Source organism: Nuphar pumila, chromosome 1 (assembly GCF_984573655.1).
Source record: "Nuphar pumila chromosome 1, dmNupPumi1.hap1.1, whole genome shotgun sequence".
Classification (NCBI taxonomy): domain Eukaryota; kingdom Viridiplantae; phylum Streptophyta; class Magnoliopsida; order Nymphaeales; family Nymphaeaceae; genus Nuphar; species Nuphar pumila.
The window spans coordinates 141,913,304-141,985,392 of NC_143249.1; positions in this window are offsets into that span (position 1 = coordinate 141,913,304).

Here is a 72,089-nt window from a genome sequence, read left to right on the forward strand (position 1 = left end):
TACAAGAATCTAAGACTTTTAATGAAATAAACATTTGCACACTAGTCTTCAAAGATTTTTCACTGAATTCTTCAATTTCTTCATAGCCTTAGCTGAAATGCAGTTGATTCCACTTGCTCATCATCAAAACCTTGTACTTGAAGTATCATGTATGGCTTCATTGTCATAACACACATGGGTTTGAATATATATGTATACCCAGGGTTTTGGAGAATATAAGGAAAATATAAAATATCACACAATCACAGATGTACAAACAAGGATACACAAACAGCACTCCCTAAAGCTAACTGTAAATGCAATATTTGAAATGGCTGATAGGACCTTAAACTCTAAGATTTAGATCATCTGATTCCAATCAAGGTATGCCGATATACTCAAGCCAAAGCTTGAAGTACATGGCATAGAAATATTTCTCCGATTCTAATGTAATGGCTTCCCAACATCCTTGAGCGCCTACCGATATACCTCGGACTATGGCCCTTAGGTATGTGGTAGGGGGGCGCGAACCCAAATAAGTGGTCCAGTTGTGAGTCTCTCTCCTGAACTATGGTTTAGTGAGACAGCTCAGCAACGTGAAGACCGAGACAATATAGGTAGGGATGTTTTCAAAAACATGTTCAACATGCAAATAAAACTAGGAAGCTCTAATGCAAGTCCTAAAGAGATAGATTTAAATAAAAAGAAGCATACACTTGCATACATTGTTTGCATTCAATCCCTAAAATTGAGGAGAGTTGTTTTTTAGACCTAAGTCTAATGTGAACATGGAATAATCTCCTCAATATGGTCCTACCAAACCATACTTAGATCCTATATGCAATGATGTCAGCTTAGGACAAAGTCTAGGTTCCTAAGGTTTGCATGGAAATGAAGCTGACATTTGAAGTATACAGACTTGAATGATATCAAAGCAAAGCAAAAGGCATAGATTCTACCGGACGAAGACGGGTCCCATCACGGTCGCCAAAACTGTGATCATCGCAAAAATTTTCCTCTCGTGGTTTCTTTGTCTTCCTTTCTAACCTCTATTTTCTCTTCTTTGAAGGAGAAAATAAAAGGAAGAAGAGAAGAGAGAGAGGAATTCTTTTGCGAAGGTTTCACTTGACCTTAATTTTGAAAATATTTAGAAAAATTACTCACCTCCATTTTGAAATATTTGCGGGAACATTGGGAGACAGGATTCGCTCATCGGTATGAGGTTCGACCGTTCCTGGCGCCTTTACCAGGGGTAATCAAACCAATGATCAAATTTATGCCTTTTTGCTTTGCTAAAATATTATCTAAGAATTTATTCTAAGTCAAAAATGCACAGAGAATCATGCTTGTGAAATGTAAATGCAAAAATGTATACTTTTGAGAAAACACTTTAAAAAATCTGAGATTTTCCAAGTGAAAGTGTGATGATGGAATGAAGAAATGATTTCTGAATAGTTGAATCTAACTTAGAACTTGAGATAGACTTATCTCTGAAAAGAATGTTTGAAGTTGAGATAAAAGGAAAAAAAAGGAAGTTTCAAAGTCAGAAATGGACTTTGAATTTGAATTTTTGAACCTGGATTTAGGAGAAGAGATGAATATTTGAAGTGGAATTAAATTCCAGAATTAACATTTGAAATCAGGATGGAATTTGGATTTGAAAATCCCAAATGGAATTTCAAAAGTAGAAATGGATTTAAGAAGTCCAGATGGGATCTAAAAACGGAATTCGGATTTGAAATTTAGAAATCAAGATAGAATTTTAATCCAAAATCTGAATTCTAAATGAAATCTGGATCCGAAATATGAGATCCAAGATGGAGTTGGATCCAAAATCTTGAATCCTAAATGGAATTTGGATCCAAAGTCTGAGATCCAAAATGAAATTGAATTTTGGAATCCTAAATGAAATTGGATCTGAATTCTGAGATCCAAAATGAAGTTGAATTCTGGATCTAGAATCCTAAATGGGATTGGATTCGAAGTTTGAGATCCAGGATGGAGTTGGATCTGAAATCTGGAATTCTAAATGAAATCTGGTTCTGAAGTCTGAGATCCAAAATGAAGTTGAATTCTAGGATCCTAAATGGAATTGGATCTGAAGTCTGAGATCCAATACGGAATTGGATCCGAAATCTGGATCCAAAGTAGAATTGGGTTCTAATTTTGGATTTTAAAAAGCCCAAATGGGACTTTTGAAGATGGATCTGGGTTTTGAAAACCCAGATTGAATTTAAAACTTTAGAAAAGAATGAATTTTTGAGATTCAGAATCAATCTCAAAACTTTGATTTTGAATTTGAGAATCAAGACTCGATGGAAAATAAAGGATGAACTTGATTTAAAGCTTGAGTTTTTTAAATCAGAAGGTGAATCAGAGGTTTCAAAATTAAATTGAACTTTGAAATTGGATTTTGAGATATTGAAGTGAATTTGAATTTTTGAATAGAAATGAATTTGGAATTCCAAAGTCAAATTGGACTTTGAATTTAAAATTAGAATTTTGAATTTACAAGAATTAAAAATTGATTTGAGAAGTGAAGAAGATATTTGAAGGAAATCACTTGGATTTTGAAAAAAGGTTTTTGAAAACATGATGTAATTCTATCCTAAATGATGAATGAATTTAAAGAATTTGAAATTGGATTTGAAAAGCATATTTCATTCTTTAAATGAATTGAAATAAGATTGAAGATATAATACATCCTTGACTATGGTCATTGAATGTATTATATAATAATCATATTTGAATTCAGGTGAAGAATAAAACATATTTTTGTGCTTTTATAGAGTTTAAAATGAAATTAACTCTCAATATATCCTGACTATGGCCATTGATATATATTTTGAGTTAATTATAAGTTAAACTCTGATAAAAGAAGAAAATATTTAAAAATATGATGATTTTTAGAAAGAGATCCAATGTTATTCCATAAAAAATGAAAATCCTAAGTTTTGTTCACATCCTGACTATGGCCATTGATGTAAATCATCAACTTATGATTTAATCACCTTTTATTAGAATGGTGCACGTGTCATTCGTGTTCCCATTCGTGAGTTTTTTGGAACAAAGAGGAAAATGATATGAAAAACAAGCAATTCTATAGAAATGTGTATGCTCATACATTCTAGTATAATACATGAGATATAAATTTTTCATTTAGAATCTAACTATCACATTATCGAAATTTGAAAATGTCAAAATCTCTAATCTTAGAAAAGAAGTCTGAATCTTCTATGATTCCTGCAAAAGCAGAGTTAGCACAAAAAGATGCATATAGCCAAAGATATCATATTGCATTTAAGATATAAGTGATGAAATGCATATATTTGATTAGAAAATATTTACATAACATCTAAATGCCATACGTGGGTTGTTGAGAGTATATATATATATATATATATATATATATACATGAGGATGCCTAGGTCATGCACGAAATGACATGTTTATGCTATTAAAAACTACTTATGACAATGCTTTTAAGATGAAAACATGAATCTACAGTGTATGAATGGGACTAATGTATATACAAATGAGAAGGCTAAGTACACATGCACCCAAAGCTATGAAAGGCATGGTAGGATGCACAAGGGTTTGAGTGACAATGGTGCAGCAGTGAATGTCCCTGTGAAAGATGCTGGGAAATGATGCAGTGGTAGGAAAAATGAAGGCATTAGGATGGCAAAGGGGGAAAGTACTATAGATATTGCAGTTGGGATGCGATGGAATGACTATAGCAGGCGCACATATGCTGTGTTGATAGGCAGTGAAGTGCCTAGATGCAGTGTAGTGGAGTGATAGTGCTGAGAATGAGTGAAGGGTTATGGTAATGCTATAGTGGTGGCTGCAGGGGAAGCATAGAGAATGTTACAGGAGATGTAATGTGCAGGTATTGCAGAGAAGGTGGTACAGGGGATGACTGAAGTGGCAAAGTGTGGCAGCTGGTAAGTAGCTGAATGGGGTGACAGCAAGGGCTGGAGTTGTGTATGAAAGGTGCAAGGGAAGGTAATGCAGGGGAGTAGGTGAAAAGATGCAACAGGTGTTACAAGGGCGTGATAGTGAATATGATGCGCCAGATGCATAGGGGTGAGAGTGTTGTAGAATGAGTGCTGATGTAGGTGAGAATAACATGAGCCTATTGACTGGTATGCCATGGGTTACTACTGCGAGTGTGGTGCCTAGTAGGTGGATGTTAGGCTGAAGGTGCCATCAAAATGCCTGAATGCTATGGCAGGCGCAGCAGCAAGTGAAGAGACGGTAGCACAGAACATGTGGTGTTGTGCTAGAGAACTGGTGTTGTAGGTTGGTATGGCACTGTGCAATGATGAGTGAGTGTGTTGTGGATGCTAAGGTGGCATGTACAGCAGTGCTTTACATGGTTGTAGGTGTAAGAAGAAGCACACCAGTGTTTTTTTTTTGTACTGCTGTAGGTTCAAAGAGACTATAGTGGTGTTGCTGCAAATAGTACTGTAGCAGGGGTTCTTCTTCATCAGACGTGAGCCATCTTTCAATCTCGAGAATTCTTTAGGCACAACACCAACAGGTTTAAAACTGGTCAGATCCCCAACCACTTCCATATCTGTAATGCTACCCAAGGTTTATTGTGTATCAAGCATCAATATCTTCACCACACATCAGACATGAGCCATCTTCCAATTTGGTTCATTGACAAACCGAATACCCAAGAGAAGATATATAAAAGAAACATGTGGTTGCTCCATTGGGTAAGCATCGAAATCACTTTCAGCAACAATTAACTTGATCATAATCTTAGCCACCATCTGAAGAACACATATCAATGATGAAAGGGGAACTCCTATGTAACACACCCCTAGATGCACATGGTAAAGGGAATGACTACAATAAACTTGCAAAAATATTGAAAACCAGGTAAGACAGGATGTACAAATCGTAAGATGCTGATGAAGAAGTCACGATGAAATGGGGGATGCGCAGAAAGAAAATAAGGAATGCATGATGGATGATGTTAAGCGTTAGGAAAAAAAAATACTGAAAACGAATTCAGGCATACAGAGAATTATGCAAATGGCAAGTTAAGGATTCATATGAAAGTTACAGATGGGATGGAATATAACGACAACCCACGCTTGATAGTGAACCGAGACAAAATGGAGGTATATATATATAAAAAAAAAACTCCTAAATGCTTTCACGATAACTCAGATTTTCTTTCAAGAAGGCTCAGATCGACTGTTCAAATTTTGCTCCTGCAGCAAAACGAATTTGTATTACCATGGATCAGACTGGTCGTTCATGCTTACTTGCGCAGCAACTCCCATCTGCTATTAGAATGGACTTACCCGATAGATTGGAAATCCAGGGCATTAGCACACCGATATGCTTTAGTGCACCAGGGAGCAGTCTGACGAACATGGATGCTATAATGGGGATGACATTAGCAAAAATATAATGCAGAGAATTGAATGCCACTAAATACAGAGTGGGGGTGAAATAAGGGAGCAGAAGGTTTAAAACAGCTGAAATGCAATAAACAACACCATTTGATGTTGTCCAAAACTGAAAATCCAATGCTTAAAAGTAAACAGAAAAGATAGAAGATCAGATATGGCGGATAATTAAAATAAAAGAAAGAGAGGGAAAAAAATCCATTACTAACCCAATCAATGTCTGTTATCATTTAAGCAATAGGTAAAACTTGCAGGAATAATAGATACTGAATGACCGAAGATGAGGGTGAAAATGTTAATGAACATCCGATGGATCTGATGAAATTTAAACAGATATGTAGTAGATAATCATGATATGATTAGAATGAGTGACATACCATAAAAGAAAAGAAATGAATAAAATCAGAACTCAAGCGTGAACATGAAAACAGAAAGTTAAATGAAATAAAAGATCAAAATCAGAACGAAAATACAAGCTAAAACAAATCAAAGAATAAAATAAAATGAATAGGAAAAGAGAATACGCATTAGGAAATCATTCGTAAACATATGGCAGGAGAATCAAGTATGAACAAGTAAAAAGAAATCAGAGAAAACAAACACAAGGGATTGTTGGAATAAGTATTATGTTATTGTTGCACGGAAATGGTTTGATGTTGTATAAACAACTCGACATCACTGGTTGTGCGTTAATGGGGCTGGAAGCAAGTAAACACAAGAAAAAGAAATAAGGAAAACAAGACAAGAAAGAACACTTACCTTAGTTTGCTTGAGGGTGATTGGTTTCCTTCAGTCAAGTGGGAGAAATCCAAAGAGATCGGAAGAAAGAAAGGAGAGAGAGGAAGAAGAAAGAGATCGTGATTCTACTCAATGGAGGGGTGAGGAGTGGATGATGAAATGGAGGCCTACGGCTCCCTTCTTATAACGGGAAACCGTTAGCAAATTTTCAAATCGGGTCCCTCTTACTTTCAGGATTTTTACAAAGAGGGGGTCCTTAACAAATTTTGCTAAAAAGTGTTTTCACAAAACTCGATTTTCAAAAAGGTGCCTTTAAAAGGCCATTTTTTGTGTTTTCTTTTTCGCTTTTCTTATTTTTTTGTTCTTTTTCTTTGCATTTTTTTTTTGGTGTTTTAGAAATAAAAAACTTTGAAAACTAAAGGGTTTTGGGCAAAATTTAAAAATATTTATCAAAGAAGTATTTTCTGAGAATTTGGTTTTATCTTTTTGGAATTTCTTCAGAAGACAGGTTTAGATCCAGGATTTGAGAAAATATTCGAGTTTTAAACCTCGAATCAAGAAATACAGAATAATGGATCCAGACGGATGCCGGATGGACTGCCCGAGTCTTTCAGAAATTATTTTTGGTACTTTTGGAAATTTGGTTTAAAACTGAATAACGAGGCTCAGATTTAGATTTTGATATTGAGTCTGGATCCAAAATCGAGTCAGATATAAAAATGAATTTAATTTGAGTAAAATTTGAGAAATAAAATGGAATTTAGATTTAAAAGTGACTCAATTACTCAGAAAATGGAATCAGGGGCAAAAAGGGAATATTTATAATATTTTGAAAATTTTGGGGTGTTGACAAATAGCCATGTTGATATTTGCACATCATGCTATTACTGTTTAGGTTTTTTATAAAATGGTATGATGTGGATATTATCTCACCAACTCGCAAGAGTACTGGCCCCATTTTATGGGGACGCAGGTGATGATTGCTAATGGTGCAACGGCGATCGATGTGCGGTGGAGAATTGAACTCACACTTTAGACTTTTATGATCTTAGCAGTTGGTTTTGGGAAATTCCCTGTTTTTAGAAGACATTTTTGTAAGGGGAATAATGTATATCTTTTTTTGTCTCATTTTGTAAACCAATCATAATGAAATGATTCTACTTTTTGTTCATCATGTAACCCGCTCAAAATCTCTAACTGTTTTCCCTTATGGTTTTTTGTTTGTGCAATATTTTAAAAAAAAAATACTCTAAAAATCTAAGGATTTTCCAAGTTGGGATTTTAGGGCATTACAGATCTTGGTATTAGAGAAGTGTTTAAAGTGTGGTTCAAGACTCTGCATGCATCGACCATCGCACTATAAGTATACCTGACTCAATAGATTATGTTGTTTGCTGCTTTATTTACTTTCTCTTGCATGATTAGATGAATGTGTATGTTTTACTAGATATCATTGAATGCGAGACACGACCTGATGCTTGAAGCCTTACGTGTTTTGGCTCGAGGTATAGAGAGCCTGAACCAAGCTGTTCAAACTATCATGTAAAGCGTTCGTGTGCTTGTGAATCAGGCACCTCCATGTGCTAGATGCATGATGGAACATTTGGGATAAGTTTCTCCCCATGAGCTGAGTGATTTCCCTTATTGTGGCCTGAGAGGACACATAGAAGTTGAGTGTCAGTTGAAGCTTGGTGAAGAGTTCTGGAAGCGATATGCGGATACGCTTGAAGATGTAGCTTCCCAAGCTAGTCCCGTGTCAACTCCTGCGAGAGTTGTAGTTCCTAATCTAAACCTTGAGATTGTTTGATGTATCTCATCGAATTCTCCTCAATACACACTAGTCGTTATTTAAAATGATGTTTTTTGTTAAGAGTCCTCTGATGAGACTCTAAGTTAGTGCTTCGTTTTGTTTTCCAACTACATTAGATATTTTTATAACCCTATCATTGCTTAAGGGCATTTTGGATGTGACATTTTTGGGTAGATTTGCTAGAACTTTGTCTATTCTTATTGAACCTTTGAATTACCCTTGGAGGATATTGTAGATCCCAACTTGTTCTTGGTGATGAGAACGTACATAAAAATGTATACGTAGAAAATTGCTTATGAGTTGCCCCTGGTGGTAGTCGACACCTAGGAGGGTTGTAGTTGGGGACAACATAATACAAAAACTTCAAGGTATTATTTTTGAGAGATCAATATGAGAGTTCATGTTCCCAGCCACAGTCGTAGGAGATCGTGGTATGCTAAGAAAAGGTTGGCGCAGATGGTGATTCCTGATGATGCTAGCAATGTTGTTAGGGTGGTGATTCTCTAATAATGTAATTAATGTGGTGATTCTTTAATGAAGTTGTTGGAGTGGTGATTCTTCAACAATGCCATTAGAGTGGTGATTCTTTAATGATGTCATTAGGGTGGTGATTCTTCAATGAAGTTGTTGGAATGGTGATTCTTCAACAATGTCGTTAGGGTGGTGATTCTTAAACAATGTCATTAGGGTGGTGATTTTCTAATGAAGCGTTCGGAGTGGTGATTCTTCAATAATGCCATTAGGGTGGTGATTCTCTAACGATGTTATTAAGGTGGTGATTCTCTAATGAAGTTGTTGGAGTGATGATTCTTCAACAATGTTGTTAGAGTGGTGATTCTCTAACGATGTCATTAGGGTGGTGATTCTCTAATGAAGTTGTTGGAGTGGTGATTCTTCAACAATACCGTTAGGGTGGTGATTCTCTAACGATGTCATTAGGGTGATGATTCTCTAATGATGTTGTTGGAGTGGTGATTCTCTGACCATGTCATTCGAGTGATGATTCTCTAATGATGATATCAGAGTGATGGTTCCCCAAATAGTGTATTAGAGTGGCAATTTTCTAACGATGGTCGTCTAGAATGGTATATTTTGGATGATAGCGGCCTTAGGTGGTGTTCGCATTGAAGTCTTGGCGGCACTACTTGTATGGAGATACATTTGAGGTCTTTTCTGACCATAAGAGTCTCAAATATTTATTTTCTCCAAAGGAATTAAATATGAGGCAATGTCGTTGGCTCAAGTTTATCAAGGCTTACAAGTTTACGTTGTCTTTCCACCCTGGTAAGGCGAACATTGTGGTGGATGAGCTTAGTCGCAAATTGAACAATATTCTGGCTAATCTGGTGTGGAGCCATAAGTTGATCGAAAATTTCGTGGCATGGAAGTCATTTTTGCGTGGAGGCGAAACCATCATATTGTCTGATTGGGCTATTCGATCAAAGTTTTTGCCTAGGATCATCGAGGCACAGAAGCAAGATGCTGTAAACACTCCAAATTTTTCAAATTTTTTTAAAATTTTCCTTTTTGCCTCTAGGACCCACCTTCTGAGTCATTCAAAAGAGCAATTGAGTCAATTTCTAATTATTTATCGGATTTACTTTCTGGTTGAAGGTCCAAAGCCCAATTTCATTTTCTTTATTTGACCCAATCATGGATCCAGATTAGATATCTGAATCCAATTTCGAGCCTGATTCTCCTATTTTTAAGTCAAAATCTAAAAATCCAAAATCAATTCTTTGTATGGCTCAGGTATTTGGCCAGATCCAATCTCCATTTGGATCTACTCTTCTCATTTTTTCCTTAGTTCGAGATCCAAACTCGATATTTACTCAAAAATCTCAGATCCAGATCCATCTTGAAACTCAATTTTTAGAATTAATTATGCTATTTCACAAACTCTCCTTTGCAAAAATCCTCAAATTTCAAAACAAATATTTTTACAAAATCTTCTTCATCTGGATCCCCTCTCTTGTATTTTAGGTTTTTCTTTCAAGAAAATAAAGAGGCAAAATTTCAGAAAAGTAAACTTTAGGGTTTTTGAAAATCTTTATAACTAAAACCCTCTCTTTGAAAAATTTTAAAACCTTGAGGGACTATTTTTAAAAAATTTGTAACGGCCTTCCCCGTTATCAACCAGCGTAGGGGAAGGCAGAAGGGGGGGATCAAGCCTTTGGGAGGATCATTTGGAAGAGGGAGGAGAGAATGAGTTCCTCTATTTCCCTTTCCAACCTTTCCTCTCTTCCTCTCTTCTTATTCTTCTTCTCTTTCCCCTTTCTCTCTTCATACCCTTCTCTTTTCCTTTCTCGCGGCTGAAAGAGATCAATCTAGTGGTGGCGCAAAGGCAAAGGATCCTTCTCTTCTGAATCCATGGTAAGAATCTCTCTTTCCCTTCTCCTCCTTTTATTCTTATTTCTGCAAATTCTAATTTCTTTATTTCGGTAATGTTCATCCATTCTATTTTGATTGATTTCTTTTCTAGAATGCATTTTCAAATATATTTGTTGTTTGTTGCATCGGTCTATTTTTGTGCATCGATTTGCTTATTGCATGGCTTTTCTTTTTAGTTCCAGCGTGTTTTACAGTAGTTGTGATTAATATCTCATTGCCTTATATCATCTTCATTGCATAACGTTAAAATTTGTTCCTTCCGTTCTGCATAAGCACAACATAAGGTCTGTAACTATGTAAACACCCCAAATTTTCAATCACCTTCTTGACATCGCCCTCAATCATCATATTTCAGTTCTTCAGAAGCGATAAAGGGCAAAATGGTCATTTTCCAAGATTGAACCTTGCAGAAGGTCCAAAATTTCATTCTTGAGCCTCAAAATTTCTATATTTAGGTTCAGAGACATCTTCAAATTGCAAAATTTCAAAATCCTTTTTTTGGACAAAAAGCTAAAATTTCCAAGTCCGAGCTTAGAGTGACATTTCATAGAACATGTCTTTGCATAGCATTGCATCATTTCACTGCACAACATGTCATTTTGAGATCCAGAACTCGTGATTTTCAAAATTGTCAATCCAGATTTGATATTTAAACTTTTTCAAATTGATTTTTAAAACCTTGGGTATTCAAAATTACCAAATTTTCCCATTTTACCCCCAGGACTTTGAATTACAAAAACTTTTCTCAAGAAAAACAATCTCAATATTTGGATATTGATTTTAAAGTTTTATCTCAAAACTTTTTGCAAAAAAATTTTAAATCTCTTTACATTTTTTTTTTTTTTACATTTATCCATATTTTTGCCCTAAAAACCCAAATTTTCCAAATTCTTGAAAACAAATAATGTTTTATCTCGTATCATCAAAAAAATGGAGCGGGACCCGCCTTTGAACTAGCACCATACTCAGACTCTCAGGTAAGTTGTTTATTCTCAAGCGGGACCCACCCGAAGTTCATACCAATTTGCAAATTTTTCTTAATTTCTCAATATTTATTTATTTATTTTTTTAGTGGGCCCACACACATGTGGCACCCCAATAGAAAATAAAAGACTTTCAAAAACAAAACAAAAACTTTATTTTCAAAAGGATTTTAAAAGTGGGTTGAGGTGGCATTTCCATAAAAGCCTCTCATTTATTTCAATACTCACTTTTTATTTCTTTGTTTAAATAAAAATTTCTTTTTTTTTTTAGAAGGAGGCAGCTTTAAATGGCACAGCCGAATTTCCCTAAAGTAATAGATTTGATTTTGCCTAAAACTTAGGGAAATAAAACCAAATTTTGAAAAAAAAAGGGAATGCGCCTCTCTTGAAACGGCTATTTCAAAGAAAATAAAAATAAAAAATGAGGTAACGGAACCTCATAAATGGAGGGCTGCGGTTTTCTTCAAGAGGACATTCAAAAATTCTTTAAGAAGGAAAGGCCATGGATCGATTAAAGGAGAGAGGGAGCTGGCCGATTGAGGCTAAGGAGAGGGGAGAGCCAATTGACTGTGATTTTTTTTGTTTTGCAGGTTTTTCCTGCTGAGCGTGGAGACCTTTCACCTCCAACGTGTTGCTACCATTCTTCTTCAACCCACCAGCTACAACCCATCAGCTTCAGCCTACCTTTCTTCAGCCCAGCCACCAGGCATTTCAACGGCTCTGCATCATCTTCCACTTCCAGCCGGTTGCTGCCCATCATCCACATCCCCTCCAGTCCAACGTCTTCATCCATTTCCAGCCCAACCTCATTTCAGCCCAGCTGCAGCCCAGCAGAAGATGTGGTCTTCATCCCCTTCTTCAAGCCACCAGAGGCTGCCATACACCACCAGCCACAGGGGATCCATCAGCCAAACTGCATCTATAGCAGCCCAGCAGGAGAACATGGCTGCCATCACCTTCAGCCCATCAACGTTTTACCCATCTTCCTTCAGCCGCAGGACATTGCCCCTTTCTTGCTGGTGCAGGGGATTCACACGAAGGTCTCCTCCAACAGCAGCTACATTGTGAGTCCCTCTTCATCTTCTTCTTCTTTGTCTTTTCAATTTATTTCTGTTTTATAAAAAAAGACAAAAAGAAAAACCCATTTCTCTATTGTTTTTCCTGTTTCAATGCATCGTGTAATTTTTGTTTTCTGTTTTAGTTTAGATTAGCTAATATTGTTTTACATTTCATTTCCAGTAATTGGCTTTGTGAATGGCTGTGTAAAAAATCATTTCCTACAAGTAGCTTTGTGAATGGCTGTATAAAAAATCATTTCCTACAAGTAGCTGTGTGAATGGCTGTGTAAAAAATCATTTCCTACAAGTAGCTGTGTGAATGGCTGTGAAAAAAAGATCATTTCCTGCAATTAACTGTGTGCATGGCTGTGAAAAAAAGATCATTTCCTGCAATTGGCTGTGTGAATGGCTGCAAAAGATCATTTCTTGCGATTAGCCATATGAATGGTTGTGTGAAAATCATTTCCTGCAAATAAGCTATGTGAATGGCTGTGTGAAAATCATTTCTTGCCATTAACTATGTGAATGGCTGTGTGAAAATCATTTCTTGCCATTATCTATGTGAATGGCTGTGTGAAAATCATTTCTTGCCATTAGCTATGTGAATGACTGTGTGAAAATCATTTCCTGCTATTAGCTATATGAATGGCTGTGTGAAAATCATTTCATACCATTAGCTATGTGAATGGCTGTGTGAAAATCATCTCCTGCCATTAGCTATGTAAAGGGTTTATGAAAATCATTTCCTACAATTGATTTTATGAATGGCTGCGTGAAAAACAACTGTTTTGGTTGTATGAATGGCTTATGGAAATCATTTCCTGCATATATCCATTTTTCTGCTGCAGGTGTGCAGTCTTGATAATTAGTCACCTTCATGAACGGATATATCCATATCCGTTCATGATCTATATACAATCTTTGACATGCTTTGTTATTGGTATATGGGGAAGCTCCATACCTATTTTTATTGAAAAATACATTATAATTTGGAAAATACGGCTGTGTGAAATCACCTACAGAAACTGTATATACCTGTATTTTCTGATTTTACCCATTATATAGAATTTTCCTTTATATGTATATTCTCCTATTATAGGTATATATATATTGATATGTATGTATATTTACCCTTATGTATACGTATATATGTATATATATGTATATATGTATATATATATACATATATATATACTTATATATATATATATATCCCTTCATGTGCATTGGATATCACATATATTTTTCTTTTCTTTTCCTTTTTGTGAATATATCTTCATTACCATATATCATTTATCATAAATTCAAATATTTCTATGTCTACATACATATCTTCATTGTATATAGTATATATACCCATTTTCTTGGTTATCTTGTACTAATTCTCAATTTTGCAGGAAAGTCTGGAGGAGGCTGATTCTTTTTCATTATGTATTTTTATTTCATTTATTTTGACTCACGTCAGAAATGTAATAATCAAACTTGGAATAATATTTACTTTTATTGCTTAGATTAGGATGCATCTCATATAGTTTGATTTTTGTATTATCCTGATTCTATGATGCATATATCTAAATTTTCAAAATTCACCGTGGATGAACACAAATGGCACGTGCACCAACTCTTAGAGAGTTGATGAACTCGGTGAAGTCCATATTTACGGCCCTAGTCGGAATATGGACGATACCCAGATCCATCATCTTTCTACCAGTCACATTGAGCCTACACTCTTAGGCTATCTTGAAAATGCACCTCATATTTTCAATGTTTTCAAAATATTGTGAATTAACTCAAATAAACCCTGAATATATTCATGGTCACAGTCAGAATGTGTGAAGGATTTACTTTGGCTTAATCCACATTTTTCCAACAAAATTTTCAGAAATCTTTTCAAAAGTGCATTCATTCATTCAAATCATCTTCATCATTTGTTTTTCTCATGATTGTCTCAAGAAATTTTCACTTCATGGAATCGATTTCTCAAGAAACTATGATGATATTCGGAGTTGGATTTCCCAAATCAAAGTTTTCCCGTGATTTTCCTTAAAAAGTTATTTTCTTAAGATCCATTTTCAAAAGGAATTTTCATCTTTCTCAAGAATAAAAAGCTGATTTTCAGATATTTCAAAGATAAAATTCTCAGGATTTCAATTTCCTAAGTTCTAAATTTGCTTTTCCGATGAATTTTCCTATAAATTTTCTATCCTTTTCTTAAGAAAATTCTCAAAGTCCGAGTTTTCCCAACAAGTGCTTTCCTTTTCAAATGTTCATCTTTTCTCAAGAATTCCTTCCATTTTCCCGAGATTCTCATTTCTTCATGGTTTTCCAAGTCTTTCTAAACTTTCTTAAAATTCTCCTGAGATTCTTATTTCCTCATGGTTTTCCAAGTCTTTCTAATCTTTCTTAAAATTTTCCTGAGATTCTTATTTCCTCATGGTTTTCCAAGTATTTCTAAGCTTTCTCAAGATTTTCCAGAAATTCTCATCTAAACTTTCTCAAGATTTTCTTGAGATTCTCATCTCTTCAAGATTTTCTAAGTCTTTATAAACTTTCTCGAGATTTCAAAACCTTCTTCGTCTGAGTTTTTCTAAGAGATTGATTTCCATCTTTTCCTGAGAAATGCTTTTCAACTCCAAATGTTTTCTAATCATACATCATATTTTTCCAATTTACATTTTCCAAAATTCTCATAGCACATGCCTGAATTCTCTGTGCATTTAGGATAGAACATAATTTCAATGATTTTATTAAGTTAAGCACAATTTTGGTCCTTGGTTCGATTACCCCTGTTAAAGGCGGAAGGAACGGTCGAACCTTGTACCGACAGGTCGAGCCCCATCCCATGGATTTTCCCCCAATTTTCAAACTGGAGGCGAGTATTTCAAAACAATTTCCAAAACCCGGTCAAGTTTGAATCGCGAAAGCATTTTCCTCTCTCTTCCGCAAGGAAGGGGAAGACGGAAAAAATTTCGCGACGATAACAGGTTTGGCGACCGTGATGGGACCTGTCCTTGTCTGACCTAAATTGTGCTTGACTTAGTTCACTTATCGAAATTATGTTCACAATATGTCAGCTCTTTTACTTCTGATATCATGCAAACCTAGGAGCCTAGATTTTGACCTAGCCGACATTAACTGCATATAGACTAGGCATGGTTTGGTAGGACCAGATTGAGGAGATATTTTCATGCTCACATAGACTTAGGTCTAAATACAACTCTCCTTAATTTAGGATCTGAATGCAAACAATGTATGCTTCTTCAAAGATTTTCAAAAGTCTATCTCTTTAGGATTTAGAGCCATCTATTTCTTGCATGTGATCATTTTTTGCAAACCTCCATTACCTATCATTACCCGGTCTTCACGTTGCTGGACTCTCTTCCAGAACCCTAGTTCGGGACAGAGCCTCACAACTGGGCCAATTATTTGGGTTAAAACCCCCCTACCACGTACCGCGGGCCACAGTCCGAAGTATATCAGTAGGCGCTCAAGGATGTTGGAAAACCTTACCTTAGAACCGAAGTTGAGATTATATGCCACGTACCTCGAATTTCAGTTCGGGTATATCGGCATAACTGGATTGGACAAAGATGATCTAAACTTAGAGTTAGGATTAGGGTCCTACAACTGTTTTCAAAATAATGCATCTAGAGTCAGCCTTTTAGGAAGTGCTATATGTGCATGAATGTTTGTGCAGGATGTGATTGTTTGTATGTTACCTGTATTTCCTTACATTTTCCCAAAAATATTTTCAAATACCCATATTTCTCATCTTTTTCCTTTATTTTCTCAAACCCTGAATAACTTTCTCAAATATCCCATTTCTTTCAAAACTCCAGGTGATTTTTCACTCTTCTGTTCTACTGGATCTCGAATTTTCAGCTGCATTTCATCTTGCCTGCAATTTTCCAAAATCATATGTTTTCTCTCATTGGATTTTCAATTCTTTTGTCTATTTGCAAAATTCTTCATCTTATTTTCCTCGTGCATACCTTGACTATTGCGATGGAAATTGTTTACCCACTTGCCTTCTCCTTATTCTAAATCCATTTGCGGATTGTTTTTCCAAGAGATATCTCTTTCCTTCAAAATGGTGTTTTTTCTCGTGGTTGACAACCTCGCCTAGGTAACAAGGCACATTTTCCATTGTTATTTCTCTTACAAAGAATGACAACACAATTGTCATGATTTCAGCGACGACTCCATCCCTAGTAATGGGATATTCTTCCAATTGTCTACCATATCGTCAATAATCATTTTTTTTCAATCCAAAATTCCCTCAGAGTCTAATTAAGACTTTATCCTGCAGAGAGCATCCACAACATTTGATGGTTCGAACAAGATCAAGAAAAAGAGCAACGGCATCTCAGTACTCGTCGGCCTCAGAAGAAGAGATGGGCTCCCCGCGATCCGAAAGGAGTCAAGAGCAACAACAAGAAGAGGATGGCATAGACCCACAGATGTATGCCATGTTCCAGAAAATGATGACCAAAATGATGAGTGAGCAGGCTGGCACCAGCTCAGACAAAAATCCATTCAGTCAGAAAATTAGAGATCGTGTGGCCAAGAAATCAACCAAGGAGCATGTTCAAGATACTTCGAACGAAGAAGGATCAACAGATGATACCGAGGAAGAATGCGAGATCATTCATGGAGCAACTCGCAAACCAAAGGGCCCAGCAATAGAAAAACCGCTTCAAGCACAATTAAAAGAAATGGCCAAGATAGTCAAAGATCTACAGGTTCGAGATAAAGGCAAGAAAGTCTTCACTAGCGAGGACTTTTATGATGGCCTAGAAGGAGACGAAGATCTAGAAAATTTGCCTCGTAAATTCATCAAGTTCGATGGTTCTGGCGACCCGAAAGCCCATCTCGCCACATTCTTTGCTGAGTGCTCAAGGTTCAAGAGAGATAACAGAGCACTATTTCTATGTTTTCCCCGCAGCCTGGAAGGAGTCGCGGCCAAATGGTACGCGGAACATATCAATCCTATAGAGCTGAAAGAGTTCGACAAAGTTGTGAATTTGTTCGTTGAACGATTCTTATTCAATACTGAAGCGCTACCAACGCTAAATCATCTTTGTAATATGAAGCAGGGAGATAGTGAAAAAGCCAGGGACTTCATTCGCAGATGGAGAGAGACCTGCAACAAAATGAGGGATTCTATATCAGAAAGGCATGCTTTATCATTGATCCTTAATAATTTTTCGCAACCCCTAAGAGGATTAATTTCTACCTCACCATCCAAGTCTTTCATTGAACTCATTGAACGAGCAGAATGGCTCGAGATGGGAATAGAGAATGGGGTCTATGAAGGCATTACCATTGCAAGAAACAGTCAAGATGCCAAAAAGAAGGCTCACTTCACTTTTGCGGCCAAATCTTTCAATAATAGCAAAGGCAACAAGAATGATCAGGGCAACAGTTTGGAGAGAATCAAAAAGCAAAAAGGGAAAGACATCAATAGTAATAAACCTCTTCAATCAAACCCTCAGCATCAAAAGAAAGATAAGGAAAAATCAAAGCGCAAGGACTGGAGAACTGATCGAGAATTCACCCCTCTGGATCAGACACTCGAGAGTATACTCGAGTATATGCTTGAGAAAGACCTTGTTCGGTTGCCTAAAGCCGATGATCCTCCAGCAATTATGGGCAGATTCAAAGAACAGTTTTGCAAATTTCATCGAGCAATAGGGCACGATACAGAAAACTGCTTTGTCCTTAAGAACATTGTTCAAGACTGCATTGACAAGAAGCTTCTCGTTGAAGATGAAAAGGAGGACTAGTCATCCTGACTAAGCTTTTTCCACAATCATTCTAGAAGTTGACAATGTCGGCACTTTCCCATTTCTCATCTTGCTTTTTCAAAAGAATAATGTAATCCCATTCTTCTTTCCTTGATTTTAAAGCATCAATAAAGTCATCGAGTTTTTTTCATAGCTTGGCGCCATCTTATTGGCTTCTTCTTCCTTTTCAAAATGTCTCTCTTGTGAGGAATGATCTTGAGGACGTCTATTAGTCAAGAAGCTTGTCAATTATCCTTTTGTATTCCAAATTTTCCTCCCCAGTCACACTGGGGCATTTTTTTGAAAATTTATCTTTACCTCAAAACATCATGTATGCAAGCAGGATAAACCAATCTCTCATTTTGGATATATATGCACTCACTTGCATTAATTTTGCATTCATTTACATTTCATGTGCATTTGCATTTCATTTTACATTAATTCTGCATCCATTATCTTCCCCTTCAGGTTAAGGGATAAAACCTGAATCATTTTCCATGAATTCTTTAACTTCGACCTCCAGGTCATCCAATCTCCAATTTTTAAATTACCAAAATTCTCAATTTCGACCGCCAGGTCATCCAATTTCCATTCCCCGTTCAGGATAAGGGGATAATCCTGAAACCGTTCATAGAAGCAATCCAACTCTATATAATAGTCCTCGTTCTTCATTGAACTGATAGTGTTCCATGTGAACTGATAGTCGTTCTTCATTGAACTGATATTGTCCCAAGTGAACTGATAGTCGTTCTTCATTGAACTGATAGTGTTCCAAGTGAACTGATAGTCGTTCTTCATTAAACTGATAGTGTTCCAAGTGAACTGATAGTCGTTCTTTATTGAATTGATAGTCGTTCTTCATTGAACTGATAGTGTTCCAAGTGAACTGATAATCGTTATTCATTGAATTGATAGTGTTCCAAGTGAACTGATAGTCGTTCTCCCTTGAACTGATAATTGTCCTTAATCAAACTGATATTGTTCCCAATGAACTGATAGTCGTCCACTTTGGAAAGGAGAGGAGAATTTTCGTCATGGATGTGTTGAGCCGGACCTCAAATGCTCATTTTCACCAAGGATTTCGAGAAAATTTTGTCAATCTGTCAATCAAATTATTTGTTGATTTCAAAATCTTTATTGCACTAATCTCTATCTCAATTTACCTTCAGCATTACTTCCAAAAGAGTGAAGCTTTTGCGAAAAAGAGATTCAAACTTCAAATTCTTTCTGTTGGCCAACCAAAAGGATGAAGGATAAATCCTCGATATGGCTAGAAAAGAAGATTCAATATTATTGAAAAGTCGTAGATGATTGATATTGATCACAGTTATAGCACACCTTTAAAGATTATTCTTGTAAAGACGAGGCAGTGGAAATATCCTGAGTGCTAGAAAAGAGAGCATTTACCCAAGCTCTGTCTCCTCAGAATCACCTAAGCTGCAATTAAATATCCGCAAAAAGGGATCTCTCACCTGTCGTCAAGATGAAGGCGAATTAGGCAAGTAGACCCCCAGGGCCAAAGAAGATTCGAAACATCTCCAAGATGACGAAGTTTGTGACGGATCCTTCCAGAGAAAGTCCAAAGCACTGTCGAGATGAAGGCAGATGCGATGAACCTCTCGACAATCCCCAAAAAATATTTAATTTCAGCTATCATCCAAAGATCTCTAACCCATGAACCAATACCGTCAAAAAAGGATCGAAACATCTCCAAGTTGAAGGAGTTTGTGACGTACCCTTCCCAAAAGAGAGCAAGAGAGGAAAAAGAAAGAGAGAAAAAGTCAGAACATCTCCAAAATGAAGGAGAATGTAACTAAAACCCAAAAGAGCCCAAAAGAGTGTAGAAAGATTATCATGAGAGAAGCTCCCAGGATATCAAACTGCCACATTTATCAAGAATCTTCTTTAAATTTATGAAATTCTATTATCAATATCCTTTCATAGATTGCTTTCATGATATCAAATTCTCTTTCCTGTTCATATCAAGGAAATTGATAACTTCTTTGAAGAAGGTCAATCGCAAGCAATTTGGATTCCAAATCTTGATTCTATGAAGTCAATTTTGTTTGGAGGTAATACTTCAGGTAGAAAAGAAGGAATATCTTTGCAACAATGTGCATCATTTTTAATTACTTTGAATCAACAAAATTTTCAACATTTTGACAATATTTTCTAGCTATCCTGACGTTAAGCGAGAGCTTGATGTTCATATTGATGCATCTTGACCCCTTCGAGAAGAGCTTCCTTTGTCATCTTTCACGTTGTTGAAAGATTAGCCTTCTCTCCGAATGGATTGCCTTTGTCATCTTTCGCGTTGTCGAAAGAATCACCTTATTCCTTTGGATTACCTTTGTCATCTTTCGTGTTGTCGAAAGAATCGCCTTGCTCCTTTGGATCGCCTTATCATCTTTTGCGTTGTCGAAAGAATCGCCTTGTTCCTTTGGATTACCTTTGTCATCTTTCGCGTTGTCGAAAGACTCGCCTTATTCCTTTGGATCGCCTTTATCATCTTTCGTGTTGTCGAAAGAATCGCCTTACTCCTTTGGATTGCCTTATTCATCTTTTGCATTGTCAAAAGAATTGCCTTACTCTTCTCTGAAAGAGTTTGCCTTGTCTGTCTGTCGCGTTGCTGAAAGAGTTACCTTATTCTCGTCAAAAGATTGTCATCTTTCGCGTTGTCGAAAGAGTCGTCTTACTCCTTACCTTATTCATATTTCACAATGATGAAAAATTCACCAGATCGTCTTGATCATTTTCCAGAATTGCCTCTTACAATTTCATTTCCATCGCCTCGAAAAAGTTGTCCTATTCACCCAATATTCCATTTTCCACCCGATCAGGATAAGGGTACAAACTTGAGCCTCATTCAAAGAGGTATTTTATTTTTCCGCTCGATCAGGATAAGGGTATAAACCTGAGCCTCATTCAAAGAGGTATTTCATTTTCCGCCCGATCAGGATAAGGGTACAAATCTGAGCCTCCAGCGATGAGGTATTCCATTTTTCGCCCAATCAGGATAAGGGTATAAACCTGAGCCTCATTCAAAGAGGTATTTCATTTTCTGCCCGATCAGGATAAGGGTACAAACCTGAGCCTCCGGCGATGAGGTATTCCATTTTCTGCCCGATCAGGATAAGGGTACAAACCTGAGCCTTCTGCGATGAGATATTCTATTTTTCGCCCGATCAGGTTAAGGGTACAAACCTGAATCTCATTTCAATGAGATATTCCATTCCCCAATCAGGTCAAGGGTTAAAAACCTGAGCTTCGTTCCATACGAAGCATTTTCTGTCCCATCCAGGTTAAGGGCAAAAAAAAAACCTGAACTTCGCTCTCTCAGAGCAAATCTTTTTCCTCTTTATTCTCCATTTCATATCTACCATCTTCCTCGGGCTAATTTCTTCATACCCAGTCAGATCCTTCTAACTGGGGCATTTTTTTATATAGCCCAAATTTGGTTTGTTTTCTTTGCTACAAAGCTTGACCATAAGCCGGCTTAGTAGCAAAGAGGGGCATCTGTAAACACCCCAAATTTTCACTCACCTTCTTGACATCGCCCTCAATCATCATATTTCAGTTCTTTAGAAGCAATAAAGGGCAAAATGGTTATTTTCCAAGATTGAACCTTGCAGAAGGTCCAAAATTTCATTCTTGAGCCTCAAAATTTCTAGATTTAGGTTCAGAGACATCTTCAAATTGTAAAATTTCAAAATCCTTTTTCTAGACAAAAAGCTAAAATTTCCAAGTCCGAGCTTAGAGTGACATTTCATAGAACATGTCTTTGCATAGCATTGCATCATTTCACTGCACAACATGTCATTTTGAGATCCAGAACTCCTGATTTTCAAAATTGTCAATCCAGATTTGATTTTTAAACTTTTTCAAATTGATTTTTAAAACCTTGGGTATTCAAAATTACCAAATTTTCCCATTTTACCCCCAGGACTTTGAATTACAAAAACTTTTCTCAAGAAAAACAATCTGGATATTTGGATATTGATTTTAAAGATTTTATCTCAAAACTTTTTGCAAAAAATTTTAAATCTCTTTACAAATTTTTTTTTTTTTACATTTATCCATATTTTTGCCCTAAAAACCCAAATTTTCCAAATTCTTGAAAACAAATAATGTTTTATCTCGTATCATCAAAAAAATGGAGCGGGACTCGCCTTTGAACTAGCATCATACTCAGACTCTCAGGTAAGTTGTTTATTCTCAAGCGGGACCCACCCGAAGTTCATACCAATTTGCAAATTTTTCTTAATTTCTCAATATTTATTTATTTATTTTTTTAGTGGTCTCACACACATGTGGCACCTCAATTGAAAATAAAAGACTTTCAAAAACAAAACAAAAACTTTATTTTCAAAAGGATTTTAAAAGTGGGTTGAGGTGGCATTTCCATAAAAGCCTCTCATTTATTTCAATACTCACTTTTTATTTCTTTGTTTAAATAGAAATTTCTTTTTTTTTTTAGAAGGAGGCAGCCTTAAATGGCACAGCCGAATTTCCCTAAAGTAATAGATTTGATTTTGCCTAAAACTTAGGGAAATAAAACCAAATTTTGAAAAAAAAAGGGAATGTGCCCCTCTTGAAACGGCTATTTCAAAGAAAAAAAATTCAAAAATGAGGTAACGGAACCTCATAAATGGAGGGTTGCGGTTTTCTTCAAGAGGACATTCAAAAATTCTTTAAGAAGGAAAGGCCATGGATCGATTAAAGGAGAGAGGGAGCTGGCCGATTGAGGCTAAGGAGAGGGGTGAGCCAATTGACTGTGGCTTTTTTTGTTTTGCAGGTGTTTCCTACTGAGCGTGGAGCCCTTTCACCTCCAACGTGTTGTTGTCATTCTTCTTCAACTCACCAGCTACAACCCATCAGCTTCAGCCTACCTTTCTTCAGCCCAGCCACCAGGCATTTCAACGGCTTTGCATCATCTTCCACCTCCAGCCGGTTGCTACCCATCATCCACATCCCCTCCAGCCCAACGTCTTCATCCATTTCCAGCCCAACCTCATTTCAGCCCAGCTGCAGCCCAGCAGAAGACGTGGTCTTCATCCCCTTCTTCAAGCCACCAGAGGCTGCCATACACCACCAACCACAGGGGATCCATCAGCCAAACTGCATCTACAGCAGCCCAGCAGGAGAACGTGGTTGCCATCACCTTCATCCCATCAACGTTTTACCCATCTTCCTTCAGCCGCAGGACATTGCCCCTTTCTTGCTGGTGCAGGGGATTCACACGAAGGTCTCCTCCAACAGCAGCTACATTGTGAGTCCCTCATCATCTTCTTCATTCTTCTTCTTCTTTGTCTTTTCAATTTATTTCTGTTTTATAAAAAAAGGAAAAAAAGAAAAAAGAAAAAAAAAAAACCCATTTCTCTATTGTTTTTCCTGTTTCAATGCATCGTGTAATTTTTGTTTTCTGTTTTAGTTTAGATTAGCTAATATTGTTTTACATTTCATTTCCTATAATTGGCTTTGTGAATGGCTGTGTAAAAAATCATTTCCTACAAGTAGCTGTGTGAATGGCTGTGAAAAAAAGATCATTTCCTACAATTAACTGTGTGCATGGCTGTGAAAAAAAGATCATTTCCTGCAATTGGCTGTGTGAATGGCTGCAAAAGATCATTTCTTGCGATTAGCCATATGAATGGCAGTGTGAAAATCATTTCCTGCAAATAAGCTATGTGAATGGCTATGTGAAAATCATTTCTTGCCATTAGCTATGTGAATGGCTGTGGGAAAATCATTTCTTGCCATTAGCTATGTGAATGGTTGTGTGAAAATCATTTCTTGCCATTATCTATGTGAATGGCTGTGTGAAAATCGTTTCTTGCCATTAGCTATGTTAATGGCTGTGTGAAAATCATTTCCTGCTATTAGCTATATGAATGGCTGTGTGAAAATCATTTCCTGCTATTAGCTATATGAATGGTTGTGTGAAAATCATTTCATACCATTAGCTATGTGAATGGCTGTGTGAAAATCATCTCCTGCCATTAGCTATGTGAAGGGTTTATGAAAATCATTTCCTACAATTGATTTTATGAATGGCTGCGTGAAAAACAACTGTTTTGGTTGTATGAATGGCTTATGGAAATCATTTCCTGCATATATCCATTTTTCTGCTGCAGGTGTGCAGTCTTGATAATTAGTCACCTTCATGAACGGATATATTCATATCCGTTCATGATCTATATACAATCTTTGGCATGCTTTGCTATTGGTATATGGGGAAGCTCCATACCCATTTTTATTAAAAATACATTATAATTTGGAAAATACGGCTGTGTGAAATCACTTACAGAAACTGTATATACCTGTATTTTCTGATTTTACCCATTATATGGAATTTTCCTTTATATGTATATTCTCCTATTATAGGTATATATATATTGATATGTATATATATTTACCCATATGTATACGTATACATGTATATATATATATATGTATATATGTATATATATATATACATATATATATACTTATATATATATATATATATCCCTTCATGTGCATTGGATATCACATATATTTTTCTTTTCTTTTCTTTTTTGTGAATATATCTTCATTACCATATATCATTTATCATAAATTCAAATATTTCTATGTCTACATACATATCTTCATTGTATATAGTATATATACCCATTTTCTTGGTTATCTTGTATTAATTCTCAATTTTGCAGGAAAGTCTAGAGGAGGCCGATTCTTTTTCATTATGTATTTTTATTTCATTTATTTTGACTCACGTCAGAAATGTAATAATCAAACTTGGAATAATATTTACTTTTATTGCTTAGATTAGGATGCATCTCATATAGTTTGATTTCTGTATTATCCTGATTCTATGATGCATATATCTAAATTTTCAAAATTCATCGTGGATGAACACGAATGGCACGTGCACCAACTCTTAGAGAGTTGATGAACTCGGTGGAGTCCATATTTACGGCCCTAGTCGGAATATGGACGAGACCCAGATCCATCATCTTTCTACCAGTCACATTGAGCCTACACTCTTAGGCTATCTTGAAAATGCACCTCATATTTTCAATGTTTTCAAAATATTGTGAATTAACTCAAATAAACCCTGAATATATTCATGGCCACAGTCAGAATGTGTGAAGGATTTTCTTTGGCTTAATCCACATTTTTCCAACAAAATTTTCAGAAATCTTTTCAAAAGTGCATTCATTCATTCAAATCATCTGCATCATTTGTTTTTCTCATGATTGTCTCAAGAAATTTTCACTTCATGGAATCGATTTCTCAAGAAACTATGATGATATTCAGAGTTGGATTTCCCAAATCAAAGTTTTCCCGTGATTTTCCTTAAAAAGTTATTTTCTTAAGATCCATTTTCAAAAGGAATTTTCATCTTTCTCAAGAATAAAAAGCTGATTTTCAGATATTTCAAAGATAAAATTCTCAGGATTTCAATTTCCTAAGTTCTAAATTTGCTTCTCCGATGAATTTTCCTATAAATTTTCTATCCTTTTCTTAAGAAAATTCTCAAAGTCCGAGTTTTCCCAACAAGTGCTTTCCTTTTCAAATGTTCATCTTTTCTCAAGAATTCCTTCCATTTTCCCGAGATTCTCATTTCTTCATGGTTTTCCAAGTCTTTCTAAACTTTCTTAAAATTCTCCTGAGATTCTTATTTCCTCATGGTTTTCCAAGTCTTTCTAATCTTTCTTAAAATTTTCCTTAGATTCTTATTTCCTCATGGTTTTCCAAGTATTTCTAAGCTTTCTCAAGATTTTCCAGAAATTCTCATCTAAACTTTCTCAAGATTTTCTTGAGATTCTCATCTCTTAAAGATTTTCTAAGTCTTTATAAACTTTCTCGAGATTTCAAAACCTTCTTCGTCTGAGTTTTTCTAAGAGATTGATTTCCATCTTTTCCTGAGAAATGCTTTTCAACTCCAAATGTTTTCTAATCATACATCATATTTTTCCAATTTACATTTTCCAAAATTCTCATAGCACATGCCTGAATTCTCTGTGCATTTAGTATAGAACACAATTTCAATGATTTTATTAAGTTAAGCACAATTTTGGTCCTTGGTTCGATTACCCCTGTTAAAGGCGGCAGGAATGGTCGAACCTCGTACCGACAGGTCGAGCCCCATCCCATGGATTTTCCCGCAATTTTCAAAACGGAGGTGAGTATTTCAATACAATTTCCAAAACCCAGTCAAGTTTGAATCGCGAAAGCATTTTCCTCTCTCTTCCGCAAGGAAGGGGAAGACGGGAAAAATTTCGCGACGATAACAAACTAACACCTAAAGGCAGAGTTAATCCACCGTGAAATCCAGCGTCTATTCTGGGTTTGCTACGAAATCTGCTATATTTTCACCGCACAGTATCGTGCTCCTTTTCACTCCCTGTTTCAGCATCTGCAGCATCATCTTCATGGTTCATGCATCACCTATTATCTTTTAGTTTATCGCATCATCTCGATTATTTGTTTGCACCAGCCTTGCATTGTGTGATTTTATTTTTCATTCAGTGTTTGATCGAACGTTGATCCAGTATACCCAGATTTTGTTTGCATCGATTCAGTGACAGCATAATGTTTCACATTTGCTACACCTCTACGCTTCTTGCGCAGAACACGTTTGGATCTTTGCAAGAAATCACCATCTCTTGCACCTTGTTTGTATATCCATTTCCTCTACATTAGTGCTTGTTCCATTTCAGCATCATAGATCATCTGTTTCATGTCGATTAAACATTCATCACCCATGTAGATTTCTGCTTATGTCTCTGCATGTCATTCATCGCATCTTATTATCTTTTCATCTCATTTGTTTACTTTATCTGCTAATTCCATTCATTTCCTCCATTTCCAGCATCATCATATGTTCATCTGTTGTTATCTCTGCATCCTTTTCATTCTTTACAACTTTGATTGTTTCATTTCACTTAGCATTTCATGATTTTACATCTTTTGATTACTTTCTACATTCCTAATTCATCGGATGCATCCTTCATTCTATATCATCGTCAATTCCTTGATCTTTATTGCATTTTATTTTATTTTTTAGTGTGTGTATCTAATCTGAATGCACATTCTTTGTTTTGCACTTCATCTGTATTATCATGTTGTGCATTTCTGTTTAATCCATATATTTTTGTTTAAATTGGATGTTGCTATTGATGAATGCTCTGATTCAATGTGCATTTATCTTATGGAGTTCATATTCCATACTTGAATTATCCTTGCTATTTGAAAGGGTTTTGAATTCTAGCATATGTTCAACACACTGAAGATTAGGATCCTCCATGGAGAGCCTTCCAGTAGCTGTTAAGGTCTGAAGCCATCTTCCATGTATTTTGTACTTTTGTGATCTAATACAGAGCCTTATTTGAGAACAGAGCGATCCTAGAGTAACATAAAGTAGCTTAGCCAATGTTCTATGCTCTTTAACCACTGAAACCACAGGATGTTCATGCCTCAGAAATTCCAAATAATGCTTATCTGTACTTGGATGCAGTTTTGTTTTATTGCATCTCTCTAGCATGGGAAACTTCAAGTGTCTATATAGAATATTAGCAACATCTGCAGCATTGTGAAGTGAAAATTTCACTCCAGCAAGTCTACATGCTTCTTCCTCCAGCTGCCTCAGTTTCTTCCCAAGAATATTCCTAGCTCGATGACAGGAATCTATGTCAACACCAATTCTCCATAATTCCATATCTGCAATTACTTTTACCAATGGGTTCTCTATGTTGCGCAACACATCAAACAAATATTCGGAGATGAGTAGCTTCCATAAAGAAAAATATAAAGCATGTATCTGTGATACACGGCGGCAACAACGATTATGTGTAACTCTACGGATCTGATTTCCCCACCTACCATCTTGATTAGTAGCTGCAGCAGATAACCTTTTCTTCACTCCGTTCTCTAAATTCGGACTGGAGTAGGTCTCCTCATCAGGCCAAAGAAGCCAAGCCACAATGTTAATCCCACCTTGCAGAAATATAGATGGATGTAAAAACACCCAAGACAAGAGCAGTACCCTTAGTTGTAGCCTCAACATTCAAAATATCACTTCCCAAAGAGACATTGCCAACTCTGTCTTCTGCCCTGCTATCAGCCCCATTGGTACCTTTTGAGTTTGTTGAACTAGTCAGGATACCAGCTTCCCTGTTTAGAAGAACTTGACATAGTTTTGTCTGGTCATCTCTAGGGTTTTGAACTTCAAGCTTAACAACCTTGTCAGACCCACTTCCATCAAATTCAAGAGTAAGTGTAGTACTTCCAGTAGTTAAACCACAATTTCTAGAGATCTCTGCACATTGTAATCAGCATCTCCTTCATCCAGCATTTTGGTTTCAGCATAGTGTAGGCATATCAATTTTAACATTTGCATTTTCCATTTTGCATGCATATGGGAATTTCCGCCTTAGCATACCATATGCATTTGCAGTTATGCATATCATATGCATTTTCCATTTTAGCAGCATATGCATTTTTGCATAAGCATAAGCATTGCACTTAGGCAGATGCATATGCATTTCTCCATAAGTATAAGCATTACACTTAGGCAAATGCATATGCATTTCTTCATAAGCATAAGCCTCACACTTAGGCAAATGCATATGCATCTCATTCATGCATAGGCATTGCATCTTCACATATGCATAGGCATTTCCATTATAGCATAGGCATAATCATATGAATATTAGTCTTAACATATCATTTTCAATTTCTTTCTGTATTTTGCATTTCTGCTGCCTTGTGCTATCTTGTGTTTGCAGGGAAGCTTGGAAGACCCTGATTTTTTTTCCTAGATTAGAGAATTTTAATATTCAATTTCAATTTAAGATTGTAATAATTTCATATTAATGAGAATTTATATTCTTCTGTTTAGATTAGAATGTATGAGCAGAAATGCAAAAATACAGAAAGAAATTGAAAATGATATGTTAAGACTAATATTCATATGATTATGCCTATGCTATAATGGAAATGCCTATGCCTATGCTATAATGGAAATGCCTATGCATTCGGACTTTTTCAATTTCTTTCTGTATTTTGCATTTCTGTTGCACTTTAAATTCTCATAATTTCTTGTGGCATTTCATTTTATTTTATTCTTCAAAAAGCACTGTGGTATAACGCGAATGACACATGCACCATTCTAATAAGAGGTAAATAGCCCTAAGTAAATGATTCACATTTATGGCCATAGTCAAAATTTGAATAATACTTAAGATTTTTATCTTTTATGGAATAAAATTTAACCTCCACTTTAGGTCCCTTTTGAAAATCATCATATTTTTCTAAAATAAATTTTCTTTTTCTTTATCTATCAGAATTTAAGATATCAATTAATTTGAGATATATTTGTGGCCATAATCATGAATATATTGAAAATTAATTTTGTTTTAAATCCTATAAAGGCACAAAACTTTATTTTATTCTTTATTAGAATTCAAATAAAGATTAGATTAGAATATGTTTGTGACAATAGTCATGAATGTATTATAATTTAATCTTATTTTAATTCTATTAAAGAATGAAATTTGCTTTTAAATTCCAAATTCAAATAAAACCTTTTTTATAGAATTACATCATTATCTTTTTTTCAAGTTATTTCAAAATTATCTTCAAAAATTCCAAGTGACTTTCAAATAAGTTTTCAAAAACAAAAACAATTTTTATTTCTAAATTCAAAAGCCATTTTTCGATTTCCATTTATAAATTCAGATTTTTTTCTTTATTTTCAATTTTATTCGATTTTAAAACTTGTTTCAAATTTTCAAATTCAATTTTCTAAAACTTCCCATTTTTAAATTTCTTACTTTAACTTAGAAATTCATTTCAGTTTCAGATATTAAGTTCAAAATTCCTTTTCAAAGATTCCCAACTCCAAATTCTATTTTCATTTCAGGTTCAATTTTAAAAGTTCTAAAATTTTCATTTAAATTTTAAACCAAATTCTGAAATTCATTTCAAAATTCTCAATTCAAATTCTAAATTTAATTCTGATTTCAAACATCAAATCAAATTTCGGAATTAATTCGAAGTCTCAAATTTCAAATCCTGATTCAATTTCAAATTTACATTTTCATAAACAAACTTCATTTATCAAATGCAAAATTCCAAATTCAGCTTTTTTTTTCAATTATCACTCTTTTTCAATTTCATCTTCAATTTCAAAATTTCATTTTTAAATTCAGATTTTGAATTTCCAAACCCTTAAATCTCAAAATTTCATTCTAGTTGTAATTTCAATTCTTTTTCCTCAAATTCCTAAAATCATTTTCAGATCTCAAAATCCATTCCAATTACAAAGTTCAAAGTTCATATTCAAAAAATTCAAATTTTTAAGTCAAGTTCAATTTTTGGATCACTGAGACATTTCTCAAAACTATTTTAAAATCACTTATAAAATCCAAAATTTTGAAATATTTTCAAAAGCATATATCACAGCACAAGCATGATTCAATATGCATCTAGAATTTTTTAGAATAATCCCTTAGACAAATTTAGGCAAAGCAAAAGGCATGAATTTGATCCTTGGTTTAATTACCTCTGGTAAAGGTGCCAAAAATGGTTGAAACTCGTACCGATTTGCGAATCTTGGCTCTCCATTTTCTCGCAAAATTTTAAAACGGAGCCGAGTAATTTCAAAACAACGTTTTTAAAAGGTCAAGTGAGACCTTGCAAAAAGTTTCTCTCCTCTTTTTCCCCTCAAAAGGAGGAAAAGGAAAAGGAAAACATTTTGCAACAATCACAGGTTTGGGGATCGAGATGGGACTCATCTTTTTATGTGATCGAATTAGTACCTTTGCCTTGTTTAAATTTGTCTAAGTCATTATTCATAAATGTCAGCTTCATTTTTCATGCAAACTTAGGAGCCTAGATTTTGACCCAACTGACATAATGCATATAGGATTAAGTATGGTTTGGTAGGACCATATTGAAGAGATTTATGCATGCTCACTTAGACTTAGGTATGAAATACAACTCTCTTCAATCTAGAGATTGAATGAAAACAATGTATGCAAGTCTGTGCTTCTTTATGATTTTCAAAATTCTATTTCTTTTAAAACCCAGGTATATATTTTCTTCTTCTTTTCTCCATTCTCTTCAGATCAATTTTTTCAAAACCCTAGAAATCTTTTTCTAAAATTCCCTTTTTTCTTAAAATTCCAGGCATATATCTCTTCTAACTTCTTGATCTCGATTTCTTCAAATTTTATCTTCTATCTTTACAAAGCCCTGCATTTTATCTGATCCTTTTTCATTTTTTCTACCCCAGTATTATTCGATGGCATCCAATTCACTTGATACTATCTTCCCCAAGGATCATATCTCATATGAGATAAGATAGGGATTCCCAAATCATTGGTCCATTCATACTCTTCTTTTCTTCCCTCGATGGTATTATTCTTAGTTTGCCACCTTCTCACGTATGTTCTCGAACCATCTGGATGACTGTAGATTGGAGCTGACATCGACAATAGGTAAGCAAACTGTCAATAGAAATCTGATTTAAGCTATGGCAGAATGATGGAATCCGCGTACCTACACATTTTGGTTTCCATGGGGAGAGATGACTCTGCTCATGGATGAGTTCAACGACATCATGGCACTACCGGAGCCAGCTGGTCAGCCAGATGATCCCATCAAGCAGCAGTTCTTGATCAATGTTAAAGGAGTGGATGTTCGAGATGCCTTAGCCAGAGCATCTGGGAGTAGATCTTGCCCACTCACTGAAATTGATGGAAGTCAATTCATTGATCTATTCGGACTCTATCGCAAGTATGGGGCATACGAAGAAGTTGATACCTTGTCTCGAGCAGCCAAGGAAAGGATTCAGCATGCCATGATTCTATGCACAGTGGGATTAGCTTTCTTTCAAGACGTCCAGAACTTTATTGATATTCAAGTTGTCCAACTCCTACGAAGGTGGGAAAGTCGACAGACCCGTCGTCTCTCAATTTCTATGGCCACCTTAGCTTTCCTCTATCGAGGTTTGACTCGCTTTGCTCTTGAAGAGACTATCTTGGTAGAAGGATGCATCTATGCTTTACAGTCATGGTTCCTGCAACATGTATCATCAAAAGCCAGTTCATTCAGATCCAAAAGCAAGAAGCCACAATCCACTCTTCAGTATCGAGCCTTGATCAAAAGTCTGCATCAAGAGGAGATCATTTGAGACTACTTCAACCGGCAGGAATCAGTTCCTCGCTATACCTATGCGCGTGGCAAGCAATACCAATTACTTGGTCCATTCTTCTGTGTCGATTATCAGCCAAAAAGGTGTCTCAGACACTTTTCACAATGGTAGATTCAGGTCAACACTCATTTCTTGATGGGTATTATGCCAGAATTTTATTTACAGTCAGATCAGTGATCTAGAGCATATCATGCAACCAAATACACTTGGAATTCTTTCATTCCTCTTTCCATATTTCCAAGACCCAATGTATCTTCTGAATATCAATAATGGTGGCAAACTGTCTACCCGCCCTCTCTTTGTCTTTGATTTATCATCAATGAAATTACTTTTCTCATATTTTGATACTATCTTAATGTCTTTTCAAAAATTGACAATTCTAATCATGCAAAATTCATTTCAGTTGCGATGGTCACGCCTTGGTGACAATCTCACCCCATGTAATAGGGTATTCTTTCTAAATAACAATTCCATCTTCATGAATCTTCATCATGGTTGATGACCTCACCTAGATAACAAGGCACATTTTTAGTTGTTATGAAAATAATAACGCAATGGTCACTATTCGTATGACGACCCAATCCCTGGTAATGGGATAATTTGCCTGAATTATCAACCAAATCTCTAATTCTTCATTTACTCAAATCTTTCATTATTAAATCATCTTCAGCAGTCTAACCCTTCCTTGTTCTGTAGAAAATTTTGGCATTTTTAAATGGTTCAGACAAGGACTGGAAAGAAAACTATTCAGCAACACAGTGACAGTGAGGCAGAAGAAATGAATTCTCCCAGATCATCCAGGGGACATGGCCAAGAAGTGGAAGACGACATTGATCCAGCCATGTAAAAGTTGTTTTAGAAGATGATGACAAAGATGATGTCCGAACAGGCCGGGGCAGGTCCAAAGAAAGTATCTTTCAAGAGCAAGATTAGGAGAAAGCCTGTGAAAAAGTATGTTAGGATCAACAAGAAGAAAGTCCATCACGACAACACTTTTAAAGATATAAAATCAGCAGAAGAGGGTTCAGAAGAAGAACAGTCTGTGTTCATCCAAAAGCCTCTGCGATAATCTAAGAAGATGTTAGAAGAGCCTGAATCAGTGAACAAACCCGACTATGGAATCCCAGTGGAAGATATAATCCAAACATAATTAAAGGAAATGACCAGGATAGTCAAGGATTTACAAGCTTGAGATAAAGAGAAGAAAGTATATACCAGATAGGATTTCTATGTTGGATTGGATGGAGATGATAGCTTGGAAAATCTCCCTAGAAAATTCATTAAGTTTGATGGATCCAGTGATCCCAAAACCCATCTTGCAATGTTCTTTGCAGAATATGCTAGATACATGAAAGATAATCATGCTCTTTTTCTATCCTTTCCTCACAGTTTGGAAGGCGCAACTTCCAAGTGGTATGCTGAGCATGTCAATCCCATTGAATTGTGAGACTTTGACAGGGTTGTCAATCTATTCATTGAACGATTCTTGCTCAACACAGAAGCTTTACCAACGCTTAATCATTTATGCAATCTCAAGCAGGAGAGTAATGAGAAGGCCATGGATTTCATTTGTCGATGGAGAAGTACTTGCAATAGGATGAGAAATCCCATATCAGAAGAACATGCCCTCCAAATTATTCTCAATAATTTCTCACAACCATTAAGAAGTCTCATTTCTACTTCCCCATCAAAATCATTTATTGAGTTGACAGAGCGAGCTGAATGGCTTGAAATGGGAATGGAAAATGGGATATATGAAGGTATTACTCTTATCAAGAATACCCAAGATCAAATGAAAAATGCATATTTTACCTACTTGGCTGACACTTTAGGAAACAATCATGGTAATAAGGGCAATAAGAATGTTAACAGTAGTGGTACAAAGTCTGATCAAAATAGAGGCTAGAAAGGAAAGTTCTTCAAAAACAATGATAAACCTCTTCCATCCGGCCCTCAGCAGAAAGGAGATCTTTAGGGAAAACCCAAATACATCAAATGGAGTAAAGATTGTGTGTTCACTCCTTTGAATCAACCCTTAGAGAAAGTCCTGGAATATATGTTAGCCCAAGAGATGGTCAAACTCCCTAAAATAGCAGATCATCCGGGCAGGGTATTATTGGAAAACATGCAATAAGACTGCTATCGATTTGTGAAGAAGTGTGTCAAATGCCAAATGCACGCACCTTTCATTCATGTGTCGTCCACATACTTGCAATCAGTCATATCTCCTTGGCCATTTTCTATGTGGGCTTTCGATGTCGTAGGCCCAATTACTTTTTTTGCTTCCAATGGTCACAAATATTTTCTTGCCGTAATAGAATATTTCACCAAATGGGTTGAAGTTGTTACTCTGCGTATAGTAGAAGGCTGCCATGTGGTTTCTTTCATTCACAAGAATATTCTTTGTCATTTTGGCATACCACATGACATTGTTTCAGACAATGACAGTCATTTTAAGAATGAGAAGATGAAAACCTTTTGTTCAAAATTCATCATCATTTCTCCACTACTTATTATCCTCAAGGAAACGGTCAGGCAGAGGCCACCAACAAGATTTTGATTCGTATTTTGGAGAGAACTGTGAAAACAGGTCATGATTGGCATGAGAAAATTCATGATGCACTTTTTCAGAGCTCATTTATAGGACTAAAGTGGTTTTACCTCTCCACATTCAAAAACATGCTCTCAAATTTGCTTCACTTATAGAATTGTCACTTGATCAGTATCAGCAACAGATGTTGGTACAACTCGATCTTCTAGACGAAAGAAGACTCAGAGCAGGGGAACATGCTCAAGCTTATCATCAAAAGATAGCTCGGCATTATGCCAAGTCTGTCATCGAGAGGAAATTTTGAGTTAATGATCCAGTCCTCAGATTAACAGCTCATATCAAGCACCGCCTGCATGGCAAATGGTCGCCTAATTGTGAAGGTCCCAATGTGGTCAAGGAAGCACTTTGTGATCATTGCAAAAATTTTCCTCTTATCCCTCTTTTCCTTCTCTTTGCCTTTCTAACCTCTATTCCCTTTTTGAAGGGTAATAAAAGATAGAAAAGAAGAGAGAAAAGAAAATGAAGAAGAGAGAGAAACTCTTTTGCAAAGGTCTCACTTGGCCTTAATTTTTTTAAAAGTATTTTGAAATTACTCGCCTCCGTTTTTGAAAATTTGTGAGAAAATGGAGAGACAGGATTCGCTCGTCAGTACGAGGTTCGACCATTCCTAGCGCCTTTACTAGGGGTAATCGAACCAAGGATCAAACTTATGCTTTTTGCTTTGCCTAAATATTGTATAAGAAATTATTCTAAGTCTAAAAATGCACAAAGAATCATGCTTGTGTAATGCAAATGCAAGGATGTATGCTTTTGAGAAGAAATAATTTTAGAACTTTTGGGATTTTTCAAGTGAGTTGGAAATAAGTTTAAAAATATTTTGAAGAAATGGTCTTGAAAATTGATTTAGAAAAGTTAGATTTTGAATCTAACTTAGAGCTTGAAATAGATTTGGAAGAAGAGACTTGAAGTTCTAAGTCTTGGAATAATCAGAGATTTGAAAATAAATCTTGAATTTTGAAGAAATGAAGAGAAAAGAAGAATTGGAATTGAGATAGAAGTATGAAGTAAAAATGAAATTTCAAAGTAAAAAATAAACTTTGAATTTGAATTTGATTCTCAAAAATCGATCTTGAAAAGAAATTTCGATCTTGAGCTTAAATTCAGAACCTGAAACAGGAATTGAATTTGGAAATTGAATTTAGTCTTGGGAAATAGATTTGAAAAACAGAGTTGGAATTTGAATTTGGAATCAAGGTGAGATTTGAAAATGAAATTGAATTTGAGAAATCCAGATGGAATTTCAAGATGAAATTGGATTTAAGAAATCCAGATGAAATTTGAAAATTGATCTTGGATTTGAGAAATCCAGATGGGATTTGAAAATAGAATTGGTTTCCAGGTGAAAAATAGAATTGAATCTGGAATTGGATTTGAGAAATCCAGATGGAATTTGAAAATAGAATAGGATTTAAGAAATCCAAATGGGATTTGAAAATAGAATTGGATTTAAGAAATCCAGAATGGAATTTGAAAATAGAACTGGATTTAAGGAATTCAGATGGAAAATTGAAAATAGGGATGGATTTAAGAAATGAAAATCGAAAATGGTATTGAATTTAGAATTGGATTTGAGAAATCCTAAATTAATCCTAAAATCTGCCTTGAATTTAGAGAAAACCGATTTTTGAGATTTAAAATCAATCTCAAAACTTTGATTTTAGATGAATGAATTGGATTGAGAATCAAGACTCAATTTTGGAGATTTTGGAATTTTGAAATAGAGAATGAACTTGCTTTTAAACTTGAATTTGAAATCAGGAGATGAATCTGGAATTTCAAAGTTGAATTGAACTTTAAAATTTGATTTGGAATACTGAATCAAATTTGGAATTGAATCTTGAACTGGGAAATGAATTTGGAATTTCAAAATTGAATTGAACTTTGAAATTGGATTTGGAATATTGAATTGATTTTGGATTTGAATCTTGAATTTGGAAATGAATTTGAAATTCCAAAGTTGAATTTGAACTTTGAAATTTGATTTGAAGTTTTGAATTGAATTTTGAATTCAGAGATGAACTTGTGATTTCAAAGTTAAATCAAACTTTAAAATTGGAATATTGGATTATGAAATAAGATAGAATTGAGAATAGGGAGATGAATTTGAATAATAATTGAAGATAGATTTGAGAAATGAGGAAAACATTTGAAAATTTATCTCAAAATCACTTGGATTTTGAAGATAACTTGAAATAATTTGAAAGAATAATGCAATTTTATCTTAAATGATAGAATGAATTAAAAGAATGTTGAAAATTGGGTTTTAAAAGCATATTTTATTCTTTAAGAGAATTGAAATAAGATTTAAGATATAATACATTCATGACTATGGTTACAAATGTATTATAAAATAATCTGTATTTAAATTAAGATAAAGAATAAAATACATTTTGGTGCCTTTATAGGATTTGAAATGAAATTAACTTTCAATATATCCTGACTATGACCATTGATATATATTTTAGGTTAATTTGCAAGTAAAACTCTGATAAAGGAAAGAAAAATTCAAGAAATATTATGATTTTTGAAGAAGACCCAGTGTGGATCCAATGTTATTCCATAAAAGATAAAAATCCTAAGCATTGTTCATATTTTGACTATGGCCATCAATGTGAATCGTTTGCTTAGGATTAATTACTTTTTATTAGAATGGTGCTCGTGTCATTCGTGTTTCACCATTGTGGAATTTTTGAAATAAAAGAAGAATGATATGAAAACAGATAATTTATGATATTTATATGTTCATACATTCTATTCTAATACTGAAAATATGAAATTCTCATTCATATCTAGCTATTACATCATTGGAATTGAAATTAAAATGATAGAATTCTAAATCTGAAAAGGATTTCAACAATTTCTACATATTTCTTGTAAAATAGGGTTAGTATAAAGCCAAAATACAATAGAAAGCATATGAGAAAATGAAGGATGTCATATGAAAACCCAAACAGATATATAAGAAGGCATGCATCAAAATATATATGAGAAAATGTGTATGATATCTTGAGCCAAACAAGAAAAATGATTGTTAAAATGCATATATGATGCATTGAATTAGTGAGAGAATACATGATCTAATGCATATGCCTATAAACACGCAGATACAATGCTAACATTAATGGGTGATGCTAAATGAGAGTATCGATGCATAATATGGATAATGAGGAGGAAGAAAATGCTATGGAATGCATGAATAGTTAAAGAAATGTGTATGCTAATGATAAATGCTACAACAGGTGAATCAACTATTAGAAATATTGATGAAGGTAAAATGGGCAATACAATGTATATGGAAATGTATTAGATGGAAATCAGATTACAAATGACTGGTATAAAGCAAAGCATTGTCAGTGACACAGTGTATGACACAATTTTGCAGGAAAATGCACCAGAGCTATGATAGAAGCGTATAAAACAAGTGCAGGGGATGCAAAGGGGTGGCTAACAGGTGAGAAAATGGCAGCAGGGGCTAATTAAAGCACAGGTGAAAAGTGTTGCAGGGTGTCGTAAAGTGGTGGAGTGTTGGAAGGTGGATGTGGTAATGATATGGATGCAGCATAGTTGATGCTTAACAGGGCCGATGATGGTGCCAACCAAACTATTCTGCCGCAGCAGAAGATTTTGAAGGTTTTTGAGAGTCTGTCTAACTCTCTAGGAATTGAACCGGATAGTGAATTCTCATAGAAATATATACTCAGCAGTTCACCACAACCCCCTAACTCTTTGGGTATTAGACCTAACAACATGGCTATGGAGATAACAAGAGTTTGGAGACTCTTAAGCTGGTCTGGTGTTGTGGGAAGGGAGGTGGGCAGTGGTGTGCTGTAAAGAATGGCTGCAGGAGCAGCTGTGGAGGTGATGGCCAGTAAAGATGATGTGAACCCGTTGTAGATACAGCAGGTTCTGTGTAGAGTGTAGTGGGCGGGTGGATGGCGTGAAGTGGGGTGCAAGAGTGCAAGTATATGGAGAAGTGAATGGAGATAGTGCTAATGTGCAACAAATATAGCAGAAATACATATGTTGGTGAATAGTGACTTTTGCAGAAAAGTGTGAATCACTATGGGGCTTAAGTGGAGGTGAGGTGCAGTGAAGGTGTACTAAGTGAAGGAGTGTTGACAGGGGGGTTAACGGGGCAAAGGTTGTGTGTTTGGTAACTGAATGTACTAAAGTAAAATATGAAAGATGTGAGGATAAACAGGATGATTAAGCTGTGATGACACAGATGGAGAAAGTGATGACAATATGTGATGAACAGATAAGGATGAATCCCACAAACATATCTAAGCTATGAGAAGAAAAAAAATAAAAACAAATAAAAGACACTTAGGTGGTGTGTGATAGGCAATCATGTTGCAAGAACTGAACCAAATGTTCTACGGAAAATAGAAGCTAAACATGATGCTGACCTCTCAAAACATTGAAACATGCTGATCAAAACGACACAAATACAGCTATTAATTGGTTCATATAGCAAAATAGACACATGATTTGACTATAAACAGCAAAGCAGACTGAAACACAGTGGTTGCCACCATCTAATGCATAGGAAATTGCCCAAATGATCAAGAGACATCTTTACCAGAAGATGCTCTTGATGGAACAACAGAACCTATATATGCTATTTATAGAAAATTGAAAATATCAGCAATATCTTTCTCTAACTTATCTTTCGTGCAAGCAGCTATTACAGGAATAACTCCTTTTGTTCTTTAACTAAAACATGATGCAAAAATCTCACTTAAAGGGAAGGATATCTTAAGTTACCACAGTGTTGAGGATGGCACTATTGTCATAAGCGCATAAATTTTCCTGAGATAGTACCTGGACCCCAACAAATCTGAAGTTGCATATTGCCCCAACTGTACTTTATCAACAGAATATGAGGAATCCGCTCGAATTACATTTTCCCTGTAGAAACTGAGACTGCATACCGCCCAACCAGAAAACCAGAGGATAAATAGGAGCAATAAGCAATTTCTTATTGATTTATCAATCATGTTTCATGTGAGGACCATTCAGATCCAAGGCTCAAATCTTCCTCTTGTTCCCCTCTTTTTTTTTATTCCAATCTCTTATTTCTTTAATGGACAATTATTTAGCGCCAGATTGAGGGTTAGTCACTTGCAGAAAATCAATCATGAACCGTTTTGGGCAACTGATCAAGAATCTAAGAGATGACTAAACATACTTCATATACGACTAATATGAATCGTAATGCATAGGCATCTAGCGCTAGATGGAGATACTGAAGTAAAAATGACTAATAAAATAACAATATAATGAAACAAATATGAAATGTTAAAAAAAATGTAGGAATGCACCAACACATACGATCCATGATGCAGTGCAGATCAATAGTGCTGAACAGACCATTGAAGTTGGGAGGACATGATAATTAAATGTGAAGCATATAATGAAATTTTAAAAATCGCAGAGAATGTGACGATTGGCTAATGATGAACTACAAAAGAAATATTGAATCAGAGCTTTGTGAATGGTGGTGATACACAGATGTTGTGTATGATGTAGTAGATTATCAAAACAGGAAATCCAGATCTGGGGATGATCAAAAGCAAGCATGGCACTCAAAAATCAATAGAGGATCAAAAACACCGATCAAAATGAAATTGCAGAAACGGCAATAAGAAAGGGGATAAAAAATAAAACAGGATATAAATTAGAATCACGATATACAAAACTGTTAAAATTCAATATGGAAAAGAAGGGACGATAACAACATAACTAAATAATAAAATAAAAAAAATGTCATAATTAATCTATTCCGTTGTTGTTGCACAGAGATGGGTTGAGATTGCTATTGGCAACTCAACACCATCAATGGTGCGTCAATGGGGCCAAAGCAGAAAAGATCAAAGGAAAAAATCAGAGAAAATACAGGGGTAAAGGGATCCTTACCGTGGTTTATCACTGGAGGTTGGATTTCCTTTGCTCAATCAGAGAGGATCCGAGAGAAGGAAGAGAAGAATGAGAAGGAGAGGGGGAAATGAGGAAGAGGAAGGAATGAAGAAGAGGAAGAGGGGATCGAAGAGGGAGAAGAGTCGAGGATAGGCAAAAGTTGGATGCCTTTCCTTCGCCTCCTGTGTTCTCTCTTTATAACGAGAGACCGTTAGGAAATTTACATATTAGGTCCAAGAGTCTTTTAAAATTTTTCAAAATAGCGGTCCTTTCAAAAGTTTTTCTCAAAAGAGTGGTTTTCACAAAACCCGACTTTCAAAAAGGGGCTTTTAAAAGCCATTTTTTTGTATTTTTTTTTCTATTTTTGTATTTTTGTATTTTTTCTTCATATTTTTTTATTTTTTTGTGTTTTTAAAATAAAAACTCTAAAGCTATGGGGAAAATAAGGGATTTTAAACTATTTTTGTAAAATTTGAAAATATTTACAAAAGAGGGGTTTTCTGAGAATTCAGGGTTAATCTTCAAGAATTTCTTTATGAAACGAGTCTGGATTCAGAGTTTTGAGAAAATGTTCAAGTTTTGGATCTCAAATCGAGGAATATAGAGCAGCGGATCCAAATGGATACCAGATGAACTGTCTGAGCCATTTAAAGATTATTTTTGGTATTTTTCTAATTTCAATTTGAAAATTGGATAACAAGGCTCAGAATTGGATTCTGATATTGGATCCGAATTCGAAATTGAGTCAGATATAAAAAATGGATTTGATTCCAGTAAAATCCGAGAAGTAACTAGAATTTAGATTGAAACTGACTCAATTATTCAGAAAATGGGGGCCAGGGGGCAAAAAGGGAAATTTTTACAAAATTTTGAAAAATTTGGGGTGTTCACACACTTCCTTGCAATGCATATTGTCTGATCAACGCAGATGGGGTGGAATTATCAGACCCTATCAATGCTCTATATTTGAATAAGTTTTATGCCTAAAATGCCCATTCTATCATTTGTATTCTTCAAAGAGCCTTTCTCAATAACAATGATCCTTTGTTATCCTAACATTCTTCTCCGTTATAGTGGGGCATTTTTATTTATATATATATACATTTATCTTACTTCAAAATTTCCATATGCAGGCGAAATCAAATCCATTCTTCTATCATCAATGATCATCAGGTTTCTTTCATTACCCATTCAGGATAAGGGGATAATCCTGAAAGCGGGCCACATACAGTTAACTATGATGGTCTATTGAATTCAGAATTTTCATCAAGAATCTTTATTTTCCAAATTCAACTGGCAAGTTGAATCATTTGCAACACACAGTCCTCGCACTGGTTATTTCTCAAAATTTTCAATCAAAGATCAAGCTCATTTGCAAAACCCAATCCTAGCACTGATTATTTCTCAAAAATTATCAATCTTAGATCAAGTTGTTATCATCGCAAAAAAAATTTCCCCTCCCTCTATGAGAGAGAGAAAACGATTTTGTGAGTCAAACTCAACCAAAGTTTTTGGAAATGGTTTTGAAAATTACTCACCTCCGTTTTGAAAATTTGTGGGAAAATTTCATGGAATGGGATCCGCCTGTCGGTACGAGGTTCAACCGTTCCTGGCGCCTTTACCAGGGATAATCAAACCAAGGAACAAAAGTGTGCTTTGACTAAGTTTAATTTTATAAATTATGCTCTATTTTCCTAAAATGCACAAAGAATCACGCATGTGCTATGGAATTTTGAAAAGATGCAAGTTTCAAAAATATGATGTTTGCTTTGGAAAATTGAGATGTACTTGGAAAATGCTTGAGAAATACTTGGGAAAATCATTGAATTTCATTGAAAATCAGGAATTGCATTGGAAAATGAATCTTGAATGAAAAATGGATTCTTAGGAAAACTTGAACTTTGAGAAGATCGATTTTGAGATTTGGATTGCTTTTGAAATGAAAATCGATTTCTGAAGAAAATTTGAGAATTCTGAGAAAATCAGTTTCAGAGATATTTCAAAGACTTTGAGAAAATTGATTTTGGGATTTGAAAGTGGAATTGAGAATGTTAAAAACCTTGGGAAATCATGATTTGAACTTGAGAAATACTTTTAAATACCATTTGAAAACTCAGAGTTTTTGAGAAAATCAATTCCTGAGAAAGAATTAGAAAGTTCTAAGAAAATCGATTTCTCTAAAATGGAATTGGAAAATGAGTTTGAAAATGATGCAAATTGAATGAATGAATATGAATTTGAAAGAGAATTCTTTGAGGAATTGGGAAAATTCTTTTGAAATTTTGAGAAATGTAGTGCATTTTTTAAATTAGCTTAAGAGTGTAGGTTGAATGTGGCTAATACGAAGATCACAAATCTGGGTTTTATTTGTATTCTGACTATGGCCAAAAATATGAATTCTACCAAGTTTATGAACTCCCTAAGAGCTTGTGCACATGCCATTCGTGTCAACCATAGTGGATTTGGAAAAATGTGCATGAATGATGCATCAAATATTGGAATTTGCAGAAATTAAGCTATATGCAATGCAGTCATATTCTAAGATGAAAAGTAACTCTTATTCCAGATATTACATTGCTTTTTACATTGAATTGAACAAAAGAAAATAAATAAAATAACCAAATCTTCTTCTTGAATGTTCCTGCAAAACTAGAAAGCATGTCAGCACAGAAATGTAGGTTTATCTGGATTTATCCGAAAATATTAGAAATTGTCGAATATTATCCAAATGTAAACCCTGATTCATACCTCCTTTGATATAAACATGAGAAATAAGTAATTAAATTCGAAAATAAACTTAGAAATTTGAAATTGGAGTAAAAATAACTAAAATACCCCCGATGACCTTGAAATCAGGGTTTTCTAAGAGAATTTTTGTAAAATTTGGAAATTTGAAAATCAAATGAAATAAAATTAGATACAATATGATGATATGCATGAAAATTTAGAGAATTAAAGATTGGAATTTTGAAATTGAGGTCAAAATAACCAAAATGCCCCTGATAACAAGACTATGGCCTTGAAACCAGAGTTTTCTGAAATAAATTTTACACAAAGTTGAAATATAAAATGAAAATGATATTGAAATTGACCCTAATATGATACTATATGCTTATTCACAAGATAAAAACCCTAAAATGGCAAAAATGTCACAAAATATCGAATTTAACTTGATTTTCGCCTGATTTTCACATTTGATTTTAAAAATGAACTAACACACAAGGCAAATGAACTTGAAATTGAGCTAAATTTAGCACAGACACCTAGAATGACTCTAAAAACATAATAAAACTCGAAAATCTATTTTTTTAATATTTTTTAATATAAAAATTAACTAAAAATCCTAAAAATTAAGATTTTGCCTAAAATTCTAACTTTAAACTGAATTTAGGGTACTAAACTGCCATAGAAATTTCCCAAATTTTATGGGGTAATAGAGGACAGTTAGAAAAAGATTTTTGACTTTTACAGATTCTGTTTTTGACCTATGGTCGGAGCTTGACAGCTCTGGCAAGTCGGATCGGAATCCGGCGACTCTAGGACTTAGGGCAGACAGACAGGTTTCAATAAATATTACAATAAAAATAGCAAACAGTAGAGAAAATGACTGAATTTTTGGGAAAATATCCCTGACAAACATAAAAACAAGTCCTCATTTGATTGTATTGGGATTCAAGCTATGGTTTGGAAAGGAACAGAGGATTATTAGAGATCTAAATCTCTATAATTCTCAGACACTAGAATTTGACAGATAGGGAGTTTAATTCTGAGAAAAATACCTAGGATGCTTTTAAAATTCTCAAATTTTGGGGAATGATAGAGAGAATAGTGAGGAACCATTTCTATGTTGAAAGTTTTGACATCCGACCTACAGATTGAAGCATCACAGTGGATTAGAGTTGGTCTATACCCTAACAAGGAGAAATCGAGATTTTCACAGGGTCCTGGGAAATTCGATTTTTAGCAGAGACCAAATCTCCTTAGAAAAATCTGAGAAAATACTTAAAAACAATAGATTCTAACTAAAATGAAACCTAGAATTTCCAAAAGGGTAAAATCTCAGTTTAAGATTTGATTTATTCAGTGGGGTTTAGAAACTCCATTTACTTCAAAATTTTGGCAGAATATCAATAACACGTAAACCTAAACAATATAAAATTTTTAAGATTTTTTTGACGAAGATTTTTGCATGAAATAATGATCGGACTCTATGCTTAAAATCAAAACCTACAATAATAGATGAAATTTTAATGGGCTAAACTAAATGAATGAAATAGGCATGGAATCTACATAAATATAATGATGCAATTAAATAAAATGATCAAGGATACGATTTGGATTTAGTATTGGCCATTGTAAGGAGGGATTCAATCAATCAAAAGGATGAATCACCTCTTTACGTAGCCTTTTACCATGACATAATCAAATAAAAACTAATGATGGATTAATCAAAGAAAAAAAAGAATAAGAATAGGAAGAGTAGGAACCTTGCCTTAGGGATCCAGCTACCACGATTGAGGATGAAGACTGTTGGACATCAATGAGAGGGAGAGAACGGGAGAGGGGAATGAGAGAGAGAGAAAGAGCCACCGTATGATAGGTCTTGGGGGAAATAGAAAGGAAGTGTGGTCTTATGGTGTGAGCTGGAACCAAGAAAGAAGGAAAGAAAGGGAAGAAAGAAGGAAAGAAAGGGAAGAAAAGGAGGAGGGAAATGTACGTGAATGAAAAGGAGAGGGAGGAAAGAGAAGGAAGAAAAAGAAAAGAGGGAGAAAGAAAGAAAGAAGAAGAAAAAGGTAAAGAAAAGAAAAGAAGAAAAGAAAGAAAATGGGAAAAGAAAAGGAAAATAGAAAGAAAAGGGAAAAAATAAAAGGAAAGAGGGAGAGAGGGTTGGTCGACCCCTCTTGTGGGTCCCACCACTTATAAAAAAAAATGAAATAAAATAAAAAGGGAATAGAAGAAACAATTTTTTTTTATTAAAAGGAAATGCAAATGGATAAGCCATCTTAGAGTGGGCCCATTTTTCAATTTTGAAATTCATTTTGAAGATCATAGGGGTAGAATGATCTTTTTAGAAAATTTCTAACAAAATGAGCTATTTTTGGCAGTTTTTGAAATGAGCTCCGAATTTGAAATTTCATACCCCGTTGTGAAGCAAATCCAGTTTAGAATTTAAAAATTTGAAGGAAATCCAGATTGTTTTTCTTGAGAAAATATTTCCAAATTTAGACTCTTGGAAGTAAAAATGTCAATTTTGGAAACCCAGGGTTTGAAATTGATTTCTGAAAACTTTTAAAACTCAATCTGGATTGAAATTTATAAAACTGGAGTTCTGGACCTCGAAAATGAAATGAAATGTGATTAAATGTTATGAAATGATGAAAAATATTGAGAAATGATCAGAAATGCTATGCAAAATGCAGACCCTGGATAAAGAATTTTGGATATTGGACCTTGATTAACACTTATACCAGTTCAAAAAGTGTTAAAATTCATAAAATTGGATAAAATAGTTTAAGAAATGGTTTTCGGGCTCGATTGAGCTAGATTTTAGAGTTTCAAAACTCGACTGGGCTGACAAGGCACTGACTCAACTGAAATCCCAGACTGAATTGTGAAGAAAAGCTGTCATTTTTAGAGAAATGGCGAGAAATGGTCACTAGAGTGAAGTGAATTACAGACCAGAACTGGGTTTGAGCTGAAATAAAGGTCAGTAACACTAAGATGAATTAAAATTGAAGCTCTAACACTATCTCAACTGACTGGACTCAGCTAAATTTCAGTTGAAAGAGCTTAAATGGGCTAAAATGAGCTCCTGGACTCTTGGAAATGGTTTTGAACTGAAACTGGAGCACTTGAACTTCTGGTGAGCTCAAGCTAGACTTTGGGGAATAGGATTGACTGGGAATGACTTACTCAGAGACAATTGGATTGGATTTGAGTGAGAAATAAGCTCATTTCTGAAGAAATGATCCCATTTTGGCAAGAATGGTCAGAAATGAACATGACCTTACTATGAGCTCAGGTGAGCTAGAAATGATTGACATTCTAATTGTTTAGAGCTAGAGAATAAGCTTGATTGACTCCGACTAACTGGGGTCCGGGATGACCTAGGGGTAAAATGGTAATTTTTCTAATAAAAGTGCATAAAATGGTAGTTTTCTGACACAGACTCAGAGTTGGACTCCTATACTGACCTACCAAGGCTGGCACTGCACGAGGGGCATGTCTGAAAATGGATGAGGAAAATTTGGGGTGTTTACACAAGCCTATTTTTCGAGGTCAGTCCTCGTACTGATCTCTTTTCTTCAAAATTGTTGGTCTTAGGATGAATCCCTTCTTGGACCAATTTATTTTTCAAATTTACGGTTCTTGGGTTGAATTCCTTTTTGAACCACTTTCTTCCTCAAAAAAATTATCTCTAAGTTGAATTCTTTCTGAACCCAGTATAATCAATCATTTCCAGATCTTCAAATCAACCCTTTTTTGTGATCAAACCTTCGGGTTACGATCTTGTCAAATACCAGTTCTCTTAAATCCAACTTTTAAATTGGTCTATTTTTCTTGAAAGTTCTGAGTTCTAACTCGGGCTTCTTAAAAGTTTTGGGTTCTGGCTTAGACTTTCTTTCAAAATTTTCCAAATTTGAGTTTCTCCAAAGGTCCCAGCTTTCGCTGGTCATTAAATCAAAGGTTCCAGCTTCTGTTGGTCAGTAAATCAAAGGTTCCAGCTTTCGCTAGTCAGTAATTAAAAGATCCCAGCTCTCTCTGGTGATTAAATCAAAGGTTCCAGCTTTTGCTGGTCAGTAAATCAAAAGTCCCAACTCTCGTTGGTCATTAAATCAAAGGTTCCAGCTTTCGTTGGTCAGTAATTCAAAGGTCTCGGCTCTCGCTGGTCATTAAATCAAAGGTTCCAGCTTTCGCTGGCCATTAAATTAAAGGTTTTAGCTTTCGCTGGTCATTAAATCAAAGGTTCCAACTTTCGTTGGTGTGATCGTTGCAAAAAAAATTCATTTTTCCTCTTTTCCTTTTCCTTTCTGCCTCTTCCCTTTTTGAAGGTGAAAAAGAAAGAAAGAAGAGAGAGAAAGAAGGAAGGAAATTCTTTGCACACTCTCTCTTGACCTTTATTTAAAAAAGAATGTTTTAAAATTTACTCACCTCCATTTTGAAAATTTGCAGGAAAAATAGAGAGACGGGATTCACTCATCTGTATGAGGTTCAACCGTTCCTGGTGCCTTTACCAAGAGTAATTGAACGAAGGATTGAATCAATGCCTTTTGCTTTGCCTAAATTTGTGTAAGTGATTATTCTAAAATCCTAAATGCATATTGCATCATATTTGTGCTATGAAAATGCAAAGATGTATGCCTTTGAAAAATGCTTCAGAAATTTTGGATTTTTCCAAGTGACTTTGAAATAGGTTTGAGAAATATCCTTTAGAAAACTTGAACTTGATTTGAAAAGATTGAAATCTTGAATCCAAAGATTGGATTTGAAGTGAATTTGGGATTTGAAAAGGAAATTAAAAGTTTGAAATTTTGAGAGTTGAAACTGGAATCATCTCTGTAGCTGAGGATTTGGAAATTGGATTGGAAATTCAAATTGGGACTTTGACTTGATTTTGAAATCAAAATTTAACTTTGAACTTGAAAATGAATTTGGAAATTGAAATTGAAATTGAATTTAGAATCTAAAATTGAAATTGAAATTGAAATTGGAACTTAAGAATGAATTTAGGAATTAAAAATTTGGAATCTTGAAAATAAAATTTGAAATGGAATTCCGAAATCAAAATTAAGATTTGAAATTGGACTTGGAATTTGAAATCAGAATGGAATTTAAAAGTTGAATTGAACTTTGAAATTGGAATATTGAATTGATTTTGAAATTTGACTTGATGTTTGAAATCAGAATTTGAAGATTGATTTAGAAATTCAAAGTAAATCTCAAAATGTGATTTGGAATCAAAGTGGATTTCAAAACTTTGATTTAGAGTTGAATTAAAACTCAAGATTTGAAATGGATTTCAAAAATATGAAATGGAAATAAAAAATTTGAATGAAATTTGGAGTTAAAATGTGGAATTCAGAAATAAGAATTGAAAATTGGAAATAAAATTTAAAACTTAATGGATTTGAGAATAAAATGATAAATCTGAATTTGTAAATGGAAATTGAAAATGATTTTGAATTTAGAAATGAAAACTGGGTTTTTGAAAGTTTATTTCAAAAATCACTTGAAATTTTGAAGATGATTTGAGATAATTTGGGAAAGAATGCAATTCTACCCTAAATGATGAATGCTTTAAAATAATTTGAAGATTGGAATTTAAAAGCAAATTTTATTCTTCAATAGAATTGAAATAAGATTAAATCATAATACATTCATGACTATGGTCACAAACATATTATAGACTAATCTATATTTAAATTCTAATAAAGAATAAAATAAATTTTTATGCCTTTATAGGATTTAAAATAAAATTAACTTTTAATATATCCATGACTATGGCTACAAATATATCTCAAGTTAATTTATATCTTAAATTCTGATAGAGGAAGAAAAAAATATTTCAGAAAAATATGATGAAAATCAAATGTTATTCCATAAAAGATAAAAATACTAAGTATTGTTCACATTTTGACTATGGCCATAAATATGAATCATTTACTTAGAATTATTTACCTCCTATTAGAAAGGTGCACGTGCCATTCGTGTTTCACCATTGTGAATTTTTGAAATAAAAAAATAAAATGAGATGTCACAAGCAATTATGAGAACTATATGCTCATACATTCTATTTTAAACTGAAAAATAAAAATTCTCATTAATCTAGAATTATTACAGTCTTAAATTGAAATTGAAATATTAAAAATTCCTAATCTAGGAAAGGAAATATGATCTTTCAAGTTTACCTGCAAACACAAAACAACACAAGGCAAAAGAAATGCAAAAATATAGAGGAAAATAGAAAATGCCATGTCAAAACCAATCACCATATAGTTATGCCTATGCTAATGAAGAAAATGAATATGCAAAGAACTATGCTTATGCTAATGAGAAAAACATGCATACGTATCTAAGTAGGATATTCATGCTAAATGAGAAATGTACATGGTATACTAAAGATGCATATCTATAAGCTATATGGCAAATGCAAAGATTGAGTCATGCCTACACTATGCTGGAATCAGAATGCTAGATGAAGGACATAGCAAAAGACAGTCTATGACTGGGGGTGATTGCAGACCAAAGTGTAGGGGAGTGAGGTATTGAAGGATACATGAATGTAGTGAGTAACAGTGAAACTGCAAGTGGAAAGGTGCAGAAATGCAAGTGAGTGTGTAGGAAATATAGCAGGTGATTAGTAAGGTGTAAGGAGAAAGTGTTGTGTTATGGCATGGAGGTGGAGCACGGTGTGAAGATCCAACAGGTGCAGCGAGGTGTTAGTGAAGAGGTGATGGTGGACATGCAGGTGCAAGGATATATAGGTGTTGTAGGGATATACAAGCAAGTAGGAAGTGGATTATGTGTACAGGTAAAGTGTAAGTATGCAGAAGATGTACTTATGCAATACACAGTAGCATAACCAAATGATATATAACAAGACAATATAGCAACGTAACACAGTAAGATGATTATGCTATGCATGAATAAATTGAAGCAGATGAATCAACTTTCACATAAATCGATTTCAGAAGCACTATTTGAGGTTTTTCCAGTAGAATTATCAAAAGGATTTTAGTAGCCTTACCCGATGTATCTCAATTAGCTAACTTTAGTAATATTTAAAAAATGGACTTCAGCACTTTAAACAACAAATTTTAATATCAGTCAGTAAGTTGGTCTTACACTGCGAATCAAGGTCTTTAATCAATAAATCAGTGGACTCTTTTTCTAACAGCAATGAAGTAATGAATTGGATTACGCAAATGGACTAATGAAAATTATAAGTAAATCAGTGAAATGCAAAAGTGGCATACAAGTAATATACAAAAAAAGTGTTGTGTTAATGAATGTGTAAAAGAAATGACGCACAAGTAATATACCAAGTGTTGTGCTTAATGATTAGTAACAGGGATACACAGGTTAGGTGCAATAGAAAAACTCTTAGAAAATCTAGCAGAGGCTCAGATCAGGTATTTTGTAGTAAACTAGATAAAACTCTTTACCTCTGTTACATCAACTTTGATCAGTGTATTGTGTACTGATGCAACAGAAGAGAAAGGTGCATATGGTGAAAGGGGCAAGTGATTGATAACATGTGAAGAGGTGTTGAGCAACTCGAGTGTTGGAGAGGAGTTTGTGGCATTTAGAAATTTACGCCATTGGGGCAACAAGTTTTTGGGTTAATGTAGCAACTAAGGAGAATCCATATGTCCAGTTGATCATATCACAAAGCAAAGACAAGCAATTATACATACATATATATATATAGCAGAATTAGCATCCTGTTATTTGAATAGCAGATATGGTTTGACTCCCAGCTGGGGGTAACAACTTAGGCAGAGTGGCAGCACAGAACAACCCTAACAAGAAGACGAAACCAGATAATAGTAGAGCCATTTTTTAAATTCCCAAGCCTACCTCTGAATGGATATTCTGAGTCCTTTGTTATTCAACTTGCCTCAATCATAAAGCTCTGGTGGATCTTACACATTATCCAAATTCTCCTCGTGGCCTTTGGTACGGGTGCATTTGTGAAGTGCAGGATGATCATGTTGCTGTTGTGATCATTGCAAAAAAAATTCTCTTTGTTCTCTCTTTTCCTTCTCTTTGCCTTTCTAGCCTCTATTTTCCTTTTTGAAGGGGAATAAAAGATAGAAAAGAAGATAGAATGAGAAAAAGAAAGAAAGAGAGAGGAACTCTTTTGCAAAGGTCTCACTTGACCTTAATTTTGAAAATGTTTTAAAATTACTCACCTCTGTTTTTGAAAATTCGTAGGAAAATGGAGAGACGGGATTCGCTCGTCGATACGAGGTTCAACCGTTTCTAGCGCCTTTACCAGGGGTAATCGAACCAAGGATCAAACTTATGCCTTTTGCTTTGCCTAAATATTGTCTAAGAATTTATTCTAAGTCTAAAATGCATAAAGAATCATGCTTTTGCAATGCAAATGCAAAGATGTATGCTTTTGAGAAGAATAATTTTAGAACTTCTGGGATTTATCCAAGTGATTTTAAAATAAATTTGAGAATATTGTGAAGAAATGATTTTTGAAGATTGACTTGAAAAAAGTTAGATTTTGAATCTAACTTAGAACTTGAAATAGATTTTGAAGAAGAGACTTGAAATTTCAAGTCCTGGAATAATCATATTTTGGAAAATGGATTTTGAATTGAAGAAATAAAAAGAAAATGAGATTTGGAATTTGAGATAGAATTTTGAGAAAAAATGGAGTTTCAAAGTAAAAATGGACTTTGAATTTGAATTTGATTCTCAAGAATCGATTTTGAAAATAAATTTTTGAATTCAGAACCTAAAACAGGAATTGAATTTGAATTTAGACTTAAGAAATAGATTTAAAGATGGTTTTGGAAATAAGAACTGAAATGAGAATCTTGAAATCCATATGAGATTTGAAAATGGAATTGAATTGGATTTGAAATCCGAAATCCAAGATGGAATTGGATTTAAAATCTGGAATCCTAAATGTAATTGGATCCGAAATCTGGAATCCAAGATGGAATTGGATTTTAAATCTGGAATCCAATATGGAATTGGAAGATGGATCTGGATTTTGGAAATCCAGATGAGATCCGAATATGGGTATGGGACTTGGAAATCTAGATGGGATTTGAGAATGAACTTGGATTTTGGGAATCCAGATAGAACTTGGAATTGGATTCAAGAAATTCAGATAGAACTTGAAGATGGATTTGGATTTGAGAAATCCTGATTGAATTTGATTTTGGAAGTGGACTTGAATTTAGCACTAATCTTAGAATTTTGATCCTTAATTTCAAAAGTGATTTGAAGATTAAAACTCAGAAGATTTCAAAAGAACTTGGGGATTTGGGAATTTGAAGTGAAGAATAGAGAATACACTTGATTTTAAACTTGAATTTTTGAAATCAGTTGATGAATATGGGATTTTAGAGTTGAATTGAACTTTAAAATTTGATCTGAATATTGAATTGAATTTGGAATTTCAAAGTGGAATCAAACTTTGAAATTTGATTTGAATTGGAAATTAAATTTTGAATCTAGAAATTAATTTGAAATTTCAAAGTCGAATTGGACTTTGAAATTGAAGTTTGAATTTTGAAATAAAATAGAATTGAGAATAGAAAGATGAATTTGAATTTATGAATAAGAATTGAAGATTGATTCGAGAAATGAGGAAGATATTTCAGGAATTATCTCAAAATCACTTGATTTTTGAAGAAAATTTAAAATAATTTTGAAAGAATGATGCAATTCTATCTTAAATGATGATTGAATTAAAAGAATTTGAAAATGGGTTTTTGAAAAACATATTTGATTCTTTAAGTGAATTGAAATAAGATTGAAGATATAATACATTCCTGACTATGGTCATAAAATGTATTATAAAATAATTTGTATTTAAATTCAGATGAAGAATAAAATACATTTTGGTGCCTTTATAGAGTTTGAAGTGAAATTAACTCTCAATATATCCTGACTATGGCCTTTGATATATATTTTGAGTTAATTTCAAGTCAAACTCGTATAAAGGAAGAAAAATTCAGAAAATATGATGATTTTTGAAAGGGGTCCAGTGTGGACCCAATGTTATTCCATAAAAGATAAAAATCCTAAGCATTGTTCACATTTTGACTATGGCCATCAATGTGAATCATTTGCTTAAGATTAATTACCTTTTATTAGAATGGTGCATGTGTCATTCGTGTTCCCATTTGTGGATTTTTGAGAAATAAGATAAAATGATATGAAACACATAATTTTATAAAGATGCATGCTCATACATTCTATTTTAATACTGAAATGCAAAATTCTCATTATCATCTAGCTATTACAATTCTGGGATTGAAATTGAAATTACAATTTCTACATATTTCTTGCAAAATAGGGTTAGTGTAAAAGACATGCAAGGTAATGAAAAAACTCATATCAAGGGCCTATGTACACACACATAAGTGGGATGTTTTGGTGAAAAAGGAATGTGTATATACATATACTCACATTTCAATGGCATTGATGATACCTATTTAATATCTTGTACCTACATGGGAATGAGATGAGGTATCACAATGCAGATGAACCGACCATTGTGACATTCAGAAAGAATATGCAATCCAAGACCCAAAATACAGAATTACGCCTAAGGTATGGTGTTCATGAATATGCTATGCTATGACCTATCAAAACTAAAAAAAAAATGAAGTAACATGGAATGGGTTCTTCCGAAAATGGTGACAGCCGGGGTAAATGGAGGTTGTGAATAAGCTGGGAATATCATGTAGATGCAATGTTGTTGCTCTGAAAAGATGGCAATACACAAGTGGAGTGGCTGGATGTGAAGTGGAATCAATGAAAAAGATGTGTAAGGGTATAGCATTGGTGTAGGTAGTAATGCTTGGCATTACTGTGGGGGTTTGAAAAAGGAAACTACATCAGTATACTGGCACGACTGTAGGCATGTTTAGAAGCTACAGCAGTGCCAAGCACTACTGTAGGTGCAAAAAGAAGTATCACAGCAGTGCGTTGGCACTATTGTAAGACTATGAAAGACTAAAGCAGTGCCAAGCACTGTTGTAGGTGAAAGTGAGTATAACATGCTTGTTCTATAGCAGTAACAAATAAAGATAAGTACAGGAAGGGATATTTACAAAACTAAAACGATTCCAGGAGAGCTTACACCCCATTGGAGTTGTCCAATTGACTGATGACTCAATCCTATCACTAAAAAAAAAATGTTATTCACAGGGCGGTCATCATGAACACGCCAAATGGTCTTTCCAAGAAGATTTGCGACTGAAGGAACAGTCAGCTGGGAAGAATACATTTTTTTTTATCACTGGGATATTATTTGCAATGATAACTTCCTGAAATAAGCTACTTAAGAACATAGCAATTTACAGGAGAATTAAAAACAGCATGAGTACTACATACATAGACTTACCTTACACCCTCTTGATGCAGAAGTATTGCGCCTTTTGCTATAGTCCCTTCAATATCAATCATGTCATCCACCATAACAGTTACCTTTTTCCTAATATCTACTACCAAATTCATGACCTCGGCAACATGGTGCCCATGATGCCTCTTATCGACAATCGCTAAAGATGAATCAGATGGTTTTTTTTTAGCAAAAGCATATGCCTGAGCAACATATTCAGCATCAAGCGAGGCAACAACTGAATCATTTGAAGATTTTGCCTTTCTAGACAAATAATCAAGAATCACAAGCTGCCCATACATATGATCCACTGGAATGTCAAAGTACCCCATTGATTGGCCCGAATGAATATCACAAACAAGAACACATTCAGTACCAGCCTCTGTAACCAAATTTGCAACTTGCAATAAGTATACGCCCTTGAGTCTTCCTAGCTGCTCCAGCACATCCAAAATATGAAACAACAACAGATATAGGATGGATATGGGTGCAGGAGGGTATATGGGGCACTGACAGGGAATAAACATGCACAGGGTAGTGAATAATATAAAAAGGCTTTAGTGAATGATAAAAAGGGTAAGTTGAATATGGTGGATCAGAAATACAGAAAGCGCAGGGTGCTGTAATGAACCACTGTAATGAGGTATTTTTTGGGGCAAACGAAGATGGATGGTTGTGATAAGATGTCATAATAAAGTGCAAAAATGGAGGAAAATACGAATCACTGTGAAGAAGTAGCGCATGATGCTAATATTGGAATATTTAGCAGGCACTAACATAATGCTAAATCAAGAAATTCAATACTTATTAGTATAAATGATGCATAAGAAAAACACAGAAAACGTGTAATCTAAGGTGTGATGTTCAAAAACTACTAACAACAAGGAGGATGTCGTGAATCCCAGCATTGGAGAAATGAAGTCGGCATTTATGCTCATAAAGACAAGATTGCAGGGGGTTTATGGAATGAAAACGTATATCTATACTACATCAGAATGTCAACACATGTGGCAATGGGACTCAGGTAATGAAGGCACATATTTATGCTACAGCCAAGCATAATTGTATGTTGTACGTGAAGTATAAAAGGAATATCAAATAAAATCAGTAAAAGAAATAAAGAAAATAACCAGGATAATATGATCATGATGAGATGTAATGGAATTAGCAACACATCAATAGAATCTATAGAAGTAAACAACAAATTGAAGATCATAAAAAAAAACTATAGACTGAAAGGGGAATGAAAACAATGCATGATAAAGTAAAATATAAGACCAGATATGCCATCCGATGTAGCCTCAATTGCAAAACTTATTGAAATAGAGGCAGTGATGTTGTTGCATTATGTAGCATCGAGGCTGCTATAAGCAGATCGATGCTACGAGCATGCTTTTATGGGCAGAAAAAGGAAGAAAAGGAAAAACGAGATCGTGATGGAACAAAACCAGAGTGCATGAGGTGGTGAGAAAGAAAAAAGTGGTATGATGTAACAAGGCATATGGAATGAACAAAGTAAAAATAAAATACAGGTGAACTGATCACCCAAATGAGATGCAGAGGTGGAAATAGGATGCGTGAGGAATAAATATAAGAAAACCCATAGTAGCAATGCTGTGACATGCGAATTTAATAATATATTTACAAACAGATCGGACATCGATACTACAAATTCAGATGGCCAATCGATATAGCCATTGATTCAAAAATGAATTGGCTGGTGTTTTACTGCCATGGAAAATCAGATCAAATGATATGCAGATGCTAATTCGTACAGGTAAATAGTATAAGATGCACAATGGAGGTGGAATAACAAATTAAAGAGACAACACTTCCGAATCCCAAATTGCAAAAATATGTCCTCAGAAAATGGCAAGAATGAGTGACATCTTCCTGTCATTAATTGCAGAGATGCAATTTCAAAGAAGACAAATCACTCGAATGAATCAGCAGCTCCAGATCATCATTTACGAAATGCAATCTCAGAGAATGCATTTCGCTAAAAGGAGTTTAGCCACTTTGAATTGCAAAGTTACAGAAATAAGAACAAGAAAGAAAATGAAGGCAAATTATTCATGGTAGAAATAAGAGGTCAAGGTATATCATGACCATCAATATCCACTGGTTACCAAAATGGGAATGGACATCCGAGAAATCCTCAGGCAATCAAAATAAACAGGGATCCGACCATTAATAGGTGAACAAAAACATAAACTGAATAAAAGGAAGGATCAAAATAAATGGGGAAAAACATCAAACGAACGCATATTCGGATTACATAAAAAAAATTATCAATAAAACATAGAAAAAAAAGGAAAACAAATGGCAGTGTCGGAATGGGATCGTTCCGTTAATATCGCACGGGGGTGGACTGAAGTTGTTATGAGCAACTCAGCACCACCAAACGTGCTTTTAGTGGGGTAATAAGCAAGAAAATCCAGAAAGCGAGGAAAACTTCTGAGAGATGAGGGAGGTAAAAACTTACCGTAATTGTGTAGAGATTCTGAAGGATGGAGAGGAGGCTTCTTCAGTAGCCTGGAGGGGAAGGAAGAGATCAATGGTAGAAGAAAAGATCGCAGTGGAGGGGTAAAACGCGATCTTAGAGAGAAGAGTCGATAGGGGAAGGGTGAAAACGGATGAAGAGGAAGGACCCCTGCGGCTTTCCTTTATAACGGAAAGCCGTTAGAAAATTTTGAGAGAGGTCCTTTATTTTTTTTAGGAATTTTTGAAAAGATGGTTTCAAAAAAAGGTTCTTCAGAAAGGGGGTTCTTTAAGTTTCGAGAATTTCAAAAAGAAAATTTTCATTTACAAGGCTTTTCAAGAAAAGCTTTAAACTAATATTTTTTTTGAAGTCTTTTATGTTTTTGAGAAAATCCTAAAATACGAGAAAATACGAGGAAAATTCTGAGGATTTTTAAAAGATGCGATCCATATGAGGCTTTTGAAAGTTTTTTATAAAATATTCATTTTGAAATTGTAAGTTTTTTTGAAATAAGTTTTTTTACAAAATATATGATTTATTTCAGAAAATGAACCCCAAAATGGATTTGAATCCCGGATTTTGAGAAAATATTGATTTTGGATCTCGAATTGAGATTGGATTCAGATAAAATATCTAAGAAAATACCACGAATTGATTTTTTGAAGAATAGAAGATCCAGGATCAGAATTGGATCCAAATATCAGATCTGGATCAGAAATAAAAATTGAATCTGGATTCCAGTGAATTTGAGAAATGAATGGATTTTTTATCAGAAGTTGACCCAATTATTCAGAAGATGTGAGTCAGGGGTAAAAAGGGAATTTTTGGATTTTTTGGAAAATTTGGGGTGTTCACAGCTGTATACATACGAAGCTATAGAAAAGTATGAAAGTGTTGTGCATTTGTGAAGAACAGGAGTGGCTATGATGCAAAAAGAGGGATACATCTTATGAATCAAGAAGCATTAATTAAATTACAAGATTCTAAGTGAAATGAAGCAATCAGAGATGCTATAAACAAAATGGAAAAGATATACAAAACAACAAAAAAAAAAGATAAAAATAAGCAAATAACATATAGTAGCGTCAACATACGCAGGTGCAGAGTTGCTAAAAAAAATTTAAGCAATCAGTTAAACGAAATTTCTGATGAATGAATGGATAGGACTCGGATGACTTCAAATGGAAATGGATGCAGAGAAGACCACGAAATGCATGCCTGAGTAGCAAGGGAAAATGCATCATAAATTCAAATGAAAATTGATGCTGTAGTGAGATTGAAACAACATATATGCTAATGATATGCGATGATGGATCAAAGTGCAGGGAAGGTGATATTATGCCTATAATGAAACGAGTGTAATGAAGATGGGGAGATATACATAGTGAGCACATGCAGGAAATGGATTTGCATGACAATGCTCAACTGTTATCATAGCAAAATTTTCCCCCTCCCTCTGCGAGAGAGAGAGAAACGATTCTGCAAGTCAAACTCGACCAAAGTTTTTGAAAATTGGTTTTAAAAATTACTCGCCTCCGTTTTAAAAATTTGCGGAAAAATTTCGTGGAATGGGATCTGCCTGTCGATACAAGGTTCAACCGTTCCTGGCACCTTTACCAGGGGTAATCGAACCAAGGATCAAATATGTGCTTTGACTAAGTTAAATTATCTAAATTATGTTCTATTTTTCTAGAATGCACAAAGAATCAAGTATGTGTTGTGGAATTTTGAAAAGATGCAAGTTTGAGAGATATGATGTTTGCTTTGGAAAATTGAGTTGTACTTGGAAAATGCTTGAGAAATACTTGGAAAAATAATTGAATTTCATTGAAAATCAGGAATTGCATTGAAAAATGGATTCTCAGGAAAACTTGGACTTTGAGAAAATCGATTTTGAGGTTTGGATTGCTTTTCTGAGGAAATAGATTTGAGAATTATGAGAAAATCAAGAAGTTCATTGGAAAATGATTTTTGAAATGGCAAATGGATTTTCAGAAAAAATAGGGAACTCTGAGAAAATCGATTTTTGGAATTTGGGTTTGAAATGAAAATCAATTTTGAGAAACCAACTTCTGAAATAATTCAAGGAACTTTGGAAAAATTGATTTTGGGATTTGAAAATGAAATTGAGAATGTGAAAACCTTGAAAAATCTTGATTTGAACTTGGGAAATACTTTGAAATCTCATTTGAAAATTCAGAGTTCTGAGAAAATCAAATCCTGAGAAAGACTTAGAAATTTTTGGGAAAATCGATTTCTCTAAAATGGAATTGGGAAATGAGTTTGAAAATGATGCAAATTGATTGAATGAATATGAATTTAAAAGATATTTTATTGAGGAATTGAGAAAATCCTTTTGAGTTTTGAGAAATGTAGTGCATTTTTTAAATTAGCCTAAGAGTGTAGGCTGAATGTGGCTAATATGAAGATCACAAATCTTGGTTTTCTTTGTATTCTGACTATGTCCATAAATACGAATCCCACCAAATTTGTAAACTCCCTAAGAGCTTATGCACATGCCATTCGTGTCAACCATAGTGATTTTGGAAAATGTGCATATACATCATACATCAGATATTGGAAATTGCAGAAATTAAGCTATATGCAATGCAACCCTATTCTAAGCTGAAAAGTAACTCTTATTTCAAATTATTATATCTGATATTACATTGAATTGAAATAAAAGAAAATAAAAGTCTTCTTCCTGGATATTCCTGCAAAACTAGAAAACATGTTAGCATAGAAATGTAGGTTTATCTGGATTTATCCGAAAATAGTGGAAATTATCAGATATTATTCAGATATAAACCCAAATTTATACCCCCTTTGATATAAACATGAGAAATAAGTAATCAAATTCAAAAATAAACTTGGAAATTCGAAATTGGGGTCAAAATAACCAAAATGCCCCTGATGACCTTGAAATCAGGGTTTTCTGAGAGAATTTTTATAAATTTTGGAAATTTGAAAATCAAATAAAATAAAATTAAACATAAGATGATGCAATATGATGATATGCATGAAAATTTAGAGAATTAGAAATTGGAATTTTGAAATTAAGGTCAAAATGACCAAAATACCCCTGATAACAAGACTGGCCTTGAAACCAGGGTTTTCTGAAATAAATTTTGCAAAAATGGGAAATTGAAATGCAAATGAGGCTGAAATTAACCCTAATATGACATGACATGCTTATTTACATGATAAAAACCCTAAAATGGAAAAAATATCACAAATTATCGATTTTTGCCTGATTTTCGCTTCTGAATTTAAAAGTAAACTAACATACAAGGTAAATGAACTTAGAATTGAACCAAATTTGTCATGGACACCTAGACTAACCATAAAAACGGAATGAAGCTCAAAAATCTATATTTTTGATATTTTTTTAATATAGAAAATTAACTGGAAACCCTAAAAATCAAGATTTTGCCTAAAATCCTAACTCTAAACTGAATTTTGGATAATATACTACCATAAAAATTTTCCACATTTTATGGGGTGACAGAGGATAGCTAGGCAAAGATTTTTTCCGTTTATAGATTCTGGTTTTGACCTATGGTTGGAGCTTGACAGCTCTGACAAGTCGGATCAGAATTCGACGACTCTAGGTTCTAAGGCAGATTGACAGGTTTCGGGAAAAACTATGGGAAAAATAGAAAACAGTGAAGAAAATGACTGAATTTTTGAGATAATGTCCCTAACAAACAAAGGAAAATTTTCTATTTTTACAGTTTTGGGATTAGATGAACGGTTTGGAAGAGAGCAGAGGATTATCAAAGATCTAGATCTATGTAATTCTCAGACATTGGAATTTGATAGGCAGAGAGTTTAATTCCGGAAAACATACCTAAATTACTCCTAAAATTCTCAAATTTTGTGGAATGATAGAAAGAATGGTGAAAAATAACTTCTCTGTTGGAAGTTTTGACATCCAACCTACAGGTTGAAGCATCACAGCGGATTAGGGTCGGTCTAGACCCTGACAAGGAAAAATTGAGATTTTTACAAGTTTTGGGAAAATTTGATTTTTAGCAGAGACCAAACCTCATTGGAAAAATGTAGGAAAATGCTGAAAAACAAATGGATTTTAACAAGGATCCACTCTATTTTTCTGAGGAGAATTTGGATCGTCCATCTAGAAGATCTCAGATGTTCTTGTCTACTAAAACCAAACCTAGAATTTCCAGAAGGGTGAAATCCCTGTTTGGAACCAGATTTTTTTGATGGGGTTATATAACCCGAATAGATCTGGGTTTTTGGTAGGGGATCGGTAACAAGAAAATTCACACATAAATATTTATTTTAGAATTTATTGACTAGAATTTAAGCATAAAATAATAAATGGACTAAGCCTATGACTAAAATTTGTAAGAACAATAAAGAAACCTAAATAAACTAACCTAAGTATGCAAAATGAGATCTAAATGAGAATATAGGCTTGAATGATATGCATCAAGAAAATGCAATTTATGTGGAAAATATGACTAAAAGAAAGTAAATCAGGGGGTTAGAATTTAACTTGATATTTTCTCTTTAAAAGGGAGGGACCTGATCCACTTATCAGATAGATCACCTCTCTTATATAGCATGATCATGGGGAATCAATGCTTCAATTCATAACAACACAGGAAAATGGCATAACATTATAATGAGAAATCAAAGTTTTATGTCATGATGAAATAAAGGACATGGCCTTTGCAACTGGATGCATATGATTTGAATTAGATTCATGCTAGCATCATAATAATAATGATAAAAAAAATTATAGGAATAAAGGGGTTTCTACCTTGTCATAGTGGACTGGTATGGATCAGTTGAAAGGAGGCTACACTAATTGAAAAGGATGGTGGCAAGTGAAAATGTACTGGACGCCTGTTGGGGGTGATGATGCATTAAATACGCATAATCTTAATAAATTTTCATTATATAAATGCATCATTTATAGGTTTAGAACCTACACTTAGGTTCATATTAATGTCATTGAGCTACGGTTCGGATTTCGTTCGAATCGGACTTAAAACAAAGAGTTATTGCATTTACAGTGAAGCGGGTCAAACCTCGGGGCAAATCGAAACAAAACGGATTCAATTACCCATCTGGGCCTTGGATCTGGGCGAAAACACTTTAATCTGACCCACACTAGACCCGAAACTTGAGTTTTAGGAATTTTGCTAAAAGCCCTTCCTGAAAAGAAGCGCCCAGACAAACTTTTGATTTTAATCTCTTTTTTGGAAATTCCAAAAAAGAGACTCATTCGTTTAAAACCAAATTCATGCCCAAATGAAGAGGCGTCTTTGTCTCGGGTGTTGTGCCCTAAAACTCGACTCCTCTTCTCCCATCTTCTTCCCAGCCGCCCCTTTCATCCATTGTCTCCTTCTTCCTTGGTGTTGCAATGGATTCCACGCACCTCCATGGAATCCGTCGCCCCTTCTTCCTCCTATGTCCCTTCTTCATACCTTTCCTTCTCCGCCCCTTGCTGAAACTAATGGCCCATGTCTTCTTGTTTGCAGGTAGCAGCAGCAAAGTAGTGCTCCAGCTGATGAGGGGTGTCGTCTACCCCTCAGCAGCTAGCTGACCCTTCCACCGTCGGCCCTCTACATCTCCATTTCCACTGTTTCACCACTTCGGAGCACCACCTTTTGTAGCTCCCAGCAACCTACAACAAAGTGGCGGTAGACAGCACCACCGAGGGCCCCTTTTGGCACAAATCCATGGCAAATTTTGCTCTACCTTGTCCTCCCATTCGTCGGACAATCCAAATGTGAGGTTGATAAGTTAGAGACAGATCTACAGGTATATTTACAATGCGAAGTGCAGATGCACGTGTGACGAAAAGACAGAATTACCCCTGGCGATCTGAAGAAGGCTTAGCAACCTGTTTTAGTTCATTTTTATTTCTAGATTGTCATTTAATTAGAAATGTAATATTAACATAGTTGTAAACCTTTGTGATATTAATAAATTGATGTTTTAGATTTAATTCAGAATGTATCTCGTTCCCTATTGATTCGACCTGTACTCGCCACATCTGTGAAAATTCGGTTTTTATTATCTTTGGTTGACGATTTTCCAAATGCTTTTATTGAAAATAATGTGTTAAAAAAACCATTGCAAAAAGTCAAACCAAATTTTGGCGCCGTTGCCGGGGAACGGCGATTATATTCTGTTATTTCTAAGATTTCAGTTTATTAATATGTGTTTAGTTAGTTGTTTTTATTTGTTTTAGTCGGTAGGATTTAACATAGTTAGCAGATATAAGATTCGTATGGTGTTTCCTATGATTCACTGAATTTCAGGATTCAAGGAGCGATTAGGCAGGTGAGTTTAGAGAACATAGCTTGTGATTCTCTATATTTGCTAAATTTACTGATTTAGACTTAGATTTAGGTTTGCTATTTTCGTCATATAGAGTAATTCTGACATAGTTTAGTTGTTTTTGGTGTTAATTAATTGTTATTTAGGGTGTATTATATGTATACTAGAAATAAAATAGTTATTTGTTTATGTGTTCTGTTCTGACTTTTGTTTTGGATTTCATTGTTGTCATGCATGAACACCATTTCATCTGATGCCTCAATGCATGAGTCCAAGTTACCCGACATAGAGCACGCCTTCAGGAGTAGACCATTGATCAAATCAGCAGAAAACTATGCATTCGTATATGCATAGTGGTGGTGCGAAATCAAGTCAATCATCAGCTTCAGAGGCTCGAGCATACCAGGTTGTATCTATCGTTTCTCCCGTATCTGAATTATTGTTTTAGTGTGCATCTACATTACAAGTTTATATCTCTGCATGCCACTAGGGACAGTGTCATTCAAGCATGGGGGGATGGTTCAGTAGATACACACTATTTTATCCTGTTTATCATGTTTTGGTAGCTAAAACTCATAAATTAGGCATTTCAAAAATTTTTTTTAGCATATATGAATGTTGTTGACATAATCAGACATGTTAGAAACTTTTAGAAGCCCCATGAGGAAATTTTTTCTGAACAAAGCTGAAAAGAGTGAGTATTTATGTGAAGTTCAAAGAAAATACTGTACCTGAATGCGAAAAGCTAATTTTGAATCACAAAGTATAAGTAAGCACATTTTGAAATAAACTACTAAGTAAATGAAAAATATTAGAAAAAGCTCAAGCTTAAAAGAAAAGAGTCTGTGTTAGGTTGTTTGGATGATTTCACAATCCCGAGTAAAATGAGTGTAGAAGCTAGTTAAAGCGTTTGTATTCCACCCGAAAAGGAGAAGGAAAGTTTTGTGAGCCTCAGAAGCTGAGACCATATACAAGTTGAAATGTCTGAATCTCGTGTCGAAAAGGTAAATGAAGGAAGTCACTTTTGTGTCTAGTTAGTGTCTTTAACATACAAATAGTGGTATCTTCGCATTAACATTGCACAGGGCACAAAAGCAGACCACACGCAAGCTATTAAATGAAAAGAAAAGAAAAGAAAGGAATTGAAAAAGTGGAAAATTTGAAAATTCAATGAAAAAGAAAATAAGAGCTTAAATGAAAAGAAAAATTCATTACTTAGAAGTAGAATGAAAGACTGTGCAGAAAAAAAATATGCAAGTGATGAGAAATGAACAATAGCATGATAATACACGATTTTCGGAGAAACAATCATAAATAAATACAATTTTTAGAAGAGTGAAAGAAAAAATTTTATCGTGGAGGCATAAAATCTCTAATTATGTTTTGAGAAGTGGAAAATTACATGAAATGTCTGCTAAATTTGATTTCTGGAATTGCCTAGCATTTTAGAAGAAAAATTTAAATTTCTGCATGATTTCTGATGTTTGTGGGTAGCATCTCTGCAAACCCTCACGAGACCTTGCTCGTCCACTAGGGTAACCTAGGGGTTTAAAGGGCTTATTGCATGTGCTAAATGCAACCGTGATTCCTATGAAAGTGAGTTAGTTGTTTAATAAGAGCTTGCATGTTATTCAGGTAGTCCATATCCTCATTGCACAGGTAGGGTGTATTGTTAGGGACTAGCAATTATTCTAGCATGGGGGTATTTGATGATGCATTAAATACACATAATTTTAATACATTTTTATTATATAAATGCATCATTTATAGGTTTAAAACTCACACTTAGGTGCATATTGATGTCATTGAGCTATGGTTCGAATTTCGTTAGAATCCAACTTAAAACGAGAGAGTTATTGCATTTACAGTGAAGCGGGTCAAACCTCGGGGCAAATTAGGACAAAACGGATCCAATTGGCCCATCTGGGCCTTGGGTCTGGGCGAAAACACTTCAATCTGATCCACACTAGACCCAAAACTCGAGTTTTAGGAATTTTGCTAAAAACCTTTCCTGAAAAGAGGCGCCCAGGCAAACTTTTGATTTTAATCTCTTTTCTGGAAATTCCAGAAAAGCGACTCATTTGTTTAAAACCAAATTCACGCCCAAATGAAGAGGCATCTTTGCCTTGGGTGTTGTGCCCTAAAACCCAACTCCTCTTCTCCCATCTTCTTCCCAGCTGCCCCTTTCATCTACCGTATCCTTCTTCCTTGGTGTTGCAATGGATTCCACGCACCTCCATGGAAGTCGCCGCCCCTTCTTCCTCCCATGTCCCTTCTTCATACCTTTCCTTCTTCGCCCCTTGCTGAAACTAATGGCCCATGTCTTCTTGTTTGCAGATAGCAGCAACAAAGGAGTGCTCCAGCTGATGAGGGGTGTCGTCTACCCCTCAGCAGCTAGCTGGTCCTTCCACCGCCGACCCTCTACATCTCCATTTCCACCGTTTCACCACTTCGGAGCAACACCTCCTGTAGCTCCCAGCAACCTGCAGCAAAGTGGCGGTAGACAACACCACCGAGGGCCTCTTTTGGCGCAAATCCATGGAAAATTCCGCTCTACCTCGTCTTCCCATTCGTCGGACAATCCAAATGTGAGGTTGATAAGTTAGAAGCAGATCTACAAGTATATTTATAATGCGAAGTGCAGATGCACGTGTGACGAAAAGACAGAATTACCTCTGGCGATCTGAAGAAGGCTTAGCAACCTGTTTTAGTTCATTTTTATTTCTAGATTGTCATTTAATTAGAATTGTAATATTAACATAGTTGTAAACCTTTGTGATATTAATAAATTGATGTTTTAGATTTAATTCAGAATGTATCCTGTTCCTTATGGATTCGACCTGTACTCGCCACATCTGTGAAAAGTCGGTTTTTATTATCTTTGGTTAAAGATTTTCCAAATGCTTTTATTGAAAATAATGTGTTAAAAAAACCACTGCAAAAAGTCAAACCAGGGGGTAGGCAATTGATAGTGAATGCCTTACTGAAAAGGAGGCTGCAACAGTAGTTTGAAGGAGATGGCTATGGTTCCTTGAAGGTGCTGGTATGTTGTAGCTTGAAGTACTTGAAGATGGTGGAATCAGAGGAGGTGACTGCAACAAGATGGGTCAGCAGCCGCTGGAGCAAGGAGGTTGATGATGGCTGCCTTTATGGAGTGGATCGGCTGGAGTGGTGTTGGAGATGGTGGAAGCTTGCAGCTGCAACCTTGATGGAGTGGATCGGCTAGGCTGAAGATGCTGCTTCAATAAGGGCCTTTTTGCTGGAGGTTGTTGGCTGCAAAACAAAGGAATCCAGAGAGGGGAGAGAGAAGTGAGAGATAGGGACTTGAGAGAGGAGAGCTAAAGGAGATGAGAGGAGGAAAAGATGTTCCAACGTCTGGTGTCTTGGAGAATAGTAAGAAAGGAAGAGATTTATGGTGGCTGGACAATATGGAAGGGAAAGAAAGAAGAAGGGAAAGAAAGAAGGAAAGAAAGAGGAAGAAAAAAGGAAAGAAAGGGAGGAAGAAGGAAAAGGAAAGAAAGAAGAGAAAGATGGAAGGAAGAAAGAAAAGAAGAGAAGAGGAGGGAGGCTTGGTCGACCAAGGGGGAGAGGGAAGGAAGGAAGAAAGAAAAGAAGAAAAAAAAAGGAAGAAAGGAAAGAAAGAAAAGGAAGAAAGAATGAAAAGAAAAAAGAAGAAAGGAAAGAAAAGAAAGAGGGAGAAGGAAAAAAAAGGGAGAAAGAAAAGGAAAGAAGGAGAGAAGAAGGAAGGGCTGGTCGACCCCCTTGTGGATCCCACCTCCTCTTTCAAAAAAATAAAAATTAAAACAAAATATAAAATAAAAGAAAACAAAGAAAAATAAAAGATGTATATTTTTTTTAAATGAAAAGGTAGATGTGAATGAAGAAGCCATCTCAGAGTGGGCTCACTTTCTAAATTTGAAATTCATTTTGAGGATCATAGGGGTAGAATAGTCTTTTTAGAAAATTTCTGGACAAAATGAGCTATTTTTGGCAGTTTTTTAAAACGAGCTTAGAATTTGAAGTTTCATACCCCGTTGTGAAGCAAATCCAGTTTAGAATTTGAAAATTTGAGTTTAAAAGAAATCCAAATTATTTTTCTTGCAAAGATATTTCCAAATTTAGAATCCTGGGGGTAAAAATATCAATTTTGGAAAACCAGGGTTTGAAATTGATTTTTGAAAACTTTTAAAACTCAATCTAGATTGGACTTTATAAAACTGGAGTTATAGACTTCGAAAATGAAATGAAATGTGATGAAAAGTTATGAAATTTTTAGAAATGATATGAAATAATGAGAAATGACACAAAATGTAGACCCCGAATAAAAAAATTTGGATATTGGACTTTGATTGACACTTGTACCAGTTCAAAAAGTGTTAAAATTGATAAAATTTGCAAAATGGTTTAAGAAATGGTTTTCGGGCTCTACCGGGCCAGAGTGACACTGAAAATTAGGGTGTGAGCTGGATTGAACTGAAATGAACTTGATTGAGTTGGGTTCTATTGACAAGACACTGACTCAACTAAACTCCCCAAATAAATTTTCTAGAAAAGCTGCCATTTTTAGAGAAATGGTATGGAATGGTCACTAGAATGAAGTGAATTACGAACCAGAACTGGGTTTGAGCTGGAACAAAGATCAGTAATACTGAGATGAACTAAAACTGAAGCTCAAACACTAGCTCAACTGACTCAACTCAACTCAATTTCAGCTAAATGAGCTGAAATGGGCTACTGGACTCTTGGAAATGGTTTTGAACTGAAACTTGAACACTTGAACTTCTGATGAGCTCAAGCTAGACTTTGGGGAATAGGATTGACTTGGAATGACTGACTCGGAGACCATTGGCTTGGATTTAAGTGAGAAATGAACTCATTTATGAAGAAATGATCTCATTTTGGCAAGAATGGTCAGAAATGGAAATGGTTTATTCATTATGAGCTCGGGTGAGCTAAAAATGACTGACATTCTCACTGTTCTGAACTGACCAACGAGCTTGGTTGAGTCTCACTGACTGGGGTCGGGGATGACCTAGGCGTAAAATAGTAATTTTCCTAATAAAAGTGGGTAAAATGGTAATTTTTTTACACAAACTTGGGGTTTGACTCCTACACTGACCTACCAGGGTTGGCATTGCACGAGGGGTGTGTTTAAGAATGAATGAGAAAAATTTTGGGTGTTTACAGATGCCCCTCTTTGCTACTAAGCCGGTTTAGGGTCGAGCTTAGTGGCAAAGAAAAACACACCAAATTTGGGCTATAAAAATGCTCCAGTTAGAAGGATCTGACTGGATATGAAGATTAGCCCTGATAAAAATGATAGATATGAAATGGAGAATGAAGAAGAAAATTTACTTCAAAGAAGTGAGATTTAGGTTTTTGCCCTTAACCTGGATGAGACGAGAAATACCTCGTGTAGTAATGAAGCTTAGGCTTGACCCTTAACCTGACCGGGAGATGAAATACCTCATCAGAATGAGGCTCAGGTTTATCCCTTAACCTGACCAGGAATGAAAATGATGGGATTCTTGAAAGAAGAACCCATAATGGAACCTTCGGACTTCCGCACAATGAATCCGATAGGGGTTTTGCAAAAGGATGAAATTGGGGTCCCTAAAGCTTGAAAAGTGGTTTGATTTTGGATGCCTCATTGTTGAGACTAAATAACTTCTGAAATTGATGACTTTTTGGCGAATCTGAGAGCCCAGGCGCTCAGATTATACCAACAGAAGGGAAGGAATCTTGAAAACTCCCGTTATCAAGTCCTAAAAGGGATAACAAATGGTGTCAGGATGCGCCAAAGATGAACCTCAAGCTCTCGCTTCATGCTAGGACAACTAGAAAATATTGTCAAAATATTGAAAATTATTGTTGATTCAAAATAATTAAAAATGATGCTCATTGGTGAAAATATTCTCTTACAACACCTTAAGTGATATACTCACACTCGGCAGCCCTACCCAAAGGAGTTCGAGTTGGGCTACTGCCTAGCTGGCGCACCTATTCGGCTGGGCCGAGTAGGGTGCGGTCTTTACATATGGCCAGTGATCATGCATATATTTCAAGGTGAATTAACATTAAAATATGCATGGTTTTATGAAAAAAATGTTTTAAAAACCCAAGTTTATGCTAGTTTTCGTTAAATGAGCTAAAATGATTTCAAAACAGAAAATGTATAAAAAATAGCTTTATTTGTATATTTTAGTACATATTTTAAGGTTTGATGTTAACATAGTAGTTTAGTTTTAGTTTTCAATAAAAATAAAAATAAAAAATAAAAAAATAGAGAAAAATAGTTTTATATTGTTAATAAAATCATTTTAATTTTGGTTTTCTTTATAGAAAAGAAGAAAAAAAATTATTAGAATAGTTATATTTTTTTAGAAAAAATAATCAAATGAGGTCTTGAGGTTTTTAGCAAATAAAAACTCTTTAAATAGTTTTTTTAGATTTTTGAAAATAAAATAAAACAAACCGGTTTACACGGTTTGGGTTTTGAAAAATAAAACTGAAAATTTGTTAGAAACCGGTTCAAGCCGGTTTGGGCTCTTTAAAACCCAAAAACAGAAAAAAACAACTCGTCTTCACCCTGTACGCCTGAACCTTTTTCTTTGCCCCTCTTTCCCTCTCTTCTCACCCTTCTCCACCATCACCGGCCCTTCCTTGCCCTTCCTTCCCCTTCTCCCTCTTGCTCTATTGATACTCCAGTCGGTGGTGGTGGTGGAATCCCTCAGTTCGGCGACGGTGGACGGTGGAGGCCAACCTCTTCTCTTCTAATCCTTCCTCTGGTTACGGTAGGTTCTGAATTTCTTCTTCTTCTTCTTCTTCTTCTTCTTCTTCTTCTTCTTCTTCTTCTTTTTCTACATTCATCTTCTTCTTCTGGTTTCTGTGTAAAGAAAAACGAAAAAAAAGGAGAAATAAAAAATATATATAAATATATATATATATATATAATCAAACATTGATTTCAGCATTCCCCATCTTCCGCATCTTCATTTTCCTATTCTGTATTTCTATAACCTTGCAATTTTACTTTGATCGTTCAATTGTTCCTCTATTTCTATTCCGCATCTTCTTATTTCTATTCAATTGTTCCTGTTTGAGTTCATATTATCGGTTTACTGTTTGTTTTATTTCTTTTATTTTGTTCATCTATCAATGTGGTTTGTTATTCATTGAATTGATCTGCATATGCTGAATTACCTGCTTTATTTGTTTTCATTTACTATAATTTCTGTTTACATCCTGTCATTCTTTGATTTTCCTGTCAATCATTGCAATTCTTGTTTTGTTTGATTTCAAATTTTGATTCATCGTTGTTTGCTTGATTGTGTCTGAAATCTTTGGATTGTTACATTTAATGTTTTCTGCCATAGTAAGTATTGTTTTACATTGCAATTGAATCAGATTTCTTCAGAATTTCAATTCTTGTTTTACAGATTCATATTTTCTGTTGTTTCCTATAGTGATCGATTATGAATTTATGTATTTTCTAAGTCTCTATTTTGCAACTCCTGATTACTGTGACTGGTTTTCAGTTATCTGCAATAAGAGGAATCTGCATCCTTGATATACCTGCGTATCATTTCTATATCAATATTTGTTGATACAGATTTCTGAAAGAATTTGGTTCAAGAAGTCTAGCCACTGCTATCAAATAAATTTCTGTGTGATATCGATGTACAACTGAACATTGTTACCAGTGTGTTGTGTTTACTGAGTGTTGATTTTAATTTCTGCATATTGTTTTGATTTTAGCATTGATTTAGTTGTTTTTTATTCAGCATATGAATGTAGTGAATCTGTTAGTTTTTTATTCAAGTTTCTCTGATTATGTTCATGCAAGCTTTGTTTCATATGATTTTCACTTGCTTTCCTTGTTCTAATAATGCATTCTATTGTGCTTTATTATTTGCATATAGCATCGGTATGTTAGTATTGAATAATGTGTGTTTTCATTAGAGTCTTTCATTTCATTAGGTTATCATTGCATTAGCATTACAGATTTCAGTACATTAGTTGTTTAGTTAGTTGTTTACCTATAGTATAAGTTCTTTAGATAGTTTTATCATATTCTAGATCTTAATGCAATTTTTAGATTTACATTGTGCATAGCATACCTGTTAGTATATTGTACTGCTCGTGTTCTTGTGATTTGTGCAGGATTGGAGCGGAAGCGAATACATGACACGAAGTGCAAGAATAGAAGATTTTTACTTTTCAGTTTAGAATTAGGAATTTAATTGGGTTTGTAAATATCGCTTTTTACGCCCTCTGCGAA